The sequence below is a fragment of the Zea mays genome, chromosome 9, assembly GCF_902167145.1.
Source record: "Zea mays cultivar B73 chromosome 9, Zm-B73-REFERENCE-NAM-5.0, whole genome shotgun sequence".
Lineage (NCBI taxonomy): Eukaryota > Viridiplantae > Streptophyta > Magnoliopsida > Poales > Poaceae > Zea > Zea mays.
Window position 1 is genome coordinate 141,841,503 of NC_050104.1, and position 71,919 is coordinate 141,913,421.

General features: G+C 50.3%; 2 protein-coding genes across 9 annotated transcripts; one reads left to right on the plus strand and one right to left on the minus strand.

Moving 5' to 3' along the window:
* The first annotated feature begins 23,065 nt into the window (after positions 1-23,065).
* LOC103639224 (nicotianamine synthase 2) lies at positions 23,066-24,530 on the plus strand. Its single transcript, XM_020544339.3, has one exon. The coding sequence runs from the start codon at positions 23,321-23,323 to the stop codon at positions 24,302-24,304; it is 984 nt and encodes a 327-aa protein (XP_020399928.1). The 5' UTR covers positions 23,066-23,320; the 3' UTR covers positions 24,305-24,530.
* A 2,809-nt stretch (positions 24,531-27,339) lies between these two features.
* On the minus strand, positions 27,340-31,911 carry LOC100272289 (nitric oxide synthase interacting protein). Of its 8 annotated transcripts, none has more exons than XM_035962138.1 (5): positions 31,402-31,801; positions 30,177-30,187; positions 30,006-30,087; positions 28,950-29,215; positions 27,340-28,179 (listed from the first exon to the last, which is right to left on the minus strand). In XM_035962138.1, exon 5 carries the CDS (start codon positions 27,960-27,962, stop codon positions 27,498-27,500), a length of 465 nt encoding a protein of 154 aa, XP_035818031.1. In that variant the 5' UTR covers positions 27,963-28,179; positions 28,950-29,215; positions 30,006-30,087; positions 30,177-30,187; positions 31,402-31,801; the 3' UTR covers positions 27,340-27,497. The 8 variants fall into 8 exon arrangements, with proteins under 8 accessions (XP_035818031.1, XP_035818029.1, XP_035818032.1 ...); XM_035962136.1 differs by having other exon boundaries at positions 29,631-30,087; positions 30,177-30,290; NM_001146776.2 differs by having other exon boundaries at positions 27,411-28,179; positions 30,177-30,290; positions 31,402-31,876.
* Positions 31,912-71,919: the final 40,008 nt, after the last annotated feature.

The window sequence follows — 71,919 nt, forward strand, 5'->3', positions numbered from 1 at the left end:
AACTCTATCCATTTAGTGAATTTGTCAATCGCCACCAATACATGAGTATATCCCCCTTGAGCTTTCTTGAACGGTCCAATCATATCCAGTCCCCAGCATGTGAAAGGCCAGGTTACTGGTATGGTCTATAGTTGCTGTGCTAGCATGTGCTGTTGCTTTGAAAAGTATTGGCAAGCTTCGCACCTCTGAACTAACTCGGCTGCATCGTTCTTCGCTGTCGGCCAATAGAATCTTGACCTGAAAACCTTCCCGACTAGTGTTCTGGATGCTGCATGTATTCCACATTGCCCTGCATGGACCTCCTCCAGAAGTTGCTTCCCAGTGGACGGGAGAACGCACTTCATGAGGATGCCTGATGCGCCCCTTCTGTACAATATCTCCCCAATGAGTGTATAGTGAGCCGACTGCCTGACAATGCGCTCTGCCGAGTTCTTGTCGTCTGGTTCTTCTTCATTCTTTATATACTTAATAATCAGCCTTCTCTAGTCATCAGAGTCTGACTCGGGTTGATCTATGATGTTGCACTCTTCTGTTTGATCCATTGAGATACTCGGCTGCAGAATTTCTTGCACGAAGACTCCGGGTGGGACCTGAGTTCGACTGGATCCGAGCTTGGACAGTACATCGGCTGCTGTGTTCCGATCTCTTTCTATATGATGAAATTCTAGACCCTCGAATTTATCTTCCAGCTTTCGGACGGCAGCGCAGTATTTTCCCATTGAATCGCTTGAACAATCCCATTCCTTGTTTATCTGGCTGATGATTACCAGAGAATCTTCGTATACCATCAATCTCTTGACGCCCAGTGATATGGCGATGTTCAATCCGTGTATCAAAGCTTCATACTCGGCTGCATTGTTAGAGGCCGGGAATAGCAACTGGAGGGCGTACTTGAGGTGTTCGCCTCCAGGTGCGGTGAAGAGAATCCCTGCTCCTGCTCCCTGCAGCTTCAGCGAGCCATCAAAATACATTCGCCATACTTCTGCAGTTTTTGGATTATCCGGTACTTGCTGTTCTGTCCACTCTGATACGAAATCAACCAGTGCTTGAGTTTTGATGGCAGTGCGAGGTCGGAACTCGATGTCGTGGGATCCCAGCTCGTAAGCCCACTTGGCTATTCGGCCAATGGCTTCCTTGTTGTGAAGAATATCCCCTATTGGAAAACCAGTGACTACTATGACTTTGTGGTCATCAAAGTAGTGACGCAGCTTGCGGGCAGTTAGAAGTACTGCGTATAATAGCTTCTGAACCTGAGGATACTTTTTCTTCGAGGGGCCTAGAACTTCACTGATGAAGTAAATGGGATGTTGTACTGGATAGGCATGTCCTTCTTCTACTCGCTCGACTACCAACGCGGTGCTTACCACGTGAGTCGTGCAAGAGATATACAGTAGCAAATCTTCAGCCGGTTGAGTCGACGTAGCTCGCCGGGGTGGTTTCAGTACTGGTGGTGTTGTCAAGGATTTCTTCAGTGCGTCTAGAGCTTCTTGTGCTTCTGAAGTCCATTGAAACTTATCTACCTTCTTGAGTAGCTTGTAAAATGGCAAACCTTTTTCTCCCAGCCTGGATATAAATCTGCTCAGAGCTGCCATACATCCAGTAAGTCGCTGAACCTTCTTTTGCGACCGAGGAGCTTCCATCTTCATGATAGCTTCAATCTTATCTGGATTAGCCTCAATTCCCCGGTGGCTGACGATAAACCCGAGCAACTTTCCTGCTGGTACCCCGAAAACACATTTTTCGGGATTGAGCTTCCATCTATATCTTCTCAGGCTGTTGAAAACCAGCTGTAAGTCTTCGATGAAGTTTTCTGAATCCTCTGTTTTGATTACCACATCATCTACGTAAGCCTCCACACGCTTGCCCCAGTGATCGGCTAAGCATGTTTGAATGGCTCTCTGATAAGTCGCTCCAGCGTTTTTGAGGCCGAACGGCATGGAGGTATAACAGAAAGCACCAAACGGAGTGATGAACGCCGTTTTTTTCCTCGTCTTCTTTTGCCAAACTAATCTGATGATACCCGGAATAGCAATCTAAGAAAGACAGCACAGAACATCCAGCGGTGGAGTCCACCACCTGATCTATCCTCGGGAGCCCGAAGGGATCCTTCGGACAGTGTTTGTTGAGATCAGTATAGTCGACGCACATGCGCCAATCCACTTTATTCTTTTTAAGTACAAGAACAGGGTTGGCTAACCACTCGGGGTGTAATACTTCTCTAATAAATCCAGCTGCAACCAAGCGAGCTAACTCGGTGCGAATGGCCTCTCTCTTGTCGGGCGTGAAACGACGTAGCTTTTGCCGGATCGGCCTCGCCTGGGGATAAACCTTCAACTTGTGCTCGGCCAGTTCTCTTGGGACTCCCGGCATATCCGCAGGTTGCCATGCGAATACATCTCGGTTATCTTGCAGGAACTGGATGAGCGCGCTTTCCTATTTGTCGCCCAAGCTGGAGCTGATGATGGCTGTCTTGCGCTCATCAGCGAACCCCAGGTTGATTCGCTTGGTTTCTTCAGTCGGCCGCATAGAGGTCGCGGCCTGAGCTTCGTTTGCCGGTACTGCGAGGTCCTCCTCAGGCTTAGAGTTCGCCAGTGTAGAAAGGACCGTTGACGGCTTGGTGGTGAGGGCTGCTTGGATGGTCACTCGGAAACATTCTGCGGCGCCTTGGAAGTCGGCGCGCACAGTTATGATCCCTTGCGGTCCTGGCATCTTCAGTATCATGTATGTATAGTGCGGAATGGCCATGAATTTGGCCAATCCTGGCCTTCCGATGATGGTGTTGTACCCGCAGTCGAAGTTCGCCACTTCAAACCTCAGGAACTCGGTTCTGTAGTTCTCCGGAGTTCCGAAGGTGACCGGCATGTAGATGTGGCACAGCGGGTATTCCCCCTCTGTCGGCACGATGCCGAAGAAAGGAGTGTCCGACTTGTGGAGCTCTTTGAGGTGAGCCCCCAAGCCTTGGAGTGTCCGGGGGAAGGTGACGTTGATGCTGCTCCCCCCGTCCACTAGCACCTTCTTCACCCGGCTCTCTCGGATCACTGGATCGACGAGGAGCGGGTATTTGCCCGGATAGTCGAAGTTGAGCCATTGATCCTACCGAGTGAAGGTGATCGGGTGTTCTGACCACCGGTATGGGGCGGGAGGACCGGTGGTCGCCACCAGTATCTGGCGGTCGTTGAGCTTTTGTTGTCTCTTGTTCTCCTGCGACCCATGTCCGCCGAAGATGACGTTGACCTCCCTGTCGACGCGTGGGAAAGCTCCTCCTCCTCCCTCCTCCGGCTGATGAGGTTGTCGTGGTTCATCCGGTCCTCCCCTCGGCGGAGGAGGAGGTAGAGGTTGGAAGGGTCGGCCATGCCCAACGGAGTGCTTGAAGTCCCGGCAGTTGCGAAGAGTGTGGCGCATGTCCTTGTGGTATGGGCACTGGGCGTCGAGGATGTCGTCCAGCGTGCGCTCGCCTCCGCGAGGTCCTCCTCGGGCGCGAGAGGCAGGTGGTCCGGCGGCGTGTACTTCTTAGCGAGGCCTCTTCTCCCAGCGTTTGTCGGGTGGCTGGTTCGCGTCGCGTCGTGGTGCTGCCGGTGCAGGCTTTGCTCCTCCGATGAGGTCCTGAGCTTGCTCGTCAGCGGTGATGTAGAGGTCGGCTTCCCGGAACAGCTCCTCGGAAGTAGTCGGCGCTTTCTGTAGTATGGCTCGGACAAAAGCCGAGTCGTTGGATCCTCTATAGAAGTCCTCGATCACGGCCGCCTCCGTGACCTCGGGGATGCGATTTCTCATGGTCTGGAACCTTTTGAGGTACGACCGGAGAGTCTCATCCCCCCGGCGCTTGATGGATTTGAGGTCCCACGGTTGCGCTGGCTTGTCGGAGAGGGACTGGAAGTTGGCGGTGAAACGTCGACTGAAGTCTCCCCAGTCGTCGATGCAGTGTCGGGGTAGATGTCGTAGCCACTGTAGCGCATCTTGCCCAAGGACGATGGGCAAATACGCGGTCATAACGTCCTCAGATGCCCCGGCAGCTCGAGCAGCGGTGGTGTAGACGGCTAGCCAACCCCCTGGATCCTGCTTAGGTTCATATTTGTCGACATTGGATACCTTGAAGTTGGGAGGCCATTGGATGGCCCTAAGGCGCGGAGTAAGAGCGAACACTCCGCACGTGTCCTCCTGTCGTCGGGGACGATGTCTGTCCCGGGGAGGGGAGTTGTGATTATGGTTCCTCGACCGTCCCCGGGTGGTACCGCCAGTTGAGGCCGTTGCCGACTCAGTCCTGGTGGCCTGGCTCTGAGTCGGGATGCCATGATCCTGGTCGTACTCCTCCCGACGGCGAATCTCGTTCTCATGCCGCCGTTCGCGCGAAGCATTGATGGAGCTTCGCGCGTCTCGGCGACTGTTGATGGCGTGTCGTAGATCGTTCGGCGGGTGAGCGAGCGGTAGAAGATGGTTGGCTGCCTGGGTGAACAGGCGTCGGTATCCCTCGGCGTCGGGAGTCCGAGGAAGTCCATCAGCTATCCGAGCTAGTACCCCTCCGACTTCGCTTGGCGTGTTCATAGCTCGGGCGAAGTCGGGATTCAGGTTGCGCCCGAAGAGCGGATTCTCCCGGCGTTGTCTTGCGTCTTGCTCAGCTTGTTCCTGAGCCCGTCGGCGATCACGTTGTCGGGAGTTCCTTCGTTCTCTGAAGACGCGTTCTTCCGGAGTTTCTCCTATCTCCGAGACCTCGTCTCGCGAGACAGGCTGCTCCGGATCCCGTTCTCCGGACGCGTGATGTCGTCGAACGTTCCTGCGCCGATTCCTCCGTCGGCGGGATTCTCGTTGAGGCGGTTCTTCTCCGGGTGCGGTCAGCTCGTCGTCGGAGACGGTAGGCGATTCCACTCTCCCGATGAAGAGGACGTCGGGGTAGAATGGAGCTACTGTCGTGGCGACTTTCTTTCCGTTCTCCTTTGAGGCCGGAGGAACGAAAAGAACGACTTGCTTTTCCCTAGTCTCCTTCTTCCTCGCGATCCGTGTCCATTCTTTTGTCAGGGAAGTAGACAACGGAGTCTTCCGGGTCTGTGAGCCCTCGGCCCCCGACTTTTCGGAGACGATCTTTTTCCGAAGAGCTGGAGGTTGTGCCTCTCCGGCATTTTCGGAGTTCGTTGGAGGAGACTTCTTTTCCGGCGGATCCGCGATACGGTGTAGAATTCCCTCTTCATCTGCTACAGATGAGATTGTCCCGAAGCAGAATACGGATCCGGGACGCATGGTGATCTTGCTGTAGAAGGTGACGGCCATTGAGCTAGCTTGGATCGTCGACACACCCCCTACCTGGCGCGCCAGCTGTCGGCGTTTTGGGTCCGACCGCACACCCGGGGTTGCCCCTCAAGGTGTTTCTAGGAGTAGGACGGTGTCGACGACTGTAGCAAAATGGTTCGTGTCGATCGCACGAGGGACAGTGGACAAGGTTTACAGGTTCGGGCCGCTTAGAGATGCGTAACACCCTACGTCCTGGTGAGTATGCTTGGTGAGCGTGGTTACAAGAGGGCTCTCTGGATTGAAGACACAGAGAGTAGATGTGGGTGGCTAAGTCAGATAGGGTCGATCGTTCTGAAGGGGTGCCCCCTAGGCCTTATATACTCGACCGTGGGGCAGTACACGTGGATATGTGTCGGGGACCATAATTAGGGGTACCCTCAAGACGCCTAATTCTCAGCTGGTAACCCCCATCAGCATAAAGCTGCAAAGGCCTGATGGGTACGATTAAGTCATGGATCAGTCCACACGAGTGACTCGATCACGCTTCACCCGAGCCTAGCCTCGGCCAAGGGCAGCCGACCTCGAGAGACTTCCGTCTCGCCCGAGGCCCCCTTTTTATGGCGGACACATCACCGGCTCGCCCGAGGCCTTGGCTTCGCTCAGAAGCAACCTTGACTAAATCGCCGCACCGACTGACCAAATTGCAGGGGCATTTAACGCAAAGGTGGCCTGACACCTTTATCCTGACACGCGCCCCCGGCAGAGCCGAAGTGACCGCCGTCACTCCACCGCTCCACTGGCCAGTCTGACAGAAGGACAGCGCCGCCTGCGCCACTCCGACTGCAGTGCCAATCGACAGAGTGAGTCTGACAGGCAGTCAGGCCTTGCCAAAGGCGCCACGGCGAACTCTGCCCCGCCTGACCCCAGGGCTCGGACTCGGGCTAAGACCCGGAAGACGGCGAACTCCGCTCCGCCCGACCCCAGGGCTCGGACTCGGGCTAAGACCCGGAAGACGGCGAACTCCGCTCCGCCCGACCCCAGGGCTCGGACTCGGGCTAAGACCCGGAAGACGGCGAACTCCGCTCCGCCCGACCCCAGGGCTCGGACTCGGGCTAAGACCCGGAAGACGGCGAACTCCGCTCCGCCCGACCCCAGGGCTCGGACTCGGGCTATGACCCGGAAGACTGCGAACTCCGCTCCGCCCGACCCCAGGGCTCGGACTCGGGCTAAGACCCGGAAGACGGCGAACTCCGCTCCGCCCGACCCCAGGGCTCAGACTCGGGCTAAGACCCGGAAGACGGCGAACTCCGCTCCGCCCGACCCTAGGGCTCGGACTCGGGCTAAGACCCGGAAGACGACGAAACTCCGCTCCGCCCGACCCCAGGGCTCGGACTCGGGCTAAGACCCGGAAGACGACGAAACTCCGCCTCGCCCGACCCCAGGGCTCGGACTCCGCCCTGGCCTCGGCCGAACGACTTCCGCCTCGCCCGACCCCATGGCTCGGGCTCGGCCACAGCAACGGAAGGCAGACTCAACCTCGGCTTCGGAGGAACCCCCACGTCGCCCTGCCTAGGGCACAGACCGCCACGTCAACAGGAAGCGTCATCATCATCCTACCCCGAATCGACTCGGGTCACGGAGAACAAGACCGGCGTCCCATCCGGCCAGCTCCGCCGGAGGGGCAATGATGGCGCTCCACAAGCTCTATGACGACGGCGGCCCCCAGCTCTCTTACGGAAGCAGGACGGCGTCAGCAGGGACTCGACCGCTCCAACAGCTGTCCCTCCGCCAGGCTCCGCCGCACCTCCGACAGCCACGACATCACGCCAGCAGGGTGCCCAGATCTCTCCGGCTGCCACATTGGCATGTACCTAGGGCGCTAGCTCTCCCTCCGCTAGACGCGTAGCACTCTGCTACACCCCCCATTGTACACCTGGCTCCTCTCCTTACGACTATAAAAGGGAGGACCAGGGCCTTCTTAGGAAAGGTTGGCCGCGCGGGACCGAGGACGGGACAGGCGCTCTCTTGGGGCCGCTCGCTTCCCTCACCCGCGTGGACGCTTGTAACCCCCCTACTGCAAGCGCACCTGACCTGGGCGCGGGACGAACACGAAGGCCGCGGGACTTCCACCTCTCTCACGCTCGACTCCGGCCACCTCGCCTCTCCCCCCTTCGCGCTCGCCCACGCGCTCGACCCATCTGGGCTGGGGCACGCAGCACACTCACTCGTCGGCTTAGGGACCCCCCTGTCTCGAAACGCCGACAGTTGGCGCGCCAGGTAGGGGCCTGCTGCGTGCTGACGAACAGCTCCCCGTCAAGCTCCAGATGGGCAGTCTCCAGCAACCTCTCCGGCCCGGGACGGTGCTTCGTTTCGGGACTCTTGTGTTCATGTCCTTCGACGGCAGCTACGACATGATACTTCTTCCACCGCCGCGCGACTACGACAATGGCGGCCGACAACCCGCCCGCCGGCGGCGGAATCGACGACGTCTTCCCCGCGTGGTGGAAGGGCAACATTCGGGCTTGCTCCGTTCTCTCCCCCGCCAACGGAGGAGGAGGCGGGGCCGTCAAGGCCAGGTGGGAGGCCGCGCTTCGTCGGTCGTCGAGCGAATCGACGCCCCCGACGCCCCGACGGAAGGCACGCCGGACGTCGACCTCGCGTTCAAGACGGAGGCAAGCGCCGTCCCCCCGCGGCACGCTGACCTCGAGCAAGAAGACGACGCCGGCGCGCTCGCGGAAAGCCTGCAGGACGTCGCCCTCGAACCAGAGTTGACGGTGCAACCAGTCCCCGATGTGACTACGTCGCTCCTCGTCGACAAAAAGGTACCGACTAACTCCCATCTTGCGTCATTTCGACTCGGCCTCAACCCGCCAAACGACCTCGTTTTGGCGGGCGCCCTCATTGAGGCGAGTGCAACCCCACTGAGGTTCCTTATGCGGTCGCCTTGGGACCGACTGACGGACGTCTCGACCTACGGGCCCTCTGGGTCCGAGGAAGATGACGATCCCAGCATCGCTTGGGATTTCTCCGGACTTGGCAACCCCAGTGCCGTGCGGGACTTCATGACCGCATGTGACTACTGCCTATCCGACTGTTCCGATGGAAGCCGCAGCCTTGGCGACGAGAGCTGCGGCCCAAGCCGCGAATGTTTCCACATCGAGCTAGGGAATCCCTCCGAAGGCAACCATCTTGGCATCCCGGAGGATGGTGATCTCCCTAGGCCGGTGCCTCGCGCCGACATCCCACGGGAGCTAGCTGTGGTCCCCGCTCCGGCGGGGGGTTACGACCCACAACTCGAGCAAGTCCGCGAGGCGCAGGCCAGGCTCAACGAGGGAACAGGAGCGCTTGAGCCGATCCGTCGGGACGTCGGACAGGCGTGGGCGGGCCAACCCCTGGCCGGAGAAATACGTCACTTGCCCCAAGGTCTCCAGCACCGCGTCGCCAACGATGTCAGGATCAGGCCGCCGCCCGCATCCAGCGGGGTTGGTCAGAACCTGGCAACTGCAGCAATGCTCATCCGCGCGATGCCGGAGCCGTCAACCACCGAGGGTCGGCGAATCCAGGGAGAACTCAAGAATCTCCTGGAAGGCGCTGCGGCCCGGCGGGCCGAGAGCACTGCCTCCCGAAGGCAAGGTTATCCCTCGGAACCTCATGCCGCGACTTCCCGATTCATGCGGGAAGCCTCGGTCTACACCGGGCGCACGCGCAACACCGCGCCTGCGGCCCCGGGCCACCTCGGCAACGAGCACCATCGACGCGACCGTCGGGCTCACCTCGACGAAAGGGTGCGCCGAGGCTACCACCCCAGGCGTGGGGGGCGCTACGACAGCGGGGAGGATCGGAGTCCCTCGCCCGAACCACCCGGTCCGCAGGCCTTCAGTCGTGCCATCCGACGGGCGCCATTCCCGACCCGGTTCCGACCCCCGACTACTATCACGAAGTACTCGGGGGAAACGAGACCGGAACTGTGGCTCGCGGACTACCGCCTTGCCTGCCAACTGGGTGGAACGGACGACGACAACCTCATCATCTGTAACCTCCCCCTGTTCCTCTCCGACACTGCTCGCGCCTGGTTGGAGCACCTGCCTCCGGGGCAGATCTCCAACTGGGACGACTTGGTCCAAGCCTTCGCTGGCAATTTCCAGGGCACATACGTGCGCCCCGGGAATTCTTGGGACCTTCGAAGCTGCCGGCAACAGCCGGGGGAGCCGCTTCGGGACTACATCCGGCGATTCTCGAAGCAGCGCACCGAGCTGCCCAACATCACCGACTCGGATGTCATCGGCGCGTTCCTCGCCGGCACCACTTGCCGCGACCTGGTGAGCAAGCTGGGTCGCAAAACCCCCACCAGGGTGAGCGAGCTGATGGACATCGCCACCAAGTTCGCCTCTGGCCAGGAGGCGGTCGAGGCTATCTTCCGAAAGGACAAGCAGCCCCAGGGCCGCCCATCGGAAGAAGCTCCCGAGGTGTCTGCTCCGCGCGGCGCCAAGAAGAAAGGCAAGAAGAAGTCGCAATCGAAACGCGACGCCGCTGACGCGGACCTTGTCGCCGCCGCCGAGTATAAGAACCCTCGGAAGCCCCCCGGAGGTGCAAACCTCTTCGACAAGATGCTCAAGGAGCCGTGCCCCTACCATCAGGGGCCCGTCAAGCACACCCTCGAGGAGTGCGTTATGCTTCGGCGTCACTTCCACAAGGCCGGGCCACCCGCCGAGGGTGGCAGGGCCCGCGACGACGACAAGAACGAAGATCACCTAGCAGGAGAATTCCCCGAGGTCCGCGACTGCTTCATGATCTATGGAGGGCATGCGGCGAATACCTCGGCTCGGCACCGCAAGCAAGAGCGTCGGGAGGTCTGCTCGGTGAAGGTGGCGGCGCCAGTCTACCTAGACTGGTCCGACAAGCCCATCACTTTCGACCAGGCCGACCACCCCGATCACGTGCCGAGCCCGGGGAAATACCCGCTCGTCGTCGACCCCGTTGTCGGCGATGTCAGGCTCACCAAGGTCCTGATGGATGGGGGCAGCTGCCTCAACATCATCTACGCCGAGACCCTCAAGCTCCTGCGCGTCGATCTGTCCTCCGTCCGAGCGGGCGCTGCGCCCTTCCACGGGATCATCCCTGGGAAGCGCGTCCAGCCCCTCGGGCGACTCGACCTCCCCGTCTGCTTCGGGACACCCTCCAACTTCCGAAGGGAGACCCTGACGTTCGAGGTGGTCGGGTTCCGAGGAACCTACCACGCCGTGCTAGGGAGGCCATGCTACGCGAAGTTCATGGCCGTCCCCAACTACACCTACTTGAAGCTCAAGATGCCGGGCCCCAACGGGGTCATCACCGTCGGCCCCACGTACAAACACGCGTTCGAATGCGACGTGGAGTGCGTGGAGTACGCCGAGGCCCTCGCCGAGTCCGAGGCCCTCATCGCCGACCTGGAGAACCTCTCCAGGGAGGTGCCAGACGTGAAGCGCCACGCCGGCAACTTCGAGCCAGCGGAGACGGTCAAGGCCGTCCCTCTCGACCCCAGTGGCGACACCACCAAGCAGGTCCGGATCGGTTCCGGGCTCGACCCCAAATAGGAAGCAGTGCTCGTCGACTTTCTCCGCGCGAACGCCGACGTCTTTGCGTGGAGTCCCTCGGACATGCCCGGCATACCGAGGGATGTCGCCGAGCACTCGCTGGATATTCGGGCCGGAGCCCGACCCGTCAGGCAGCCTCTGCGCCGATTCGACGAGGAGAAGCGCAGAGTGATTGGCGAAGAGATCCACAAGCTAATGGCAGCAGGGTTCATCAAAGAGGTATTCCATCCCGAATGGCTTGCCAACCCTGTGCTTGTGAGGAAGAAAGGGGGGAAATGGCGGATGTGTGTAGACTACACTGGTCTCAACAAAGCATGTCCGAAGGTTCCCTACCCTCTGCCTCGCATCGACCAAATCGTGGATTCCACCGCTGGGTGCGAAACCCTGTCCTTCCTCGATGCCTACTCGGGGTATCACCAGATCCGGATGAAAGAGTCCGACCAGCTCGCGACTTCTTTCATCACGCCGTTCGGCATGTACTGCTATGTCACCATGCCGTTCGGTTTGAGGAATGCGGGCGCGACGTACCAGCGGTGCATGAACCATGTGTTCGGCGAACACATCGGTCGCACAGTCGAGGCCTACGTCGATGACATCGTAGTCAAGACAAGGAAGGCTTCCGACCTCCTCTCCAACCTTGAAGTGACATTCCGGTGTCTCAAGGCGAAAGGAGTCAAGCTTAATCCTGAGAAGTGTGTCTTCGGGGTGCCCCGAGGCATGCTCCTAGGGTTCATCGTCTCCGAGCGAGGCATCGAAGCCAACCCGGAGAAGATCGCGGCCATCACCAGCATGGGACCCATCAAGGACTTAAAAGGGGTACAGAGGGTCATGGGATGCCTCGCGGCCCTGAGCCGCTTCATTTCACGCCTCGGCGAAAGAGGTCTGCCTCTGTACCGCCTCTTAAGGAAGGCCGAGTGTTTCGCTTGGACCCCCGAGGCCGAGGAAGCCCTCGGCAACCTGAAGGCGCTCCTTACAAAGGCGCCTGTCTTGGTGCCCCCGGCGGACGGAGAAGCCCTCTTGGTCTACGTCGCCGCGACCACTCAGGTGGTTAGCGCCGCGATTGTGGTCGAAAGGCAAGAGGAAGGGCATGCATTGCCCGTTCAGAGGCCGGTCTACTTCATCAGCGAAGTGCTGTCCGAGACTAAGATCCGCTACCCGCAAGTTCAAAAGCTGCTGTATGCTGTGATCCTGACAAGGCGGAAGCTGCGACACTACTTCGAGTCTCATCCGGTACCTGTGGTGTCATCCTTCCCCCTGGGGGAGATCATCCAGTGCCGAGAGGCCTCGGGCAGGATCGCAAAGTGGGCGGCGGAAATCATGGGCGAAACGATCTCGTTCGCCCCTCGGAAGGCCATCAAGTCCCAGGTGTTGGCGGATTTCGTGGCCGAATGGGTCGACACCCAGCTGCCAACGACTCCGATCCAACCGGAGCTCTGGACCATGTTTTTCGACGGGTCGCTGATGAAGACGGGGGCTGGCGCAGGCCTGCTCTTCATCTCGCCCCTCGGAAAGCACTTGCGCTACGTGCTGCGCCTCCATTTCCCGGCGTCCAACAATGTGGCCGAGTACGAAGCTCTGGTCAACGGATTGCGGATCGCCATCGAGCTAGGGGTCAGACGCCTCGACGCCCGCAGTGATTCGCAGCTCGTCATCGACCAAGTCATGAAGAACTCCCACTGCCGCGACCCAAAGATGGAGGCCTACTGCGACGAGGTTCGGCGCCTGGAAGACATGTTCTTCGGGCTCGAGCTCAACCACATCGCTCGGTGCTACAACGAAACCGCAGACGAGCTGGCTAAGATAGCCTCGGGGCGAACGACAGTCCCCCCGGACGTCTTCTCCCGGGATCTGCATCAACCCTCCATCAAGCTCGACGACGCGCCCGAGCCCGAGGTACCCTCGGCTCAGCCCGAGGTACCCTCGGCACAGCCCGAGGTACCCTCGGCACAGCCCAAGGTACCCTCGGCCTCCGAGGGTGAGGCACTGAACGTCGAGGAAGGGCAGAGCGGGGCCACGCCAGATCAAGATTGGCAGGCCCCGTACCTGCAATATCTCTGTCGAGGAGAGCTACCCCTCGACCAAGTCGAGGCTCGGCGGGTAGCGCGACGCGCCAAGTCATTCGTCTTGCTGGGCGACGAAGAGGAGCTCTACCATCGCAGCCCCTCGGGCATCCTCCAGCGATGCATCTCCATCGCCGAAGGTCGGGAACTGCTGCAAGAAATACACTCGGGGGCTTGCGGCCACCACGCAGCGCCCCGAGCCCTTGTCGGAAATGCTTTCCGGCAAGGCTTCTACTAGCCAACGGCGGTGGCTGACGCCACTAGAATTGTCCGCACCTGCGAAGGGTGCCAATTCTATGCGAAGCGGACGCACCTGCCCGCTCAGGCTCTGCAGACAATACCCGTCACTTGGCCCTTCGCTGTATGGGGTCTGGACCTCGTCGGTCCCTTGCAGAAGGCGCCCGGGGGCTACACGCACCTGCTGGTCGCCATCGACAAATTCTCCAAGTGGATCGAGGTCCGACCTCTGAACAGCATCAGGTCCGAGCAGGCGGTGGCGTTCTTCACCAACATCATCCATCGCTTTGGGGTCCCGAACTCCATCATCACCGACAACGGCACCCAGTTCACCGGCAAAAAATTCTTGGATTTTTGCGAGGATCACCATATCCGGGTGGACTGGGCCGCCGTGGCTCATCCCATGTCGAATGGGCAAGTAGAGCGTGCCAACGGCATGATTCTACAAGGGCTCAAGCCTCGGATCTACAACGACCTCAACAAATTTGGCAAGCGATGGATGAAGGAACTCCCCTCGGTGGTCTGGAGCCTAAGGACGACGCTGAGTCGTGCCACGGGCTTCACGCCGTTTTTCCTGGTCTACGGGGCTGAAGCTATCTTGCCCACTGACCTGGAATACGGCTCCCCGAGGGCGAGGGCCTACACCGAACAAAGCAACCAAGCTAGCTGAGAGGAATCGCTGGACCAGCTGGAGGAAGCTCGGGACAGGGCCTTACTACACTCGGTGCGGTACCAACAGTCCCTGCGACGCTACCACGCCCGAGGGGTCCGGTCCCGAGAACTCCAGGTGGGCGATCTGGTGCTTCGGCTGCGGCAAGACGCCCGAGGGAGGCACAAGCTCACGCCCCCCTGGGAAGGGCCGTTCGTCATCGCCAAAGTTCTGAAGCCCGGAACATACAAGCTGGCCAACAATCAAGGCGAAATCTACGGCAACGCTTGGAACATCAAACAGCTACGTCGCTTCTACCCTTAAGATGTTTTCAAGTTGTTCATATACCTCGCGCCTACGCAAAGTTTAGTCGTCAAGGAAGGGTCGGGCTAGCCTCGGCTAAGCCCGACCCTCCCTCGGGGGCTAAAAGGGGGGAGACCCCCTCTGCGTCGAATTTTTCCTCGAAAAAGGATCTCTTTTTAGCAGGATTTTTTTCGCGCTTCTTGACTACTTCGGAAAGCGGATCCTGGAAACGACGGAGTACACGTAAGCAGCCAAGGCTGACCGAGCCGAGGGACTCCTACGCCTCCGGGATACGGATACCTCACTCATCACCTTCTGCGATAAGTAACTTGCGCTCGGATAAAGCGACTCCGTAGACCGAACAAGTCTTCACGTTCGGAAGCTCTCCTGCCGAAGCAGTCCTTCAAGCTTTCTCGACTAAGTCGGGGACAGGGCCTCATGGACGGGTGAAAGTACGCGTAAGCGGCAAGGCCGACCGAGCCGAGGGATTCCCACGCCTCTGGGATACGGATACCTCACTCGTCCCTTCCGCGAAAAGCAACTCTCGCTCACACAAACATCCCTGTTACCGACAGAGTCCAGATGCTCGAAACAAAAGGAAAAAAGGCGCAGCTTCGCGAGCGCGGCGAGGGTGTGTTTTTTCTGGCCTCGGCGGCCGCAGAAAGCACACGCTACAAGATGATCTGATCCTGCAGGCTCGGGTCTTCACGCTGAAGGGAGCCGTAGCACCCTCGGCATCAACGACGTCTTCAGCAAAGCCCGACCCAGCCTCGGGCGGCGACGCGGCCCAGGGACTCCTCCGGGAATCCGGCCCGAGCAGGCGGCTCGACCGGTTACCCCTGGGGCCTCGGTCAACCGGCTTCCAAGGGCGCCAGCCCGACCCGAGGCCTCGACTGATCGACTTCGGCGTCGGCTCCGCTGACGGACAACACGGCTAGGCTCCGGCCAACCAGGTTCCCATTCTCGAGCCAACTCCGCCTCTGTTCATACTGATATCGCTACCCCTAGCCTCGGTCCACCGAAGGGCGGCCGAGGGGTCTCTTTAACTAAGCTAGAGGAACCCCAGACAACAAGGCCGAACGGGCCGAGGGATTCCTACGCCTCCGGGATACGGATACCTCACCCGTCACCTTGACACGGGGCGACTCATGCTTGGTAAAGCGGTTCAGATAATCAACAGGCGAGACTTAGTGCTCGAAAATGAGGAAAAAACACGGCTCCGTGCCGAAATTACATACATGTTCAGGCCCCGACAGCCACAATGAACAAAAACACTGGCATTCGAAGTGCCATTACGAACGGAACTCCGGTTCCCCCTCCGCAGGCACGAACGACCCCACTTCGAGGGGGAAGGCCTGCGGAGCAATGGAAGGCTGACGAACGGCGCGCCGTCACCTGCTCCGGCAGCGGCAACAACGACGACTTCTGCTCCGGGGGGCCGAACAGCGGCAGCACTGACCTCAGGGTCGATGCCGCTGCCAGGAGGCCCCCGCCCATGCCAAAACTTGTGAGGCAAGGACGGGCAGAAGGCCGAGAAGTTGGAGGTCAGCCCGTGGCCGGTCCCGGCCGCCGCGCCGGCGGAAGAACCTTTTCCAGCTGCCGTGGCGGACGCCGGCGCCGTGAGCGGCCCCGAAGCCACTCGCGGCTGAAGACCGGGCACGCTGCAGCTGCCGGACGCCACGGGCAATACCCGCTTCTCCCCCCATCACTGAGTGAAGGAGCGGGCCACCGCCCACGCAGGGGCCGACCCCAACTCGGCACTCTCCCCTCCCCAGCCTTCGTGATGAAAATCCTTGAGGCTGAGGGAGGGGCAGAGGCCGCAGCCCGGCTCGCTTTCCCCCACCATCAAGCCGGAGGTCGCCATCTCGGGCTGCGTGATGAAAATCCTTGAAGCCGAACGATGGCTGAGAGGTACCAACTCCCATGGAGTTGCGTTCCTCCAACGAGGAGGCGAAGACACGACGCTTAAGGGAGGAAGAAGACATGGTTGCCTTCCGAAAGGAGTCTCCCTCCTTTTAAAGGCAACTCTCCCTACGTGCGCCCCCAGGCGCCGCAAGCCGAGTCTTCTACAACACGCTCCAAGGCCCTCCCCTGCGACTCGGGGGCTGGGTCCCGCATGTCATGCAAGTCGGCTCAGGGCAGAAGAAGCCGAACCGCCGCGCGTGGTGCGCACGACCGTCCAGCGGTTACAAGCGACCCCCCATTTCCGCCCAGACCAACGGGCAGAAGGGGCGGGCAGCCATGCAGGCGGCATGCAACCGCACCAGATGGACGCGCTTCTCCAACTTCTGACACGCCAGCTTGGGAACCCAGGCCCACGCGTCGAGCAACCGGCGCGCCAGTTGCTGCATGCAAGCAACCGCACCGCCACTTGTGCCACCATCGCGCCTCTTCGGTTGCGGAGCCAATGCCGCGACTCGAGGCGACCCAACAGCGCCAGCCTGGCGCGTCGGTCAAAGCGACCGAAAGAGGGCCGGCGGTAATAGCGGTGGCAGGCGGGCGGGCGCAGCGGTCACGTCGTCAGCCAGGCTCACGTCCCATCCTGGGACAGCAAGAGAGCCTCCTCTCACGGCGTGGAGACGGTGCACCCGTGACCCGTTCCTCGAACGGATCGCACGCGCGCAACGGCCGCCCCGCCAACCACTCGCCCCGTTGCATTTACTCCGCGGCGGGACAGGCGGCGTCTCTGACGGGAGGAGCGCGCGACGCTTCACCTTCACCATAATAACCGCGTCAGAAAAGGTACGCCACGTCGTCCGATTTCGTATCCTTTTCCGTTTTCCTCTTTCTCTATCTCTTGCAACAGGGACCGGGGAAGGGGGATACCCCGAAAGGGATCCTTCTCCGCGAAGGAACCGGGCTCCGAGCCCCCCACTACTGATCAGGGGTTCGAAGGCTGGCCCTCCGAAGGGTTCAACAGCCGCCTCAGATCGCGTGGGCCCGACACCCACTACTGGTCAGGGGTTCGAAGGCCAGCCCCCCGAAGGGTTCCATGGCCGCCTCAGGCTACTCGGGCTCCGCGCCCATTACTGATCAGGGGTTCGAAGGCTGGCCCCCGAAGGGTTCACAGTCGCCTCAGACACCGAGCAAGGGATGACCAGGGGTACGTTCGATACATAACCGAGGCTCGGGCTGCGCTCCCGAGGTACCCTAGGACATTTCCGAGACCAGCGGGAACGATCTTGTAACGGAATCCCATCGGAGGGAGGCATCGAGCCCTCGGACCCCGTCGCCAGGGGACCGGGTCCGGCAAATCACCCGCAGGTACTTTTGGGCGTGCCTCTGGGCCCCTAGCCGACCCCCAACGAACGGGGCACGGACGTCCACTCGGATTACCCGCTTGCAGCTCACCGGAGACACCATGTTCGGTGCCCATCGAGGGTAACATGGCGCACTCCCCCCCTCCTCCTTGCGGAAAGGCGACGTAGGGGCGTATGTAAAAAGTCGAGTCTGTCCCTGATCGCCCTCTCGCCCTGTGCAGAGGCTCGGGGGCTGCTCTCGCAAAAACCGGCTCCGGCCAAATCGTTGACAGCGTCAACATACCAGCCCGAGAGCTTGGACCCCGACCGTGCACCCGGGCTACGGCCAGTTCGCATGAGGGAACGACCAGACCAGCCGAAGCATTGCGCGAGGTATTAAGACCTCGAAGGAGTGTAACCACTCCTCCGAGGCCTCGGGGGCTACACCCGGCGGGTGCGCTCGCGCGCACCCACCGGAACGAAATGCAACCGAGAAAGGCTGGTCCCCTTGCAAAAAAGTGCGACGAAAGCCTCCAAGCGAGTGCTAACACTCCCTTCGAGGCTCGGGGGCTACTGTCGGGGACCATAATTAGGGGTACCCTCAAGACGCCTAATTCTCAGCTGGTAACCCCCATCAGCATAAAGCTGCAAAGGCCTGATGGGTACGATTAAGTCAGGGATCAGTCCACACGAGTGACTCGATCACGCTTCACCCGAGCCTAGCCTCGGCCAAGGGCAGCCGACCTCGAGAGACTTCCGTCTCGCCCGAGGTCCCCTTTTTATGGCGGACACATCACCGGCTCGCCCGAGGCCTTGGCTTCGCTCAGAAGCAACCTTGACTAAATCGCCGCACCGACTGACCAAATTGCAGGGGCATTTAACGCAAAGGTGGCCTGACACCTTTATCCTGACACGCACCCCCGGCAGAGCCGAAGTGACCGCCGTCACTCCACCGCTCCACTGGCCAGTCTGACAGAAGGACAGCGCCGCCTGCGCCACTCCGACTGCAGTGCCAATCGACAGAGTGAGTCTGACAGGCAGTCAGGCCTTGCCAAAGGCGCCACGGCGAACTCCGCCCCGCCCGACCCCAGGGCTCGGACTCGGGCTAAGACCCGGAAGACGGCGAACTCCGCTCCGCCCGACCCCAGGGCTCGGACTCGGGCTAAGACCCGGAAGACGGTGAACTCCGCTCTGCCCGACCCCAGGGCTCGGACTCGGGCTAAGACCCGGAAGACGGCGAACTCCGCTCCGCCCGACCCCAGGGCTCGGACTCGGGCTAAGACCCGGAAGACGGCGAACTCCGCTCCGCCCGACCCCAGGGCTCAGACTCGGGCTAAGACCCGGAAGACGGCGAACTCCGCTCCGCCCGACCCCAGGGCTCGGACTCGGGCTAAGACCCGGAAGACGGCGAACTCCGCTCCGCCCGACCCCAGGGCTCGGACTCGGGCTAAGACCCGGAAGACGACGAAACTCCGCTCCGCCCGACCCCAGGGCTCGGACTCGGGCTAAGACCCGGAAGACGACGAAACTCCGCCTCGCCCGACCCCAGGGCTCGGACTCCGCCCTGGCCTCGGCCGAACGACTTCCGCCTCGCCCGACCCCATGGCTCGGGCTCGGCCACGGCAACGGAAGGCAGACTCAACCTCGGCTTCGGAGGAACCCCCACGTCGCCCTGCCTAGGGCACAGACCGCCACGTCAACAGGAAGCGCCATCATCATCCTACCCCGAATCGACTCGGGTCACGGAGAACAAGACCGGCGTCCCATCCGGCCAGCTCCGCCGGAGGGGCAATGATGGCGCTCCACAAGCTCTATGACGACGGCGGCCCCCAGCTCTCTTACGGAAGCAGGACGGCGTCAGCAGGGACTCGACCGCTCCAACAGCTGTCCCTCCGCCAGGCTCCGCCGCACCTCCGACAGCCGCGACATCACGCCAGCAGGGTGCCCAGATCTCTCCGGCTGCCACATTGGCATGTACCTAGGGCGCTAGCTCTCCCTCCGCTAGACGCGTAGCACTCTGCTACACCCCCCATTGTACACCTGGATCCTCTCCTTACGACTATAAAAGGGAGGACCAGGGCCTTCTTAGGAAAGGTTGGCCGCGCGGGACCGAGGACGGGACAGGCGCTCTCTTGGGGCCGCTCGCTTCCCTCACCCGCGTGGACGCTTGTAACCCCCCTACTGCAAGCGCACCTGACCTGGGCGCGGGACGAACACGAAGGCCGCGGGACTTCCACCTCTCTCACGCTCGACTCCGGCCACCTCGCCTCTCCCCCCTTCGCGCTCGCCCACGCGCTCGACCCATCTGGGCTGGGGCACGCAGCACACTCACTCATCGGCTTAGGGACCCCCCTGTCTCGAAACGCCGACAATATGATAACAACAAGTAGCTAAAAGGTAGTGAACCTCTTGAGTTTATCCCTACGTAACCCTCGCCGACTTATCCTCGCATGGCTCTATTGCATGGGGGCTTCAGCGCGGGAAAGTCGGGTCTCTGTTGCGATTTACTCGCTCGACGTTGTGGGCCGTCCGGGTTTGCACCAATCCGGTCTCACGTCGCTCTGCTTTGTTGGTTGTTTCTCCCCAGGCCCACGAAAGAATGACCTTACGATTTATTGGGCCCTTGGGCCTTTCGTGAGGTCTTTTACTCCTTTAGTGGACCCGGAGGATATCTATCCCCCACAATGCCTCTATGAAGGCTTCCACCGAAGCGAGGTTGCTTGGTGGGTCGAAGCTGAATCCAAAAGGCACGAGATGGGAATCGGTCGGTACCTCTTGGTCGACGGGCGGTGACGAAGTTGCGTCGGGGGCGGACTGCACCGTTGTCTGAGGTACGAGGGTGACGCCCAGCAAGTCCTTCGCGAGCGTGCTGGCGTCGTTCGTCTGCTTGGGGTTGGCGTGTTGCGGGGAAACGGCGCTCGTCTTCGTCTCAGACGCAAGGTCGAAGCCCGACGTGTCCCCCACTGGGGCGCCAGCGTCGTCGACTTGCTCGACAGCCGACGAGGTGCCGCCTCCTGCTTGGCCATGGTTGCCCCGCCTCCTCCTCCGTCGGCGGGGGAGGTGACGGGACAAACCCGAATGTTGTTCTTCCGCCACGTGGGGAAGACGTCGTTGATTCCGCCGCCGGCGGGCGGGCTGACGGCCGCCATTGTCGCTGTCGCGCGGCGGAGGAAGGAGTATCATGTCGTAGCTGCTGTCGAGGGACATGAACTCAAGACTCCCGAAACGGAGCCCCGTCCCAGGATGGAAAGGTTGCTGGAGACTACCCATCTGGAGCTTAACGGGAAGTTGTTCGTTAACACGCACCAGGCCCCTACCTGGTGCGCCAACTGTCAGCGTTTCGACCCCGGGGGGTCCCTGGACCGACGAGTAAATTGTCGCCGCGTGTCCCAGCCCAGATGGGTCGGCGTGAGACGGAGCACGAAGGGGGGAAGAAAACAGGCAAAGGGGGAAACCCGCGGCCTTCGTGTTGCCCTGCGCCCAGGTCGGGTGCGCTTGCAGTAGGGGGTTACAATCGTCCGCGTGGGAGAGAGAGAGCCTTACGCGCCGGCCCGTTCTCCCGCGCGGCCAACCTTCTCGTATGAGAGCCCTGGACCTTCCTTTTATAAGCGTAAGGAGAGGGTCCAGGTGTACAATGGGGGGTGTAGCAGTGTGCTAACGTGTCTAGCAGAGAGGAGCTAGAACCCTAAGTACATGCCGTCGTGGCAGTCGGAGAGGTTTTGGCACCCTGTTCATGTGATGTCGTGGCCGTCGGAGGAGTGCTTGGGCCCCGTGGAAGGACAGTTGTCGGGGTTGTCGAATCCTTGCTGACGTATCCTTGCTTCCGTCAGGGGCTGAGAGTCGCCGTCGTCACGGAGCACGCGGGGTGCCATCATTATTTGTTTACCGGGGCGAGCCAGATGGAACGCCGGTCTTGTTCCCCGTAGCCTGAGCTAGCTAGGGGTAGGGTAATGATGGCCCCTCCTGTGACGCGGTCGGTCCGAGCCCTAGGTCGGGCGAGGCGGAGGCTCCTCCGAGGTCGAGGTCGAGTCCGTCTTCCGAGGTCGAGGCTGAGTCCGACCCCTGGGTCGGGCGAGGCGGAGACCGTCTCCCGAGGTCGAGGTTGAGTCCGAGCCCTGGGTCGGGCGAGGCGGAGTTCGTCGTCTTCCGGAGCCGAGGCTGTGTCCGAGCCCTGGGTCGGGCGAGGCGGAGTTCGTCGTCTTCCGGAGCCGTGGCTGAGTCCGAGCCCTGGGGTCGGGCGAGGCGGAGTTCGTCGTCTTCCGGAGCCGAGGCTAAGTCCGAGCCCTGGGGTCGGGCGAGGCAGAGTTCGTCGTCTTCCGGAGCCGTGGCTGAGTCCGAGCCCTGGGGTCGGGCGAGGCGGAGTTCGTCGTCTTCCGGAGCCGAGGCTGAGTCCGAGCCCTGGGGTCGGGTGAGGCGAAGTCCATCTTCCAGCGTCGAGATTGAGCCCGAGCCCTGGGGTCGGGCAAGGCGGAGCTTCCTATGACGCCCGAGGCTGGACTTAGCTGCTATCAGCCTCACTCTGTCGAGTGGCACAGCAGTAGGAGCGACGCAGGCGGCGCTGTCTTCTTGTCAGGTCGGTCAGTGGAGCGGCGAAGTTACTGCGATCACTTCGGCTCTGTCGACTGAAGAGCGCGGTCAGGATAAGGTGTCAGGTGATCCTTGCATTAAATGCTCCTGCGATACGGTCGGTTGGCGTGGCGATCTGGCCAAGGTTGCTTCTCTGCGAAGACTGGGCCTCGGGCGAGCCGAAGGTGTGTCCGTTGCTTGAGGGGGCCCTCGGGCGAGACGTGAATCCTCCGGGGTCGGCTGCCTTTGCAGCTTTGTGCTGATGGAGGTTACCAGCTGAGATTAGGAGTCTTGGGGGTACCCCTAATTATGGTCCCCGACACTCATCGACGACGAGAACAAGCTTGGCGCCTGCCAGTTCGACCTCTAGAAGGAGTCCAAGCGCGTATGATGGTACATGCCTGATGACTGACGATGTACGAGGTAACCTGTTCCGGTAGGTGTGGGACATGCTCTCCAATGTTGAGACCATGCAAATCGTGGCATATATCGAAGTCTACATGATACTGATGGTTGCAATGTAGTGGTGAAAGAACTAGATTAAAATAACAAAATTTGTGTATGGCCAGGATCACAAATGGATTATGAAATCTTTTTTCTCGTAACAGTATAACACACATTTTGCATATAAGTTATCGTGATATTATATGTTCCCGTTGCAACGCACGGGCACTCACCTAGTTATATTATATATTGATAGCTGCAAGACGTACATCATGTCAACGTTAGAGAGAGAAAGACAAGAGATTGGTTTGCTCTTCCCTTTAGAGCTGATTTGGTGATCCGGGATCCCGGGAGGATCGGAGGGGATTGAGGGAGAAATTAGTTCATTTCTCCCTCAATCCTCTCCGATCTTCACGGGATCCCCTTGTCACCAAATCAACCCTTATTGTGATGATTGAGGCCGGGAGCAGTTTTCTTAATTAAGATTTTTGAAAGAACTTGTATTTTGTTTTTAATCTTTTTATCAGTGCTCGACCAATGTCATGATGTGGACGTGGCAAACCCACTTCGGGAGGGGACAAAAAAAACAGGGCTGCCACTTTCAGGGCGTGACGTGGACGTGTTGAAGATCCGGAACATTCTTCGTGAAACGTACACCGTCAAAATAGCGAGGCATGAAACTGGCCTTGGCCATGGACGCGTGAAGCGCGCCATGCGTTGGATATGTGGTCAATAAGTATATACAATACAATGTTTAACAGAGCTGGTAGTACTGCTTCGGCACATTTTTGTCCACGCTTCATGAGAGACAAAAACACCTGCACTTAAATTCACATGCTGCACTGAAGGCCCGATCACTGAGGAGCGAACTGCCGTAACTCCCTTCTATATATACCCCCAGTCCCTGTTTCAGTTTTCGTCAAGCTAGCAGCACCAAGTTGTCGATCACTTGCCTGCTCTTGAGCTCGATCAAGCTATCATCAGCTACAGCTTCCGATCCCAACTGCAACTGTAGCAGCGACAACTGCCATGGAGGCCCAGAACGTGGAGGTTGCTGCCCTGGTGCAGAAGATCACGGCCCTCCACGCCGACATCGCCAAGCTGCCGTCGCTGAGCCCGTCCCCCGACGCCAACGCGCTGTTCACCAGCCTCGTCATGGCCTGCGTCCCGCCAAACCCTGTCGACGTGACCAAGCTCAGCCCGGACGTCCAGGGGATGCGAGAGGAGCTCATCCGCCTCTGCTCCGACGCCGAGGGCCACCTTGAGGCGCACTACGCCGACATGCTCGCCGCCTTCGACAACCCGCTCGACCACCTCGGCCGCTTTCCATACTTCAGCAACTACATCGACCTGAGCAAGCTGGAGTTTGACCTCCTTGTCCGCTACATCCCAGGGCTCGCGCCTTCCCGTGTCGCCTTCGTCGGCTCCGGCCCCTTGCCGTTCAGCTCGCTCGTGCTCGCCGCGCGCCACCTGCCCAACACACTGTTCGACAACTACGATCGGTGTGCCGCCGCCAACGACCGTGCTCGGAAGCTGGTCCGTGCGGACAAGGACCTGAACGCGCGCATGTCCTTCCACACGGTCGACGTCGCCAACCTCACGGACGAGCTCGCCAAGTACGACGTGGTCTTCCTTGCCGCGCTAGTAGGCATGGCGGCTGAGGACAAGGCCAAGGTGGTTGCGCATCTTGGCAGGCACATGGCGGACGGAGCGGCTCTCGTCGTGCGCAGCGCCCACGGGGCTCGCGGCTTCCTCTACCCGATCGTCGATCCTGAGGACATTCGTCGCGGTGGGTTCGACGTGCTTGCCGTGTACCACCCGGACAACGAGGTCATCAACTCCGTCATCATCGCGCGTAAAATGGACGCCCACACCAAGGGGCTTCAGAATGGACACGCGCATGCACGCGGCACGGTGCCGATAGTGAGCCCGCCGTGCAAGTGCTGCAAGATGGAGGCCAACGCGCTCCAGAAGAGAGAGGAGATGGCGACCACGACAGAGCTGTCCATCTGATGCAAGGAACTTTTGAGCACCTATGCGTGCGTGGTAACAATAATAGTTACAAATCGCTGCTTCTGAATTTCTCATGCACTTCTTTATTCGATGCTATGCATTGTGAAGTGTTTAATAAGAATGTGTTCTTCCTATGTGATGATATATGCCAAGTTGCTAGCACTTTTACGTGTGATGTGACGGACATCATGTGAACAGTTTGATGGATGGGTTGGTTTATCATTTCTCACTCATATCAATTTTGTTTTATGGTAATTAGTTGGTCTATCTTCAAATCATGCCTTACACACTACTCCCTCCGTCCAAAAGTGGCATATATCATCTCAGATTTTATTGACACAGTTTAATATCGTACGTGGACAACGCGCGATATGTGCGAACGACGCGTGGCAATGCACGCGACACGCGCGAAAACAGCGTGTGCGACACACGCGAAAACGACACACGTGATGACCATAGGTGCATGTGACAGACGTCAATGAAAACAATGTGAACGGTTTGATGAATGGGTTTGTTTATCATTTCTCACTCATAGCAATTTTGTTTTATGGGAATTACTTGCTCCATCTTTGTCACACCCGGTTTTATAAGTCAAACCGAATGTGTACCATATACGTGCCAGGATCAGAAAACTCGCGTACACAGCGATTACATAATTGGACATCATCACACATTGCTCAAAGTAAATAGCAGAAACAGTACTTTATTACATAAAGATGTCCAAGACATCCACAGAGTCATTACTTAACATAGTCGTTAATATTATCAAAGTGCGGAAAAGCGAACGTATCAGATAAGGCCTTCACAGGCAGCTGACAGGTGGTTGCCACTAACGTAACTAGAACTCGTCGTAGTCCTGAAACTTCTCAAGGTCCTCCATGTTGCCTACATCACCTCCTGAGCACTGAATACAGTGGGGACAACCTGGCGTGGGGTGGTTTTTAAAGCAAGGGTGAGTACACATCACCGTACTCAGCAAATGTCCCGTTTGGCTAAAGTGGACTAGCTATATGTGAAGTTAAGGTTAAGCAGTTGCTTTTAGTTGGTCAAATATTTATTACTATTTGTATAGCCAAGTTTTAGTAATAAACTCAGTTATTACCCAGCTGTACTCCCTCCAATAGGAAATACTAGTGATCATAATTATAACCATCATTAAAAAAGTATCATATATCATCTCAGATTTATTGACATAGTTTAATATCGTACGCGAACAATGCGCGACAGGTGCGAACGACGCATGGCAATGCACACGACACGCGCGAAAACAGCGCGCGCGACAAACGCGAAAACGGCACACGTGACGACGCACGACACTACGCGAAAAGTACGAGCGACAACACATGAATGACGCGCAAATCAGCATGTGACCACGTGCGAAAGAGCGCTCGCGATACACGAAAAAAGCTAAATAGACGTCGCATTTATATTAAACAAATATTTGTTGAAAACATCTGAGTTGGTACTAACCACATTAACTTGTGTCAATAAAATTGTAATTTAAAAACTACACATTAATTTTAATTAGAATATTGTTTAAATAAACCTCGGATAATTGATTAACTGGATAATTAACGAAAACATGTGTTCCGACAAAATAATATTACTAATATATAAACCTATATTCCTAAGTTGATTTAATTATTATGAAACATACACGAAAGATATTTCAGATTTATATCTAATTTAGATTTAATTCGAATTATAATTTGAGTAGAAGTCATATTTCAAAGCTCGGTAAGTTAGTCTATGTTACATAGAATTTGTAGCGTCTAAATTATTAATTTAGAACAGAAGTGGCATGCGAGAACTAATAACAGATATCACATCTATATTAAATAAGTATTAAATCAAAATGTTTGAGTTGACGTTAATCACATTAACACATATTTATAAAGCGTAAATTATAAATTTGTTTTAATTAGATTTCTATTTTTATAAGCGTCGAATAAATAAATAATTATTAACTAAATAAAAACATGTGTTGCGATAGAATAATGTTTTTAACATGCACATGACATTATAACGGAGCTGAAGCGGAATAATTCGAATGTCTAACGCAAAAGTTAACACATATTTAATAAACCGCGGGTTTAGTGCAACACGTGGCCTGATTCTATTGGCCGAAAACCAGGCCACACAAGGTCACAAGGTTGTAGCCACAGAAGATCCCACAAACGGGAAAGGCCAATCGAAGGTTGACACATGATGGCCACGATTATGCATGGTTAGGCAACAAGCCAACAAGGATTAGGTAACTAATGAAACATGAATAGAGGTTGAATGGAAACATTATAAAGGAAACTAAAAGTAGAAGAGTAAAGGCTGAATTAAATACATATTTGCATTTATAGTAAGACACTGTGGTTGTGCTCAGACTATGCTAAGAAATTTTCTTTGTGATTTTTTGGAGGCATTGTGTAATTGATTTTTCATTTTCGATGTGTATGCTAATGTCCTTGCCGTTGCTTGAATTGATATTTTTTCGATCCTAGTTGATTACAGATCACAGAAAGTAGGTTTCCCGAATAGTCGCTTGTATGGTGTCGGACTGAGAGTTCAAGTGTCAGAAAGTCCGCACATGTGGTTTCTCCGAGCTTGTCATCGCCCAAATTTTCGTTGAGGTATATAGATTCTCGAGTGAGTATATAATCTTTAGAATTTCTTTCCCAATCATGTTACTATAAGGTCTCTAGAACTGTACTCAACAGTCATCAAACTATATAATATGTAGCATATCTTTACTAGTCCTCTCTCATTCGTTTACTATTTCCCCCATTCCAAATTATAAAGGTATTTTATCTTTTCTAATGCATAGATTTTTCTATAAACTTAAAAATAAACTATATCTAGATATATAATAAAAATAATATATTTAGAATATTCAAAACGTCTATTAATTTAAAACGAGAAGAGTATTAAAATCTTTAATCATATTCTTTTTGTAGGCTTTAGTTTTCAATATTCTTTGTTAACCAACAAGACTGTTGATAGGTCAACATAAACAAATACATGGCAACCGTTTAATGTAGTGGTGTCGTTAAGGTCTTAAAGATACCTAAAATCAACATCTGCATACATGTATATAGAAGTTACAGCGGCAATTGGGAACTTGATGGAGTTCTCATTTCTAGGTTATATAATTTCATGACACCAAGGTAAACAATACAACAACGGCTATAATTATTCAAGGTTAGTAAGTTTTTGGTGCAGGCTTCACTAGTCCTAACCCAGAGCCACTACCCAAATGCTTGAAATATCTTGCCTCTAGGCGTTCATCATGTGCAGCAAACCCGGTTCCTCCTTTCTCCAATGGAACCAGATTCCTCTCCCTGAATGGTTTGCTGCACTCCAAGCAAGCTTTATCCTTCACTAGAAACTTGTCATAACATTTCTTGCAGAAGACATGGCCACAGGTGCTGACCGCCACAAGGGACATGGTATTTGTGATAGTGGACTTGCAACTAGGGCACATGTAGCTCTTTTTTTCCACTGCCTTACTGCTCTTCTGATCAGCAGTTTCTTCCGTGAACGAGATAGGGAAGAGCGATTTCAACTTGAGCTTCTCCTGCCCCTCCGGGCAAACAGTGTGGATGGAGGGCACGTCTACCTTGACCGTAGCTTCAGGAGTAGCTGAAGGGAGCCAGAATGCCTTCATATTGCGAAGGGCTTCGTCTTCAAAAGAAGTGACCTTCACATTATTTGCTCCATGAAACCCATTCTTGTCTTGCGAACCACTGCGATCATGGTACTGGGGAACAGGTCCATGATTCTGCTGGTCAAAGGCATCCAACTCCTTAGCCTTCTGCAGAATTAGCTTCTCCTCTTCCTCTTCCTTCTCTTGCTTTTTCTGGACCTCATGTGCAGCTAGCTTGCTGGAAGAACAAGGGTAATAGAAAAGCAGACAGTTTAAGACCAAATACAGAATTTTAAATTTTTGAGGTCTGTCACGAACAATATGAATTCTAGGTAAAGGCAACTACAAGAGGCGTACTATTTTAGTGACCAGTGGCTAATGAACATGGTTGCTGATAAAATGTACTTTAGCAAACAAACATATATTTGCGGGTACAGTGAGTAATGGCAAGGGTCAAATGTTTGATAACGAAACTACATACAAGACCACGAATCAAGACAGTACCGATCCAAAAAAGATAGACAATTTAATCCAAAATATAGGTACGACCTTGCAAAGCAAAATCGAACTCTAGGCGAGATCATGTTGGCCCAAAATTCATGGACACACTTGGCGTTAGGGGGTGTTTGGTTCTCGCTGCCTAAATTTTAGTGACAGTTAATTTTTTATCCCTAAATTGTCAAATTATATAACTAATAAATTAGGTCTCCTACATAGATACTATAGTGACTAAAATTTAGTATCTAAAGGTTAGAAAGGTGACTAAGGGAACCAAACAACCCTAATATCGGCAGAAAAATCATCAGCCGGCTGAGCCTTACACCACTGATATACTAGCCTGAGTCCCATTCTTCCCACAAATACTGTGAAAGTCTGCAGCCTTTTCTCCTCCCTGCCATCGCGCACCCTACTCTACTCCCCCAATAGCCCAACCAACCACCCCCTAAAGCAAGTACGCAATTAACAAGACAGAGAAGTAATTAAAGAGCGTGAACTGTTGCCGCCTACCGCTTGATGTCCTTCTTCTGGTAGAGGAGGCACTCGAGGATGCACTCCTTACAGAATGTGTGGCCCTTGGGGCAGCAGAGCGGGCCGATGAGCGGCTTGAGGCAGAGGCAGCAGGCGTCGAAGGGCTTGATGGAGTCCTTTCCCAGGCGCTCCCGCTGCGTGCCGTACCCGAGCTTCCGCTTCTCCTCGTACGTGAAGAAGGCGAGGTCGTTGTTGTTTTTCGAACTAGTAACTTATGCGCGCCTTGGCGCGCGTTGTGTTCGTTGCTGTTATACAGGTGCATTATTATTTTTGTATACTTCAAGCAAATTTAAGATGCAATTCTTCGTTGCTGTTATACAGGTGCATTATTATTTTTGTATACTTCAAGCAAATTTAAGATGCAATTCATATAGAAAAATTGCAAGGCAGCTATTTCTGGGCTCGTAAGTGATAGTTCCTTCTGCCAAATACACATGATATGTTAGACATAAATATTGAACTACGTGTAGAACTATTTTCTTGTTTGAAATATCATGTAAAAATGGTTGGGGCTAGTAATTTGTTTCACAACAAACAGGAACCATAGATAAACCATTGGAACATTGAACGTAAAAAACAAATGCAAAACCATACACTAGGATTAAGGTTGCAGATTAAGGTCGCAGTGGAAATATCTACGCTAATGCATGTGACTCAGACCTTGAAATATTTGAAAGCACCAGTTTTGGATTTCAGTCTCTGAGAAGGGCTTCCCTCTGCTTTTCATCAGATAATAGACCGCGTTCCTCAAATCACAACAAATACTATAAACTTTAGTGGGCTATGAATTGTCTATACCATAAACTAAAAAACCATTCTCTCTTATGACCTCTTTGAGCTTCACAATGTTTTTATGGTTCATTTTTCGCATGGACTGAATAAAAAAATAACTCAAAAGAATGGCACAGAACATTATAAAGATTATACAGGTTGTGCAGTCTCTGCAGCCTGTGTATTTGCTCTGCAACTATTCGAAAGGTTGTTAAGTGATTAGCACTATTCATTTCTTCTTTTTTGACAGAATCTAGTAGTTACCTTCACAAATCCTGCTTGGATGCCTCAGATGTTAGTTGTCCTAAGCAATTTCTTCTTGCAACTTCTCCACAATGGTTCATTTCTGTCAAACAGAAAATATTTTCATTTAGTTCACTGCAAGATCAATGTTTTCTTGGGGCATTGTAATAACTGACAAAGTTGTAAACAAACCTCAGGATCATCTAATAACCGAAGGGGAGCAGAGTCAGATTGTAGAAGGCCATTCACAATCTCATTACAAATTTCCAGAGCAGATATTTTTGTCACAAATTTCCTCTCAGGAGTCTTAAAAAGAATAATTATGAGTTATAACAGCTACACGCATCTTAGAAAGCAATATACCATAGCAGCAAAAGGCAATGGCTTCCTAAGATTTATGAAGCTCACATTTCGAATCAATTACATTGAGTAGCTTGAATAAAAAAACAAAAGTTATTTACAACAAAATAATATCCGTTTAAATAGCAAGGTGTAAGCAATTCTAGATGGGAAAAAATAGTGTTATGTGTTACAATATTTTGTCAAAATGAAGTGGCAAAGACATACACACAGCATACAATGGTGTCATTGTATCCCGGAATCCACGAAATGCACCCTAAGCCGCAAGCGGCACTATGATCGGTGGAGCACCAAGTGGCATAAGTGTAAGTTGCCAAAATGTGAGGTATGGATTCTACTACATTAAATACACCCTAAAATGCAATGTGTTGAGGACCACAAAGTTTGAGTGGATACATATTAAAGATTATAACGTGGAAGGGTTATATGAAACAAATATAATTAGTTATTATATTCGTTGTTATACTTAGCTGACTGAATGAGTCAGGAGCAGTATGTCTGTAGACAAATGTGGCCCGAAATCAACTGGCCTATCATCGCTCTATAACTGCATAATCTGAAACTGGTGCATAACTTCAGTTTTTGGAACCGAAGCAGACTTTGACAAGATCACACCCTAAAATGCAATGTGTTGAGGACCTAAAACAATTGTGGCTAAAGAATATGTATTATTCAATCAAAGGAAAGAATCTATATTCCACGATGGTGTATTTTAGATTCTTTCCTTTGCTTATTCTATAACTTCAGCACTCATCCAAGTAAAGAATAAACATGAGAGTTTAAAGGAAAGAATATATATTCATCCCAAGAAGCCACCATCGGATGAATATAGATTCTGCACTTTGATTCTTTCCTCTGTATTATTCTTCCCTTCGCTTATTCTAAAACTTCAGCATTCATTCGAGGAAGCAATTACAGCATTCGTCCCGCCCGTGGGGGCACCATAGGTGCTGTTTGTGACGCTCACAAAAAGCACCTCGTCGTGCATCGGGGCTGTACCACCTCCCGGAACACATCCACCTCGTGCTCAGAGCCAGCGGAAGAGAACAGTTCGTACCTGCGGGAAGCGGTGAGACGAAGTCGAAAACTGCTTGAGCGCTGGAAGACTGCATCTCCGAACTCCTCGCTCCAGGTCGCCGAAGCCGGAGCCGGAGCCCGAGCGAACTCATCACCGGCCACTACCGGGGGCGACCTCGCCGGAGTTCCTTTTTTTTACCTATCTCAACGCCCCCTCGGTTTCCTGAAGCACCTGGAAGTCTCCAGCGGTGTGGAGAACTCGGCACAGCCACCTTCGTCAATTCTAGAATGCTCCGGACGCCGGAGGAATCGAACAGACACAGAGAACGCTGGTGTGGATGAGCTGCATCCGTGGCCGTTGATGCAGCATCTTGCGGCTGGGACAAAACATGTTGACGTGGATCAATGTGGGGGCAGATTTTGTACCGGCTTTGTTATATAGGAAATGCCGCTGCGGCATCTTCGCTCGTGCCTCGAATCGTCTTAGCTCGAGAAGGTATTCGCTCGCTTGGAACCCAAGATTTGTTTGACGCGGGGAAGGCAAAGCGGCGAGGCGGATTAATATAGTGACGAGAGGAAGACGGACCTCGAAACCCGCCGCTACCGTCCGTGCACACAAGTGGGCTGGGCCGAGCGGGGTTGACCGTAGGCCGTACGCCGTAGATGTTTTCGGAGTATTGGATAAAATTCCAGAAAAACAAATCAGATGTTAACTGTCCAAACAAAGTGGTAAACTCTATATTGCTACGATTTCTGTTATTCGATGGATATAATTTAGTTTAATAAAGCATAAAAGTATGTGTTCTATTTATTAGATAGGTGTGAATGTAGAGCCAACATTTAAGGTTTGAATCTTTGTGCATAATTTTAACTTATTTTTTCATACAGTACGAAGGCCATAACGACCTTGAAAACTGGTGTTGTTTATAGTCGATCGAGACGAAAAGATATGGTCTTTTTAGAAATAGTTAGGGAGTGAAATGGTTTGTTTAAAATATAATATATTTTTTAAAATCCTCTTGACTTTATTTATGTGTTAGTTTACACAATTTGCATCAACAGATTGGTTTACGTGCAATATGTTCCTAACTCTACTTTGTCTAATGTTCTATATTTTGAACTCTAATTTATCTATAATATCGTTTAATGGTGATAATAGTTTGACTTTAACTTAATAGTTTTATATCTGGTTCTGAACATTCTTTCATCCAATAAACATACCCATAAACACGCAAGTCAAACTCGAAAGTCAAGTCAAGTCAGATGCAGATGGTTAAGTTTGATTGTTTCTTTTATCTTTTAAAAAGGATGTTTAATTTGTCATAATTACAAAAAAAGGTACGATCATGTCAAAAACGGTCTTTCGAAATAAATTATCAACAGTTCTGTCGGCGTTTCGAGACAGGGGGGTCCCTAAGCCGACGAGTGAGTGTGCTGCGTGCCCCAGTCCAGATGGGTCGAGCGCGTGGGCGAGCGCGGAGGGGGGAGAGGCGAGGCGGCCGGAGCCGAGCGTGAGAGAGGTGGAAGTCCCGCGGCCTTCGTGTTCGTCCCGCGCCCAGGTCAGGTGCGCTTGCAGTAGGGGGGTTACAAGCGTCCACGCGGGTGAGGAAAGCGAGCGGCCCCAAGAGAGCGCCTGTCCCGTCCTCGGTCCCGCGCGGCCAACCTTCTCTGAGAAGGCCCTGGTCCTTCCTTTTATAGTTGTAAGGAGAGGATCCAGGTGTACAATGGGGATGTAGCAGAGTGCTACGTGTCTAGCGGGGGGAGAGCTAGCACCCTAGGTACATGCCGATGTGGCAGCCGGAGAGATCTGGGCATCCTGCTGGCGTGATGTCGTGGCTATCGGAGGTGCGGCGGAGCCTGATGGAGGGACAGCTGTTGGGGCGGTCGAGTCCCTGCTGACGTTGTCCTGCTTCCGTAAGAGAGCTGGGGGCCGCCGTCGTCATAGAGCTTGTGGAGCGCCATCATTGCCCCTCTGGCGGAGCTGGCCAGACGAGACGCCGGTCTTGTTCTCCGTGACCCGAGTCAAATCGACGCTTGTGTACTTCTATCTTCAAGTTTTGTCAGACGCTTGTTGCCTTGCTTAACATGTGCAACACAGCCAAATGTACGAAGATGACTGACAGTAGGTTTTGTTCCATGCCATACCTCATATGGAGTGCTCCCTTCATTTCCTTGAGTGGGTGATCTGTTCAGTATGTATACAGCCGTTGCCACAGCCTCCCCCCATAACCAGTTAGGGAGATTCATGGCTTTTAGCATGCTCCGCGCCATTCCCATGATGGTTTGGTTTCTCCGTTCCACCACTCCATTCTGCTCCGGCGTGTACGGTGCTGTCAAGTGTCGCTTGATCCCTTCACTGCAGCAATGCTCGATGAAAGCTTGTGCTGTGAACTCTCCGCCTCGGTCCGTACGGAAAGTTCCCACCTTTCTTCCCGCTTCCACCTCAGCTCTTGCCTGAAAGGACTTGAACGCCGACCCAGGGCCGTTCCTGGTTTTTCGGGGGCCCAGTGCGAAATTCGATATAGAGACCCATCCACACACAAATATATATAATTATATATATATCACCGAATATTTGACGTATAATAAACAGACATAAAATATAGCAAAAAAACACTTATTTGTTATATGATATCATTAAAAATATCTTCTAATATTTTGTGATACAAAGTCATCGCTTATATCATCGAGATCAATCTCATCCAACAACTTTTTTTCGATATATAGAATCGCCAAACCATTTAACCTCTCTTGAGTTATTGTTGACCATAAATAGTTCATAATTTTTTTAAATTTTAAAAAGCTTCTCTCTACCGAAGCAACCATCATATGTATAGTTTATAATACTCTCTCTATATCAAAATATAATATGTTTTGCTTCTTTAGTGGATTTATCATCATCAATATAAACATAAAAATTAAGAGCTAAACCAAATATTATTTTGAAACGGATGAAGTATTCGATAAGTAATTGAGACATTAGTTTAACAATATAAACGAGACTAGTCGATAACTCGATAGCGCATCGCTTTTTGAGTATTTGTGTCTAGAATAGATAGATTTAACAAAAAAATGCTAGCGTCCAGTGGCTAGGGGGCCCTCTGTTTTTGGGGGGCCGGTGCGGCCGCACCCACGGCACCCCCTTAGGGACGGCCCTGCGCCGACATCGCTCCCTCCTTGGAACGCAGAAGAGACACCCACATGTACCTACTCAGGTCATCCACCAAAAGAAAGAAAAACCTGTTACCGCTCAGTGTCGATGGGGTCAGAGGCCCGCAAAGATCCCCATGGATCAGCTCGAGCTTGCTCGTCGCACGATAGCCTGCCTCTCCTGGGAAGGAAAGTCGACGCTGCTTCCCGGCGAGACAGCTATCACAGACATGATCAGCGTGATCAATCTGTGGCAGCCTGCGCACCATTTCTTCTTCGGCTAGACGTCTCAAGCTTCGAAAATTAAGGTGTCCAAGGCGTGCGTGCCACCTCCACGCTGCGTTGCCTCCTTGTGCAGCGAGGCAGACTGGCTTCGCAACGTCGAGATCCAGCTCGTACAGCTGGTTCACCGACCGTGGCACACTTGCCAGTAGCCGATGCTGAGTATCCCAGATCTTAAGACACCCGTTCAGCATTAGAATCTTGTGTCCACCTTCTTCCAATTGTCCAAGGCTCACGATGTTCGTGGTGAGCCTCGGAATGTAGTAAACTCCCGTCAGAGTCTTGTGGTCACCATTCCGGCAGTGGAGAAGAATGGATCCACGACCACAAATGGTCGTGACTAAACCATCGCCGAATCGCACTGTACCTTGCACCTTCTCATTTAGCGAGGAGAACGCAGAGCGCTCACCTGTCATGTGATTCGTGGCTCCCGTATCTAGGATCCACCGCGCCTCTTCCGTCACTTTGTCACCAAGCTGAACGTACAGCTTGTCCTCCCTGAGATGAACGACTTGGTGCAGCCCCAGCGAAGCTGGGGCGTCGTCGAGGTTCTCTTGTATGTCGATGACGCTGGTTCTCGCCAGTAACAAGGCTTCGTCCACCTCTTCAGTATGCACGGCGTGGGATTGCTCATCGTGCTTCTTCTTCCTGCAGTCCCGTGCCTAGTGTCCAGTATTTCCGCAATAACGACATTCGTCGTTCGCGACCATCTTTCCTCCACGGCCGTCGTTGCGGCCACCGCGTCTCCCACCGTTTCTTCTGCGCCCACGTCCTCGGCTAGGGGTGGGCATTTTAAAACCGAAACCCGAACCCGAACCCGAACCGAACCCGAATAGACCGAATTATAGGTCTATTCGGGTTTTCGGGTTCGGGTTCGGTTCCTATATATGCTATATTTCGGGGTATGGGTTCGGGTTCGGTTCCTAACCTTTAAAACCCGAATAGACCCAATAACCCGAAATATAAAAAGCTCTTAATATAAGATGATATTATTTATATGATTTATGAACTTATTAGCTAAAAATTGTGATATCATCTTAAAGATAGTATATATATCTCAATATGCTATATTTTATAGTCACTTGTTGTAGTATTAATACTTTCAATTAATTATTAATTGTATATATTTTAACAAAAGATAATAGTCTCTCTACTGTTCGAGTCTATTCGGTGGACCGAATAGACCGAACCGAAATTGTGGGTCTATTCGGGTTCGGTTCCTAAAATTGTTTTGAAAATTTCGGTTCTCATTTTTCATAACCCGAAATTTCAAAAACCCGAATAGATAGAACCGAATTACCCTAATAGACCGAATGCCCAGCCCTATCCTCGGCCACGGAAATTTCCTGACACCGACGAACTCCCGCCAAAACCTGATGGTTTATCACCTGCAATCTTCAGACGTGAAGTTATCTTGGCAATTAACTCATCCTCTGTGAGATTTAGTCGGGGCAGGGCCACTGCGCGCTCCTGGGCGAGTCGCTCCTCAGCTGCCTTTAGACGCTCGATTAGCTCATCAACGGACATCTCGCTCAAGTCAAGTAGCCTCTCAATTGAAGCCGCTATCTGATCAAACCGAGATGGCAGGGCCTGCAGAAACTTCCTAACAACTTCCTCCTCGGTGTATTCATCACCAAGAACTGCCAGTTCACCTGTGATGCGTGTGATCTGTACAACGAAATCATCCACGCTTTCGCCGTCGTTGAACTTGAGGGCGTCGAAATCCCTCTTCAGTGTACTCGCCTTCGCCTTCCTGACGCGGTCCACTCCGACGTTGCGCAGTCGAAGCATCTTCCACGCATCCTGCGTCGTTGCCTTCCCAGCCACGGCTCCCATCAGCTCCGGTGGAACCGCCTTGGAGAGTATCTCCAAAGCGTTCCGGTCGTCGTGCCTTCACTCACCGCGTCCCACAGGTTCCTCGCCTGCAGCATCACGCGAATGAGAGCCGCCCAGTCATGGTAGTTGGTCTTCATCAAGATCGGGTAGTTCCCCGATGGAGCAGCCCGCTCCACAACGACGTGCTCGACCACGTGCTCATAACCGCCGCCTCCCCGATTGTCGCGCGTCCCCCAGCGTGGCGGAGGTGACCTCCCTCGTCGCTGGTGCCGCGGCGGAGTGACCGACGGTCAAAGTGTCCTCCTGCCGGCATGCTGGTCGCCATAACCGGCTCTGATACCACTTGTTGACTTCAGCTCGACGTCGATTACCGAGAGAACGATCAATCAGTCGAGTATTGAAGAAGAACAGTGAAACCAGAGGATTTTCTTTGGACAGGCCAAAACGGGCGAACTTGCCTCCTTTTTGTGTTTTTCTATTTATTCCCTGGACTACTCAACGCGTTCCGATTACACAGCTCCAAAACTTCCCACGATCGCCATACCCACGACCCTGGATACTCGGAGCACTCTCCCACGATGACACACACTCACACTGGACACTGCGCAGCGCAGGACAGGTCCCTGGCTCGCGCTAACCACTGACTCTACAGCAGAAACTCCCGCCAAGAGCCTAACTAAGAAGCTGAAGTATCTAACATAATTGATGTTCAAGTTAAGACAAAACCTTTTGCTTTTATTATTAGAGTCATCGTCATCGTGCCTCACTCACCACATGGATTGAAAGCGAAGAGCGCGCCACATATGCTTTAGATTGAACTTGGTTGCATCGTGCTTGTCGTGGAAACTCTCCTTAGCCCCTTCAAGTCGCATAACATCATGTGCTCCACTAAGTCAGATCGTGTGCAAACGGTTGTAGATGGCGTCGAAGAGAGTGATCTTTGGTTTGCGCATCGTCAATCGATCCTTCAATTACATGGAGGTACGGTCTGTGGTGAAGTTATAGGTGCTAGCTATTTGGCTCGAGAAGGCGCAGATAAATTGTGTGGAATTTATAAAAAAAAATTGTGTGGAATTCAAATAACTATTATCTGGAATTTATAAAAAAAGAAATGGAGGACAAGCACCCAAGACGCAGGTGCTCAACATCCAGACTCGATTATCTTGAGACGTCAGCCCGAAGCGCTTCCATGGAGGAGTGATTGAAGCCCACGGAGTGTTCGATGAAAGGCCTCCAGGACGCGCAGGTGGCCGACGAATGTTCGAGCGCCTCCACGCGTGTGGTCAACGTAGTCTCAACCGCGTCGAGGCACTCCCAGGCGGATGCTTGGAACTCGGCAACATGTGAGTTCATCTGAGACACCAGGGTGCGCGTGAGATTCGATTGGACCTAGGCGAGATCCACTGTACCCACTCTGGCCTCACATGTTGCCGGGCGTTGGTGGTGACCCGACGCTCCAACGTCGCCCAATGGCTATCCTATGCGTCGAGCCGCTCAGCGATATGTGAAGGAGACGCGATTGGGTCGCCATGGATTTGGACTGAGCTTCCAATGCCGCCGAGATGCTGGGATCAGAGGCAGCCACCATCTGCTTGCTGCGTGTTTAATATGCCAGATCGAGGAAACCTTAGCCGATACGAGCCTACTACAACTACTACACAGGAGGAGAACATGAGGTAGGAGATAGGAGGAGAACGATAATGTTTTCTCATTTTTTAGCAGCCAGACTTAGTTTTAGTAACTCCTCACTGTACTCTTACACTGACCATATGTCCGACGGATATCGCCCACTGGGTCTAGACACACGACGGCCCAACACTTTTCTCTGCAGCTGTTTCTGATTTCCACCGCCATTCAGATGTCTTTCTGCTCCGTCGCATGTACCATCTCCCTTGGAGCTGACAGACTGTGAGTGGCACAGCCAGCGACGAGACCAGGGATAAATTGACAGACGCTAATGATAAATTGCTACATGGCGTGTGCACGTGGTTCTCTACGCTATATGCATATATAGCATCTGTAAGTTAAAAAGAAGATGAGGCCAGGGACAAAGAGAACGGACGAACTGCGCTGTAATATTACCTGGCTGCAAAGCCAAGTTGCTCGTGAAATAATGTCATCCTTGCACACGGAAGCGACTTTTTATTGGACGTGTGGTCTTTTGTTGGAATGTTTTTTTTCTATTGCTCTCCCTTCAGATGTGCCACCAGAAATAGTTTATGATTCCATCAAAAACCTTCTTTAGCGGCTTGTGATATAGCCATATAGGTAGCTCTGCATCTTTTCCAAACGTCAGCTATGGAAAATATGGCACCAGCTCTGTAATGTAATATTGCCCAGATCTCCTTTTTCTGAAGATAGCCTTTACATAAGTGTTACGGTGTTTCGGGCTCCAATCCACAAGGCTCACGGATGAGATCGTTTAGCCATCCCCTTAATCAAGTCGTTAGCAGTCAAAAATCTTTTGGTGCAGCAATGTCCAAGCCAATGGAAAACCTGCATTTTTGGTCTGTCTGCGCCCTCCAAATTAAGGTTAGCCAATGTTTGCTGAAGGTACCCGTACTGTAAATCGTATTTTGTACGCGCATCACTTGTCATATATTCTCCATGCGCTGTCCCAGCGCCCGTCGTATCGTATTGTGTCCCCGACCTCGTCGTGTTCAACCGAACCTGTTGTACGGTTTCTCTACGAGTTCTTCACCGTTCACGATTTGTTAGTGGCAATACATGACCTATCTATCTAATTGTGTTCCATCTAGGGCTTTTGTTTACCCCCTAACTTTCTTTATTTTGCATATTTTTCAATAGTTTGGTAGCTTTGCGTTTTATTAGTAGGAGAGGAGTCATATTGTTGGAGCTATTCGTTCTTTTGCATCTGCAGCCAACGTACTGAAGGTCGGTCCAGAAGGAAGTGTCGGAGTCATATGCTCTTTGTGATGAGCGAGACGATGCAACAAGCATCGTTCAGATCAGATGCTGTTCACATGAGCTCCGTCATAGCGTTGGTCGACACGGCGCTCCCTTCACATGCATGATCGGCTCATCAAAAGCACTTCACGGCTGCCCGTCCCCCCGGCCTCCAATCTTTTTTTTGTGCCCATGCTTTCCATCAGTGCACGCACGCTGTATAGATTCGTCCCAAATTTAATACTGCTGGTTAAATACTACTCTCTCTTTTAAAAAAAAATACAACTAGCACAATGTCCGTGTCTTGCGACGACATATAATTTAATAAAATATTATCTCACAACGATTGTATGAAAACGAGCCACGTATATATTATAATCGACCTTAATATCTCACAAATTGTTTCCCAACATTCAATACAAATTCTGGTTTGTCTCCTTCTCACCCTCGGTTGTTCAGCCACGTATCACCAACGGCGGCGGCTCCTCCTCCTCTCACTCAGCTATTCTTGCCCCGTTGTTTGCAGAGGCGTATAGCGGCGGAGAGTCGCATCGCATGGTCGTGGAGAGTCACTACATCGGTTTAAGGCGCTTGCCGACGGGGTGCGGAAGAATCTGTACAAGGGAGGTAAAGACAGAGAAAGAGATGAGAAGTTATTAGGGGTTGATATATGACGGCAATAGCAAGGAGGAGGAAGCGCTTGAGGGTGCATGATTGATTGCGCATGACTTATCCTATCTGGTTGTTGGATGAGACATAACGAATAAAAATAAATCTACACGCTTCCTGTGAAAGACTGGAGGTTCTAGTTTCTTAGAAAGTCAAACGGTGTAGATTTTAACTAGATTTCTATTTAAATTATAAATATTTATATTACAAAAATAATTACGATTACACTAGTTATAGAATATATTTTTTATAATCAATTTATTTGGAGTTATAAATAATAACACTATTTACTATAAAGTTGTTTAAATATTTTTTTTGTCTATATTGATCGATACAATGGGGTGTAATCAGGTTCGATACGGATGGATATTACTCGTTTCATATTTTTCTCTTCGAATTCGGATCGGATACAGATATTATCAGGTTGTGCCGAATAAAATTTTAAATGAATATCGATGTATTAAATATCTAACTCTGAGAATACGAATATGGATAAAAATTAAATATTAAGTACATGTACTTAGAATCGGATCGAAACTCAGCCCTCTTAGACGGATCGGATTCGAATACGGACAGATAATATCCGTACCATTTATATCTCTATATATCATATTTGCATTCTTTTATGGATGGAGAAAGTACAAAATATGAGTAGATCGATCATACTCTCTATAAAAATAACTTTTGCAACGGTATCTGTACTAGTCAAACTTTTTAAGGTTGGTAAAATAGTAGCAATATTTATATCTCTAATAAATTCATTTTAAAAAATAAATTTAATAGTATATATATTAATACTACAAAGCTAAAAAGAATTAATTCGTCAAAAAAAATAAAAATAAAAAACGACAGACGGAACCCTCTCTGTTTGGTACCAATTAAAATCGATGGAAAGTCACATGTTCTGCTGCCTCGCTCGCGAGTACACGTCCTTTTCAACCTTCTGCGCAAACACGTACGTATATGGATGGAGAAATTAACAACCGCTGCTTTACGCCTTTGCCTCTTCCTCTGAATCAGACAGAGTGGTCCAGTCCACTGGTCCTTGCTAGATTTATGTGCTCTTGTGCAGCAGCTACTAGCGGTTATTGTTGTTGTACAGCCTTTACTACCTCTTGCATGGTTGTTGTTGTATATGTATGTACCCCCTTTTCTCATGTGAAAAATCATAAATTTATGTTGTAGGGCAAGAAACGATGATCTTGATCAGAGAAATAAAGGCTGAAAATGTTAAGTTTAGTTTGAGATCATTCACAGAGGGGGGAAAACAAATTAGGAGGAGTGAATTGAAGTTCTGGTGGTGCCGCTGGTTGCCCACAGTGTCGTCTGCCCCACTACTAATAGCTGTTTTAATACTGTTGCAACCACTAGTAGAGTATGCGCATGGTTCCGAATCACACAGGTCACAGTGATGCAGAGTCGCAGGTGCAGGCATCCTAGGGTGACAGTTCACTAAGTCCAATTAATTAATAAATGGCATCGGCAACGGCAAGATACTGACCATGCCAATAGAGTCTGGATGTGTAACCACACTTTATTCAGCAAGTCAGATTGGAGCGCATGTATTTGTATAGGCTTTGTGCGGCTGTAGACTTGTAGTGTACTCGGTATTTGTGCTCCATGCTGACGTAGTAGTGAAAAAAAAGGGGGTGTGTTTCTAGGCTGTGAAATGGCCAATAGGAGCAGGAGGAACGGTATCTATCTCAATGTGCATGCATGCATGACCAGTTAAAAAGAAGTGATGGTCAGATATAAGATAGTTTAATGACAGTGTAATCTCCATAGTACTATATCTTCTTTACGCCCAAGCTAGCAATGGATCATTTCGTTTGGACGAGGGCGTCGAATATTACCTGTCGCACAAGTTGGAGCTGGATGATTTATTAACATATACACATATATTAGAAAATGAAGCTGATCGGCATCCTTGTGACGTATGTGCTTGGGTACGGTTAGATGGATACATAGCTGATCTTCTTGCCTGGTACTGGTAGCCAGTACAAGTACCCCGGCGAGGGGTTTCTTTAAGGCTCTGGCCTCTGGTGCACAGGTACAGGTACGTACCTAAACTACGGGCTAAAAGAATTTGAGAGTGCAGGGCATGCATGCATGCATGGTCCACAGTGTACGTTTAATTAAGGGCATGCATCATGACAGTGCGGGTACCTGCTCGCCTATTTAATTTGTGATAATTAGTCTGTCCGAGATGATGCGTACATTGTGGACTGAAACACTGACTCTGCATGGCTGTGTATTGTGGTTCCATGGAAGCATATTATTGTCCTATTGTACGTGGATCGAGACTCGTACGTCGTCAGCTGCCAAGGTGGCGTCGGATATATAGTATTCCCTTTATTTCGTACTACTACTACTATAAAGTTGCCATTGTAGTTTTTGTCAATACCCAGATCCAGATATTTATGTGATAATAATCATATTCTAGATGACTAGATATTCATATTAGTTTTATGTTTTCAAATAATTCATCATGAGGAAAATATCCGGTGTACATATATAATCTGCACATTATATATTTGGCTAGTAAATTATATATGTACACCGGAAAATATCCGGTGTACATATATAATTTACCCAGATCCAAAGATTTAAACTTTGAAATCTTTGGCTAGTAACTTATTCAATAACTTTTAGTTATTATAGCACAAACTTGATACAGGTAGATTTGTAATTAAATGCACTATCCCATTATCATAAATTTGTAAGTATAAAAACAGTGTAATATAGAATACATAAATGATCAAAATATAAAAGAGAATAGAGGGGAGTAATGCTGGTTAGACATTACTCTTTCCGCCACTCAATAAATTAGTTGCATGAGTTGTCTGAAGTTAACCTCTCTAAGTTTGACTGAATATGAAGAAAAAAAGAGGTAAAACGCTTTAGCAATGAGCACTAAGGCTGGTGGCAACGCGGGTGGTAACGCGGGCGAGAGAGAGCCGCTACCACCCGCGCGTGGGCGAGAGGCGGGCGAGAGAGGGTCGCCGGGCGACGACGCTTGCGCCCGGCGAGAGCGGGCGGTATCGCCTCGCTCTCGCCCGCGCTGGAGCGCCCGCCCGGGCGAGAGGCGGGCGAGAGGGAGGCGAGAGCGAGGCGAGGCACTGGCGGGGCGAGAGCGCGGGCGAGAGCGACGTGGCGAGAGCTGATTGGTCCACGTGTCGCGATCTGATTGGTCCACGTGTGCTAGCCGTTGCAACTAGCCGTTTTTGACCGTTTGGAGTCCAAAAAATTCGAAAAAAAATTTGCAAAAAATCACAAATTTCATCCCCAATCCCTCTATATATATCCCTACCCGGGTGGAGCTTATTCCACACACCATTTCATCTCATTTCTCTCTTCCAAACTCGTCTTTTCTACTCATCTTCACGTCATGTCTTCCTCGAGCACAAACTCAAGTGAAGGAGCCGAAGGGGCAATGCGCGATCTTGGTTTGATCATGCGTGCATGTGTCATTTTGCACAATATGATCATCGATGACGAGCGTGATGCCGATTTAGACGAGACATATGAGACAGTTGATTCTACAGTCGGCCCGTCGATCTACTACAATGCAACCCCGAGCCTAGCAAATAGGATTCAAATGGACAACGAGATGACGGACACATCGATGTATACACAACTACTAAATGATTTGGTTGAACATGTATGGGGACATAATAATCATTAGATTTATGTAATTTTCTATTAATTATTATGTATTTTTAAATCGTCATGTAATTTTATTTTAATTATTACGCAATTTATAATTTTTAATTCAATAAAAAATTTTATGTTGTGTGTTTTCTGAGCGTTGAAATAAATCCGCGTGAATTACTTAATTCTGAAATAGAAAAGCTGATGTGGCTATAGCCTGAGGCTGTAGCCTGCTGCAGCCTGTGCACTGGAGCAGCAGAGGCGAGAGCTGACGTGGCAGGGGCGAGAGGGAGGCTGTGCACTGGACTCAGCATAAATTAGTCATCTGATACTACATCATAGTCTATATTTTCATAGCATGCATGCATGCATGGCCTTGGTTGCGAAAATGATGCAATAAATAAATTCAACATGCACTTAAAATTTGTGTTGCTTGCTGGGTCATTATTGACTCGTTGTACAAAAACTTAAATAGTAGTTCTCTGTCTACCGTGTAAAATCATTGTGCAAGGTAATCAAGTCACACCAAGTGTAGGGTACCATCCTAATTAATTAATGCAAAGCGCGCTAAGGGGTACCATCCTACCGGTGGCCCCGGCCCCGCCATATATACACATGGCATCAAAGCACTTCTAATATAAGCACGATATATCCAGTTTGCGTCGAAATGAAGTACAGAGTAAGCACGGAGGAGCTGGCGAGCAGGTCAATGGAGCAGCATGTACACAACAAAGAACTCGCCATGCATGAATATGATAGCGGCTAGCCTAGCCTTTTTCATGGTTTCCCCCCTTGTTGTGCTGCGGCTGCGAGCAAAACCGCGGTCCGGTCGATGGCCTCACCGGTTCCATGGCTACGTCTACGTGTACGTAATCGTAGCGGCGGTGCTCCAGAATGTCTCCCTCCCGCCCTCTCGCCGGCCTCCGACCGGCGGCGGTGCGCAGGTGCCTCGAAGACAGCGGGAATAAGGATTGGTTTGGAAAGCCACGCGCTGACGCGAAGACCGAACGAGCTGGGCTCTTCCCCGTGCGTGCATGTCGTTGACGACCTGCTCCTCCTCCTCCTGCTGCTGCTGCCGCCGCCTGCTGGCATGAAAACCCACCAACCCCCCACACAGAGAGTCGCGCGTGGCGAGTCGTAAACTACTGCTCCTGCGCCTTGTTCGCCGGACCAGGTGCAGTACGCGTACCAGGCTTTGCCATTGCGATACCACGCCCACGTTGTCAGTGTAAAAACCCCCTTTGCATGCATGAACGAACGAACCAACCGTGAATATTCGTGCCGACCAATCGTAGCTGGACAAGTTCTGAGTGCTGGTCCAGCAAGGTACTCGCATCGAAGGTGCAGCCGCTGGGTCTAGGCGTAAGGCGCCGTGGGACCGGCCGTCAAATCGAGAAGATGCACCAACTTTTTTGCAAATTGGCCTTTTTCGGGTTTTTTCCCACAATTATGCCTCTGGCAGTTTCATTTCAAAAAATGGACCTTATGCTCGGCGCCATCATCATTGGCGCCGAGCTTGTGTGTGCCGGCGCCAATATTATTGGCGCCTGTCTGCCTGACGGGGATGCCTTGCTGGACATGACGTGTCAGGGGTCGGCGCCATAGATCTTGGCGCCGACCCCCCTGGCGGCGGCAGTACACGTGTCAAGGGGTCGGCGCCAAGATCTTGGCGCCGACCCCCTATATTCAACATAGATCAAATTCTAACCCTAATTTTGACCCACGCCCAGGAACTTTTCGCCAGCCGCCGTGCCGCCTTGTTCGCCCCCGCGCCGCCAGAGCCCACGCCGCCCTCCCACCGCGCCACTGGCGCCCGCGACGCCCCGGCCGCGCCGCCCCGCCACCGGCCGGCCACGCCCGCGCCGCCCCGCCCCCGGACGGCCCCTGGCCGACCCTGCCCGCGTCCGGCCGACCCCGCCCGCGCCGGCCCGCCCCGCAAGCTCCGCCACGCCGCCCAACAAGCGCCGCCGCCCAGTCCCGCCCGCGCCCGTCCCACGGCCGTGCCCCGTTCCGGCCAACCCCGCGAAGCCCAGTCCCCTCCCGGCGCCCCGCCCCCGGCCGTCGACACGCTGCCCCGGCGCCCGCTCCTCGCCCGCGTCGTCGTCGTCCATCCCCGACCCCGACCCCGACCGTCTAGGTAAATTTTATATGGTTTTTGTTATTGTGTAAGCATTTTGTGTTAATTATGTTAGATTGTTTTGCTATAATGTGTTGTTTTTTGAATGTGATGAATGTTAGTTATTGTGATAAATGCTAATTTGATTGAATATTATGAATGTGAGTCAAATGTGCATGTTTTTTATCCTCCCCGTGCAGGGGAGGTGCTGTCAAAATTTGCAATTATTATATATGAGTATTTTATAAGGTGGTTAGTATATTAGTGGGTGGTGGTTATATTTATACTTATTTAGGTAGTAATTAGTGGTTTGTGGTTAGGTAATAACCATCCACAGTTTATATTGAATGTTTAATTGGTGTTTCAAATAGATGGACAATTTTTTGAGCTTGTATCATGGAGGCAATGTGGAACAAGATCCGTATGGAAATGCCAAGTTCATTGACATGCGACACGTGCCGGTACTATTCGATGGTAGACCCTCCTTGAGAGATGTGTTTACAAAGGCTAAACAAAAGTTAGGTTACCATGAAGTTGATGACATTGCGGTTGACGGAGTGCTTAATATCGGTCATCCACCAAATGTCATAAGACGAGTCATCCCAATTGATTGTCAACTGGATTGGGATAATTATATTACTTCGGCTATGAAGACCCATTTGCAACTCATGGAGGTTGTGGTGCGTCCGGTTGTAGTAGACCGTCCCCCTGAAGACTTTGATCATGCTATCGATGACGTGCCAACTGTTCCTGATGCTCAATCTGGCCCCAATTTGATCCCATTAAGTCAGCCAGGAGATGGTCTGCAGACAGATTTAGCTGCGTGTATCCCTTTGGCACAAACCAATTGCAGTAAGTCTTATTGGCATTACATCTTCATTTTGGACCATGAGCACTTTTCTCATTCCATTTGACGTGGGACTGATCATCTTGTACATGTTGCAGGAGAGACTCCTACTCTTGTGGTTGATCCTCAGACCGAGGCACGTGGCTGCTTCGGTGATGGTTTTATTGCCTCCAACAGTCCTGAGTTTAGGAATGAAGAGGAGCCATATGCCTTTGCTATGGCTGCTGATTCAGATGATGATCGCCCGGTTGGTGAACTCACAGAGAGTGACATTGAGATGTTGCAACGTGTTTTTCCAGACGGTCGGGATCCTAGAGTGCATGAGTTCAGCGATCTTAGTCTTTCTCTTCAGGCAAATGCAGAGGGCAGGGATGATGAGCTGCTTGACGCTCCTGAGGCCGGTCCTAGCATGATGATTGAAAAGGGTAGGGTCTTCAAGGACCTAACTACCTTGAAGAGGTGGTTGCAGCATTACGCAGTCTTACGTAAGAGGCCGTATAGAGTACTTCATTCGTACGAGAAACGTCGTTACACGGTTGTATGCGACAAGGATAACTGTTCATGGAGGGTTTGTGCTAGGATACAAAAGATCACCGCAAAGTGGAAGATAACAAAAGTAGTGGGGCCACACACATGTGCTGAACATGAGTTAACGATGAAACATCGCCAATTGACATCAACCCTCATTGGGAAGCGACTTATGGGAATACTGTAGTCGGAACCAAATATGAAGGTTAGGACAATCATGAGGATCGTGGAGAATGTGTTTGATGGGTACAAGATAACATATGGTAAAGCTTGGAGGGCTAAGCAGTGTGCGTGGAAGATGATATATGGGGACTGGGAGTCTGGGTACGAGCAGCTACCTGTTCTTTTAAATGCAATGAAGGCGGTCAATCCAGGCATGCATTATGAGTACATCCCTAAACCAAATGCATGGATTGATGGGAGACAGATATTCTTCCGTGCGTTCTGGTGCTTTCCCCAGTGTGTGGATGCCTTCCGGCATTGTCGTCCTGTCTTTTCAATTGACGGCACGTTTCTTCTCGGCAAGTACCAGGGCACTCTTCTAATTGCCATATCCGTTGATGCAAACAACAAGTTAGTTCCCCTAGCATTTGCTCTGGTTGAGAAAGAGAACAAAGACAGTTGGGGCTGGTTCCTGCGACTGGTCCGGATACATGTGGTTGGCCCAGGACGGGAAGTTGGTGTAATATCAGATCGGCACCAGGGAATACTCAACGCGGTCCGTGAGCAGATCGATGGGTACCCTCCTTTGCATCACAGGTGGTGTACTCGACACCTTGCTGAGAATCTTCTGCGTAAGGATGGTGTCAAGTATAACTTTGAGCTTTTCCAGGAGACATGTCGACAGCTGGAAGACAAGTTCTTTAGAGAAAAGTTAGAAAAGCTCAAAGTCGCAACAAATGCCGAAGGTAGAGATTGGTTGAATGGATTGATGCCGGATTTGGAGAAGTGGACGAGAGCTCACGACTTAGGTGGATGGAGATATGAGTTCCAGTGTAGTAACATGGCCGAGTCATTCAACAAATTATTGTTGGGCATACGTGGTATGTGAGAGCACCTAGAGGGGGGGTGAATAGGTGATCCTGTAAAACTTAAAAACTTAAGCCACAAAACTTGGATTAAGCGTTAGCACAGTTAAAGCCAAGTGGCTAGAGTGAAAATCTTGCACAATACGATAACCACAAGGAGTTCAACACAGAGAAGACACAGTGATTTATCCCGTGGTTCGGCCAAGTACAAAACTTGCCTACTCCACGTTGTGGCGTCCCAACGGACGAGAGTTGCACTCAACTCCTCTCAAGTGATCCAATGATCAACTTGAATACCACAGTGTTATGCTTTTCTTTTCTTATCTCGTTCGCAAGGAATCTCCACAACTTGGAGTCTCTCACCCTTACACTTGAAGTTCACAAAAAAACACGGAGTAAGGAAGAGAAGCAACACACCCAAATCCACAGCAAAATGCGCACACACACGGCCAAGAATCGAGCTCAAAAGACTATCTCAAAGTTCTCACTAGAACGGAGCTCGAATCACTGACAATGACAAACGAATGCGCAAAGACTGAGTGTGGATGATCAAGAATCCTCTAAGGTTGCTTGGTATCCTCCTCCATGCGCCTAGGGGTCCCTTTTATAGCCCCAAGGAAGCTAGGAGCCGTTGAGAGCAAATCTGGAAGGCCAATCTTGCCTTCTGTCGTCGGGTGCACCGGACAGTCCGGTGCACACCGGACAGTGTCCGGTGCCCGATTTCCTTCCTTAAACAGCGCAGCCGACCGTTGCAGATCTGGGAGCCGTTGGCGCACCGGACATGTCCGGTGCACACCGGACAGTCCGGTGCCCCCTTCCGACCGTTGGCCAGGGCGCCAGGCCACGTGTCGTGCGCAGAATCCGCGGCCGACCGTTGGCTCGGCCGACCGTTGGCTCACCGGACAGTCCGGTGCACACCGGACAGTCCGGTGAATTTTAGCCATACGCCGTCGGCGAATTCCCGAGAGCGGCCACCTCACGCCGAGTCAGCCTGGCGCACCGGACACTGTCCGGTGCACCACCGGACAGTCTGGTGTGCCAGACTGAGCTGAGTCTTGGCTGTACACAGCCAGCCTTTTGCACCTCTTTTCTTTTCTTCTTCTTTCTGTTTCTAACACTTAGACAAGTATATTAATACACAAAACCAATGTACTAAGGCTTAGAAACATACCTTTACTCTTGATTTGCACTTTGTTCATCCATGGACATAAATTCACATTTAAGCACTTGTGTTGGCACTCAATCACCAAAATACTTAGAAATGGCCCAAGGGCACATTTCCCTTTCAATCTCCCCCTTTTTGGTGATTTATGCCAACACAACATAAAGCAACTAGAACAAGTGCAATATCACTTCAAATAAAACTCAAATTTATTTTGATTCAATTTTGGCATATATGGATCATCCTTTGCCACCACTTGGTTTGTTTTTGCAAATCAAACTCAAATCTCTATCTCTAAGTCACACACACAAGTTGAAACATAAAGAGAGTCATTCCAAAAGAGATTGATCAAGGATTTCAAAAACTCCCCTTATTTCCCATAATCAACACTTCTCCCCACAAGAGCCAACTTTTGACAAAAGAGACAATGAAAGAGTTTTGACAAACCAAAAACTCTACTCTACTATTTTCGAATCTCTCAAGTGGTAGCTGATCCATTTATTGCTTTGGCCTTTATTTTCTCCCCCTTTGGCATCAAGCACCAAAACGGGATTAATCTTGGCCCTTTAACCCCATTGCCTCACCAAAATCTTCAATTAAGATCAAATGGCAATAAGAGTTCATGAGATGAACTTGGAATAAGTTACCCTCTCATCGGAGTGCAGTGGAAGTCTTTCATGATCCAAGTCCACCTTTTCCCTTTCAATTCTCCTTCGAGACTAAATCAAGCATAACTCAAGCATATGGTTAGTCTCAAAGGGTCAAGTTGTAACACAACTCCCCCTAAAAATGTGCATCACTTACACAGGGACTTGTGAGGTCCAAGGAATGTTTGTACAACTTGAGCACCACAATAAGCAACAAAATGCAGAATGAACATGATCAAAGGCATAAACACATGTATGCTACAATTCAATCCAAGTTCCGCGAATCTAAGACATTTAGCTCACTACGCAGCCTGCAAAAGGTCTTCTCATCTCGAGGCTTGGTAAAGATATCGGCTAGCTGGTTCTCGGTGCTAACATGAAACACTTCGATATCTCCCTTTTGCTGGTGGTCTCTCAAAAAGTGATGTCGGATGTCTATGTGCTTTGTGCGGCTGTGCTCAACAGGATTTTCCGCCATGCGGATAGCACTCTCATTATCACATAGGAGTGGGACTTTGCTCAGATTGTAGCCAAAGTCCCTGAGGGTTTGCCTCATCCAAAGTAGTTGCGCGCAACACTGTCCTGCGGCAACATACTCGGCCTCAGCAGTGGATAGGGCAACGGAAGTTTGTTTCTTAGAGTTCCACGACACCAGGGACCTTCCTAAGAATTGGCACGTCCTCGATGTACTCTTCCTATCGACCTTACATCCAGCATAGTCGGAATCTGAATATCCAATTAAGTCAAAGGTAGACCCCTTTGGATACCAGAGCCCGAGGCAAGGCGTAGCAACTAAATATCTAAGGATTCGCTTCACCGCCACTAGGTGACACTCCTTAGGATCGGATTGAAATCTAGCACACATGCATACGCTAAGCATAATATCCGGTCTACTAGCACATAAATAAAGTAAAGACCCTATCATTGACCGGTATGCTTTTTGATCAACGGACTTACCTCCTTTGTTGAGGTCGGTGTGTCCGTCGGTTCCCATCGGAGTCTTTGCGGGCTTGGCGTCCTTCATCCCAAACCGCTTTAGCAGATCTTGCGTGTACTTCGTTTGGGAGATGAAGGTGCCGTCCTTGAGTTGCTTCACTTGGAACCCAAGGAAGTAGTTCAACTCGCCCATCATTGACATCTCGAATTTCTGCGTCATCACCCTGCTAAACTCTTCACAAGACTTTTTATTAGTAGAGCCAAATATTATGTCATCGACATAAATTTGGCACACAAACAAATCACCTTCACATGTCTTAGTGAAAAGAGTTGGATCGGCTTTCCCAACCTTGAAAGCATTAGCAATTAAGAAATCTCTAAGGCATTCATACCATGCTCTTGGGGCTTGCTTAAGTCCATAGAGCGCCTTAGAGAGCTTACACACGTGGTCGGGGTACCGTTCATCCTCGAAGCCAGGGGGTTGCTCCACGTACACCTCCTCCTTTATTGGCCCGTTGAGGAAAGCGCTCTTCACATCCACTTGAAACAACCTGAAAGAATGGTGAGCGGCATATGCTAGCAAGATACGAATGGACTCTAGCCTAGCCACAGGAGCAAAAGTCTCCTCAAAGTCCAAACCTGCGACTTGGGCATAACCTTTTGCCACAAGTCGAGCCTTGTTCCTCGTCACCACTCCGTGCTCGTCTTGTTTGTTGCGGAACACCCACTTGGTTCCCACAACATTTTGCTTAGGACGAGGCACCAGCGTCCAAACTTCATTCTTCTTGAAGTTGTTGAGCTCCTCTTGCATGGCCAACACCCAGTCCGGATCTAGCAAGGCCTCTTCTATCCTGAAAGGCTCAATAGAAGAGACAAAGGAGTAATGTTCACAAAAATTAACTAATCGAGACCGAGTAGTTACTCCCTTGCTAATGTCACCCAGAATTTGGTCGACGGGATGATCCCTTTGAATCATCGCTCGAACTTGGGTTGGAGGTGCCGGTTCCGCTTCTTCCTCCATCACATGATCATCTTGTGCTCCCCCTTGATCACACGCCTCCTGTTGATGAACCTGTTCATCGTCTTGAGTTGGGGGATTCACCATAGTTGAGGAAGAAGGTTGATCTCGTTCATCTTGTTCCTGTGGCCGAACTTCTCCAATCGCCATGGTTCGAATAGCGGCCGTCGGAACATCTTCTTCATCTACATCATCACAATCAACCACTTGCTCTCTTGGAGAGCCATTAGTCTCATCAAATACAACGTCGCTAGAGACTTCAACCAAACCCGATGATTTGTTGAAGACTCTATACGCCTTTGTATTTGAGCCATAACCTAATAAAAACCCTTCTACAGCTTTGGGAGCAAATTTAGAATTTCTACCCTTCTTAACTAGAATGTAGCACTTGCTCCCAAATACACGAAAGTAAGATACATTGGGTTTGTTACCGGTTAGAAGCTCATACGACGTCTTCTTGAGGAGGCGGTGAAGGTAGACCCTGTCGATGGCGTGGCAAGCCGTGTTCACAGCTTCCGACCAAAAACGCTCGGGGGTCTTGAATTCTCCAAGCATCGTCCTCGCCATATCGATTAGTGTCCTGTTCTTTCTTTCTACCACACCATTTTGCTGAGGTGTGTAGGGAGCGGAGAACTCGTGCTTGATCCCTTCCTCCTCAAGGAACTCCTCCACTTGAAGGTTCTTGAACTCGGACCCGTTGTCGCTCCTTATCTTCTTCAATTTGAGCTCAAACTCATTTTGAGCTCTCCTGAGGAAGCGCTTGAGGGTCCCTTGGGTTTCAGACTTATCCTGCAAGAAGAACACCCAAGTGAAGCGGGAAAAGTCATCAACAATAACTAAACCATACTTACTTCCTCCTATGCTCAGATAGGCGACAGGTCCGAAGAGGTCCATATGCAGCAGCTCCAGAGGTCTTGAAGTGGTCATCACATTCTTGCTGTGGTGTGCTCCTCCCACTTGTTTACCTGCCTGACAAGCTGCACAAGGTCTATCTTTTTAGAATTGTACGTTAGTCAAACCTATCACGTGTTCTCCTTTTAGAAGCTTGTGAAGGTTCTTCATCCCCACATGAGCTAAGCGGCGATGCCACAACCAGCCCATGCTAGTCTTAGCAATTAAGCATGCATCTAGACCGGCCTCTTCTTTTGCAAAATCAACTAAGTAAAGCTTGCCGTCTAATACACCCTTAAAGGCTAGTGAACCATCACTTCTTCTAAAGACAGACACATCTACATTTGTAAAAAGACAATTATATCCCATATTGCATAGTTGACTAACAGATAGCAAATTGTAACCAAGAGACTCAACTAAAAACACATTGGAGATAGAGTGCTCATTAGAAATTGCAATTTTACCTAACCCTTTTACCTTGCCTTGATTCCCATCACCGAATATAATTGAATCTTGGGAATCCTTATTCTTGACGTAGGAGGTGAACATCTTCTTCTCCCCCGTCATATGGTTTGTGCATCCGCTGTCGATAATCCAGCTTGAACCCCCGGATGCATAAACCTGCAAGGCAAATTTAGGCTTGGGTCTTAGGTACCCAACTCATGTTGGGTCCTACAAGGTTAGTGCAAATATCCTTAGGGACCCAAATGCAAGTTTTGTCTCCCTTGCATTTTGCCCCTAACTTCCTAGCAACTATTTTCCTATCCTTTCTACAAATAGCAAAGGAAGCATTTAAAGCACAATAAATTGTAGAAGGTTCATTCACTACTTTCCTAGGAGCATGAATAATATTCTTTCTAGGCATATGATGAATAGCATTTTTCCTAGACATATTTCTACCATGCATATAGGAAGAACTAGAAGCAAACATGGCATGAGAGTCAAAGTCATCATAAGCATTATAACTCCTATAAGCGTTTCTAGTTTGTCTCCTATCATGATACATAAGCATGATTCCTTTTAGTGCTACTTGCCATAGGGGCCTTCCCTTTCTCCTTGGCGGAGATGGGAGCCTTATGGCTTGTTAAGTTCTTGGTTTCTCTCTTGAAGCCAAGTCCATCCTTAATTGAGGGGTGTCTACCAATCGTGTAGGCATCCCTTGCAAATTTTAGCTTATCAAAATCACTTTTGCTAGTCTTAAGTTGGGCATTAAGACTAGCCAATTCATCTTTTAATTTGGAAATTGAAACTAGGTGTTCACTACAAGCATCAATATCAAAATCTTTACACCTAGTGCAAATCATAACATGTTCTACACAAGAATTAGATTTATTTGCTATTTCTAAGTTCGCATTTAAATCATTGTTAACACTTTTTAAAGTAGAAATGGTTTCATGACATGTAGACAACTCACAAGAAAGCATTTCATTTATCTTAATCTCTAAAGCAAGTGATTTTTGTGCTTCTACAACCTTATCATGTTCTTCATACAAAAGGTCCTCTTGTTTTTCTAATAGCCTATTCTTATCATTCAAGGCATCAATGAGTTCATTTATCTTATCTATCTTAGATCTATCTAAGCCCTTGAATAAGCATGAATAGTCTATGTCATCATCATCACTAGACTCATTATCACTAGAGGAAGCATAAGTGGAGTCTCGAGTACTCACCTTCTTCTCTCTTGCCATCAGGCATTTGTGACGCTCGTTGGGGAAGAGAGATGACTTGTTGAAGGCGGTGGCGGCGAGTCCTTCATTGTCGGAGTCGGAGGAGGAGCAATCCGAATCCCACTCCTTTCCGATATGTGCCTCGCCCTTGGCCTTCTTGTAATGCTTCTTCTTCTCCTTTTTATTCCCTTGGTCCTGATCACTATCATTGTCGGGACAGTTAGCAATAAAATGACCAAGCTTACCGCATTTGAAGCATGAGCGCTTCCCCTTGGTTTTGGTCTTGCTTGGCTGTCCCTTGCGACCCTTAAGCGCCGTCTTGAATCTTTTGATGATGAGGGCCATCTCTTCATCATTAAGTCCGGCCGCCTCAATTTGTGCCACCTTGCTAGGTAGCATCTCCTTGCTTCTTGTTGCCTTGAGAGCAAGAGGTTGAGGCTCATTTATTGGACCGTTTAGAGCGTCGTCGACGTATCTCGCCTCCTTGATCATCATCCGCCCGCTTACGAATTTTCCGAGTACCTCCTCTGGAGTCATCATCATGTACCTGGGATTCTCACGAATATTGTTTACGAGATGAGGATCAAGAACGGTAAAGGACCTTAGCATTAGGCGGACGACGTCGTGGTCCGTCCATCGCGTGCTTCCGTAGCTCCTTATTTTGTTGATGAGGGTCTTGAGCCGGTTGTAAGTTTGGGTTGGCTCCTCTCCTCTTATCATTGCGAATCGTCCAAGCTCGCCCTCCACCAACTCCATTTTAGTGAGCATGGTGATGTCGTTCCCCTCGTGAGAGATCTTGAGGGTGTCCCAGATCTGCTTGGCGTTGTCCAAGCCGCTCACCTTGTTGTACTCGTCCCTGCACAAAGAGGCTAGCAACACAGTAGTAGCTTGTGCATTTTTATGAATCTGTTCATTAATAAACATAGGGCTATCCGAGCTATCAAATTTCATTCCATTCTCCACAATCTCCCATATGCTTGGATGGATAGAGAATAAATGACTACGCATTTTGTGACTCCAAAATCCGTAGTCCTCCCCATCGAAGTGTGGAGGTTTGCCAAGAGGAATGGAAAGCAAATGCGAATTCGAACTATGTGGAATACGAGAATAATCAAATGAAAAGTTCGAATTGACCGTCTTCCTGTAGTCGTTGTCGGCGTCAATTTGGGAAGAAGAGGATTCGTCGCTGTCGTAGTAGACGATCTCCTTGATGCGCCTTGTCTTCTTCTTCTTCCCATCTTTGCGCTTGTGGCTTGAGCCCAAGTCGGTAGACTTGTCATTCTTCGGCTCGTTGAAGATAGACTCCTTCTCGTTGTTGTCGACCACCATCCCCTTTCCCTTAGGATCCATCTCTTTGGGCGATTAGTCCCTTCTTGAAGAGAACGGCTCCGATACCAATTGAGAGCACCTAGAGGGGGGGGTGAATAGGTGATCCTGTAAAACTTAAAAACTTAAGCCACAAAACTTGGATTAAGCGTTAGCACAGTTAAAGCCAAGTGGCTAGAGCGAAAATCTTGCACAATACGATAACCACAAGGAGTTCAACACAGAGAAGACACAGTGATTTATCCCGTGGTTCGGCCAAGTACAAAACTTGCCTACTCCACGTTGTGGCGTCCCAACAGACGAGAGTTGCACTCAACTCCTCTCAAGTGATCCAATGATCAACTTGAATACCACAGTGTTATGCTTTTCTTTTCTTATCTCGTTCGCAAGGAATCTCCACAACTTGGAGTCTCTCACCCTTACACTTGAAGTTCACAAAAAAAACACGGAGTAAGGAAGAGAAGCAACACACCCAAATCCACAGCAAAATGCGCAAACACACGGCCAAGAATCGAGCTCAAAAGACTATCTCAAAGTTCTCACTAGAACGGAGCTCGAATCACTGAGAATGACAAACGAATGCGCAAAGACTGAGTGTGGATGATCAAGAATCCTCTAAGGTTGCTTGGTATCCTCCTCCATGCGCCTAGGGGTCCCTTTTATAGCCCCAAGGCAGCTAGGAGCCGTTGAGAGCAAATCTGGAAGGCCAATCTTGCCTTCTGTCGTCGGGTGCACCGGACAGTCCAGTGCACACCGGACAGTGTCCGGTGCCCGATTTCCTTCCTTAAACAGCGCAGCCGACCGTTGCAGATCTGGGAGCCGTTGGCGCACCGGACATGTCCGGTGCACACCGGACAGTCCGGTGCCCCCTTCCGACCGTTGGCCAGGCCACGTGTGGTGCGCAGAATCCGCGGCCGACCATTGGCTCGGCCGACCGTTGGCTCACCGGACAGTCCGGTGCACACCGGACAGTCCGGTGAATTTTAGCCATACGCCGTCGGCGAATTCCCGAGAGCGGCCACCTCACGCCGAGTCAGCCTGGCGCACCGGACACTGTCCGGTGCACCACCGGACAGTCCGGTGTGCCAGACTGAGCTGAGTCTTGGCTGTACACAGCCAGCCTTTTGCACCTCTTTTCTTTTCTTCTTCTTTCTGTTTCTAACACTTAGACAAGTATATTAATACACAAAACCAATGTACTAAGGCTTAGAAACATACCTTTACTCTTGATTTGCACTTTGTTCATCCATGGACATAAATTCACATTTAAGCACTTGTGTTGGCACTCAATCACCAAAATACTTAGAAATGGCCCAAGGGCACATTTCCCTTTCAGTATGCCGGTCACTGCTATAGTGACATTTACCTTTTACAAGCTTGTGGCATGGTTTAATGATAGACACACCCATGCAGTTGAATTGCAGAATGAGGGAGAGAGATGGGCTCCAAAGCCTAAGACCTTTCTAGAGAAGGCAAAGGAAAGGGCAAACACACACACTGTTGATTGTTTTGACTTACAGTCAGGGACATATGAGGTATTCCTTCAAGCTGGTACTACTTCAGACGGCGAGTCACAAGAGTCGAGGAAGCATGTGGTTGTCCTTAATGACTTGTCATGTACTTGTGGCGCACCCAGGCAATACCATTTTCCATGTTCTCATCTAATCGCAGCTGCTCGAGCTCGTAACTTTGACTTAGAGAGGAGGATACCTCAAGAGTTTACTATTGATAAACTAGTGTTGACTTGGAGTCCAAGATTTATTCCTTATCGTGACGCGGGTGAGTGGCCTCCGTACGATGGCCCAAAGTATGTCGCTGATCCAAGCAGTCGTTGGACCAAGCGTGGATCCAGGAAGAGGACGAGGCACAAGATGGTTATGGATCAGGTTGGTGGTAGGAGTAGAAGGGGAAGGAGAACACCATTTCTTACCGACCCCGAGCAATATGAGTGTGGAAAGTGCGGTAGACTTGGTCATAATTCACGCACTTGTCGTTGGCAGATTAGCGAGGTTTGTATTTTTAGTTTAATGATACTACCTTAATTTTATTTAATAAGGCTATATTACTTACTAACATTAATTTCATTTTGTAGGATGGCACAGTTCCACCTCCTCGACCCGTTCTACGACGAGAGCCACCGGGGGCGCCTTCTGTCGGAAGGCCAGGTATTTAATTGTAAATATCTTTTGTAGATTTGTTGTTGTACAAATGGTGTAAATATCTTTTGTAGATTTGTTGTTGCACAGTTCCACCACCTCCTCTAGAGAGAGAAGTAAGCAACATAAATGATGAGGAAGAAAGAGACAAAAACAATGGTGGTGCTTCACAGGTGCAAGTATGCCCAGATCCATATTGTTGCTGCCCTTGTCACAACAAGAATGTTGGTCCTCCGTCGTCTCCACCGCACCCACAGCAGACACCAACAATGGGAGGATACTATGGGGAAGGGTCAACTCAATTTGGAATGTGGGAGCACTACTAGAAAACTCTTATGTATCAATTGCTTTCAGCGTGTTGATTATCTATTTCAATTGCTTCAAGTCGCCTTCAAGAATTGCTTTAAATCTAGTTTTCATCAATTATGTATTTATGTAATTTTTCATCAATTTTAAGGTAATTCATTACGAAATATCATTGGTCGACAATACATAATACCGAATAATAAGTTCATTATTACATAACTTCAAATAAAACACCAATACTACTGAGTACAACGGGGCCATTTGCCTTTGCGAAATGCATCAGGGTTCTCCTCCATTGCTTCCTTTGCACGACGTGCACGCTCAAGCTTCTTCTCCTTATCTTCCCTGCATTCAGCAACACGCCTCATTTTCTCTTCGTCTTCACGTTGTTGCTCGGCAGCAAGCTCCTCTCGTCTTTTTTCCATCCTCTCTTTGTCCTCTGCATCCCACTTTTGAAGATTCTCCAACCACTTCTTGTCTTTCTCTGATATTTCTGTGTTAATCCACTGCTCAAAATCACATAGCGGTGGAGGAGTCTACAAAATATGCAATTATTAGTACGCAAAAAACATTTACAAAAACATTCACAAATTGTAAACATATTACAAGACTATTCTCACCATTAAATTCATCCGACGTTGAACAATAGTTGGCTCAAATGCAAAGTTAGCACGCATCCAATACCTCTGTCGATAGGTGTCATGATCTTCAGACTTATCGACCTTATAAGGATCACCACAAAAACACATAGGCACTGGAACACCACTTGGCAAAGGCAGCGGGTCGAAGGCAGTTCCGGTCAAAGGACCCTTCCTAAATTTCCATAAACTCTATAACAATCAGAAATATAATAGACTCACAAAATAAGAGGCGGATCCAAAACTTACCTTGGTTTAGCATATTTACCACGCCTAGACATCCTATAAATCAGACGATATCTCTAGTTTAGAAGAATTGGAATGAGCACAGCAACAAGCCAGACGTAGGGTACTATTTATAGGCACGTACCTCGGCGCCATAGATCTAGGCGCCGAGGTAGGCGTCGTTGACCGGACGCCTACCTCGGCGCCAAGATCTATGGCGCCGAGGTACGTGCCACGTAGATCCAGGTCACACCGCCGTCTGACGTATAAGCGCCAATATTATTGGCGCCGGCACACAGAAGCTCGGCGCCAATGATGACGGCGCTGAGCTAAGGGTCCATTTTTTGAAATGAAACTGCCAGGGGCATAATTGTGAGAAAAAAACCCGAAAAGGGCCAATTTGCAAAAAAATTGAAGAAGATGCACGGGTGTTTTGGGAGAGATCAGGTTCACGAAATACCATTGAGAGCCCCTAGCTTCCAATAGCTAGGTACCCTTTGAGTTTGATGTGTTCTTTGAGTATTCTCAAAATAGCTGATAAGTTTTGCTTTAAACTCAGAGATAGAGAGGTGGCTGACCAGGGGCGGATCCAGCGGGTGGTCCATATGGTCCACGGCACACCCTAAGATCATATAAGTGTAGTTAGTATAGTGGTGTAAGTGCTATATTTTAAACTTGGTGGTCAAGGTTCGAGTCTTGTTGATCTTTATTTTTTGTTTGTTTTTTTATTTTTTTCCTTGGCACACCCTAAACATAGCAGCTGGGTCCGCCACTGTGGCTGACTGCCGGAATCGGATGCCACTATCACACTAAAAGGAGAGCGCGGTAACGAGTTTATACTGGTCCGTAACCGAAGACGTTGTAAACGATTGTATTTAAGCCCAAGCAAACAACAGCCAACAGGGGTCTAATAACGTCGTAAACCAATCACGTGAGTACGTGACACAAGGACCGAACCAAACACGTCCTAATACATATAGAACGGTCCATCCTTATTATTTTGATATTGTTAATCAAACATTCATCATCGTTACATCGTCTTTATTATTTTGATATTGTTACATATATCTATTAGCTAGAAAAGTAGACTCATATGGACTATGATATATAATTTATAAATAATTATTCATGTCGAGTGCTTAAACTTGATAACATGTTACAGTTGTTTTATGCGTGGCTCTGCCCCTGTTGCTGCATGCCATACACTGCCATTGCCAGATCGCGGGGTGACGACGGTTCGTTCTAATTAACGAACACCGCGCCTCGCGCGCGCAGCTACGAACGTACTACGCTGTACGCAGTCCAAGATTTGCAGTAGTCCAAGATACGCCGCCGCCCGATCGACCGTTTATATACCGACCGGCCACCCGGGCCCGGCAAGGTCATGTGAACAACGTGAGATGGCGGAGTGCGTGACTTGTGAAGGAGTGGCCGGCCCGTGCAGTGATACGATACGGCAGCGGATCTGTCACGGTGTGTCGTGCACGTACACGTAAGGGGTGGGCAGCAGCCAGCCAGAAACCCGGGCAACGTGCATGTGAGCCGCACAGTTTCCTTCCTAACCAAACGCTGCTCGACAAAAAAGAGAGAACCAAAATGATGATCACCCAGGCCGGCGGCGGGTGAAGCAGATCTACTGAAGGCTGCGGCGCGCGGCGATCACCACCCTGTAGTAGCCGGCGATCTACTGAAGCAGATCTACTGAAAGGCAGTTGCCCTGTCGTCTGATCTCCGATGAGATGACGACCTGACTGACTACCAGAACTTGGGTTGTAGTAGTAGATGAGCAAGCCGTCGTCGCATCTGCTCGGTCCGGCCGTTGCCGGTTGGGCGCGACCGGCGTGGAGTGGATCCCGCAGCCCCGCAGCCCCTGTACTTGGAGTACAGTGCCGCACCATACGCGCCTGCCGGCCGTCGGCCTGCTCATGTCATGTGCCGCAGTGCCGGTGCCCAACCCAACTGGCGGGAGGCTGGGTGTATATGCCCTCGACATGGCATTTTCGAACCAAACAAAGTCCGCAACGTGCTTTCTATTATTATACCGAACAAAACGTTAGAGCCAGCCACTACCTCTTGACCCGGTCCAGCGTTTTCTTTCTTCTTTTCAAACCTTGCTGCTGGTGTTGCTCCCTCGTGTCAGCCAGCCCAGCCGATCGCGCGGCCTCCTGACAGCTAATTTTTTGTCCCTCGTTTTTTTTTATTGTTATTACGCCATTATCACGCAACCATCATCTATCCGTCGTCCATCACTTCAACCCCCCGTGCATCTCGACATCTTGTCACGGCCGAACAGCGCGCCAGACAGGGGCCAGGCGTAGCATACGTCAGGGCCACGTCGTGCCATCTCTGCCTAGCTAAGCTAGCTGTATCCTGCGAGTCTGCGGCTGCGGTGCGCTGCTCGTATAGTAGTAAAACAAAAACAAAACAAAACAAAACAAAAAAACGTCGCCAGAAACAATCCACGTACTACCGCCATGTGCTTTCCTTTGCTTTGCCGGTCACTGTAGCGTAACCATATATAATAACTCAGTACGGTACATACCACATGTGATTATATTACCAAAAATGAGCTCGACGACGACCACGTCGCGGCTAGAGCTACCGTAACGGTCCGGTAATGCAGGCAGCAGAAACGCATGGGAGCATTTCGTGATGTTGATGAGCATGAGGCAGCAAGTGGCCGGTGCGTGATCCGATCGGCCGATCACGTACCCGTGCCGGAAAGCTGGATTTAAATTCCGGGGCGGATCGCCCGCGCTCTAGTTTAACCCCCGCGCCAGAGTCGAGTGTGTGTGTGGCCGGTGCGTCGGAGCTGTACGTATTCGAACGCGAAACCACACAAACGGACCCCCAACCCCACGCCACCCCACACACAACAACAACGGCGGACTAAGTACAAATCGAAAGACGAAAGTGCCCCGCGTCCTGCCCACAGTACAAATCCGTTGTACGATGCATCGTCATGAGGTCAGGGTCGGTTAATTAGTTAGTCGATCGGTTAACTTAATCCCCCCCGGACCGTAGCGGATAGCAAGTCGGCACAGACCGTCACCAGTTAAACTGCAGGTAAAGTAAAGGAGACACACACACTCACGGCAGGCAGTACTGCAGTAGCGAACACGTTCCCTGGACTCCAAGCAGCAGCCTACGCGGGTGCGACACCTGTGCTGTGCCGCCGACGCTGTGAAAAAGCATATACTACTAGGCGTCGCACGTTTCTACTCGCTCGGTTAGCGAAAAAAGCTCCTCCTCCTCCTAATCATCATTCAAATTAAACGCTGCTCCCGAAGCGGGCGAGGTGACGGTCGCTCGCTGGCTCGTGGTCGTGGGCCGGCCAGCTCACGTGCCCCGCGCACATGTTAGGTTGGTTTGCCTTGGATTCGTCACGCTCGCAACCGTCAGCTCGGTCAGTCTTATCGCCTCCCGGTGGCGATTTTCTGAGCTCCCAGGTCGGGATTAAAAAAAAAACTACGGGTGTCCGGGTTCAGGAACCCTGCCCCGTGCGTCACCATTACCACCACCCCGACGGGCGATGAGCCGATCGCTGATGGCACGGCCTTGCCGTCGAATCAGCTGTTGGCGACAACGAATCTCCTAGCGGATATCAGCTCATTTAAAAAAAAAAGTTTGACTTCTTAACAAGCGAAATCCGCACTTATTCCTATTTAATAAACTAATTTCCTGTTCATATAAATTCTACAGCAGTTCTACTTAATCGTCGTCGGGGCTGTTCGTTTTGAATTAAAGACATCTATTTAGACTGCTACAGTTATAATCCATAAATCCAAACTACTATATCGAACAGTATGGATTAAAGCCAAGCTAACAGACAGCGTATTTAGTTTGGCGTTCGGGCAAGCCATGGAGGGCGCAGATATTTCCGCGGCCCCCGATCCGATCACGAGTGGGCTAGCCATGAACCGCTGCGCGTCTAGATGTTTCTGTGACGCCGGTGGCCGGCCTGCGACGACGGGAGTCCGTAGGGCCATCAACCCTTCGCTTTAAGTGAAAATTGGAGGGTGAAAAGCTTGCACACGCGCTGTAACTCTGGTGCGCGGCGGGACAAAGGAATCTAGGAGCCCACGCTCCGGCGCGGTGAAAACCGAAATGGCTTTAGTTTGCTAGCAAAAAGCGGTTGTTTCTTCAATGTGATTATCGTGAATATGAATGTGACAAATGAGAATTTGATCGAATGTGATTTCCCAAGCCGCTGGTTATTTCCGAGGCGAAAGCACGTTGCGTCACTGTCGCTGCGGGACGGGAGGCGGCAGTGGTGGTGCCTGGTGTGGTGTGTGACAGTCGCGTCCGGCCAGCAGATAGAGCATTATAAATTTGAACAACTAGGTAATTGATTTATAATTGTTATTTCTTTTCTCAGTGTGCAAATGAAATTACTAGTCAAATGCTGTGAAATTACTAAGCAATTACTATAAAAATTCTGAGTCACTAGACTATTACTACATTAATGGTTGCAATATTATGATCCGCCACCACAGCCTTCGCAACCACAAGAACGTAGGCGCCACCGCTCATCGAATCATTACAATCCAGGCATCGCCACTCTCGGTAAGGGTAAGACTAGGAGACGTTGACGGTTGAAATGAACGGTTGAGTACCATGTATATGGACTATGATGTTATGGTCTTGTATAATTATTTATGTTATGAACTTGTATGAACTGAACGGATTTGTATGACTATGGACTGTTATGAACTATTATGGACTGTTATGGATTTGTATCAACTTGTATGGAGATCTATGAGATATATTTCTGTAGTTGCATATGTTTGCTTGATACGATTTGTTTATGTGAAATATTTTTGTTGAGAGCATACAAAAACAGGGGAAACTCTGCCGAGATTTTTAAAATTTTGTGAATTTACTTTCAACACTATGTATGTTCAAAACAGGGGAAACTCTGCCAAATTTTTCAGAAACATGTATCATTTTCAGAAGCATCTAGCCTTTTCATAAACATGAAGCCTTTCAGAAGCATCAAGCCTTTTCAGAAGTACCTAGCCTTTTCAGAAGTATCTAATCTTATCAGAGTACCTAGCCTTTTCAGAAGCATCTAACCTTTTCAGAAGTACATAACATTTTGAGAAGCATCTAGTATTTTCAGAAGCATCTTGCCTTTTCACAAGATTCCATTATAACGCATACCACCTTGACGTTGGCCTATTTATATGTGGCCATTTGGTTCATTGTGCCATACAAAGCGAAATCAGCAACTAAAATGTCATTAGGGCATCTTGAGGAAAAAGTTCGAGAAATGAGAGAGCAAAGGATGTGGGGAATGGACCTCCAATTTGTTATGATGGGCCACTTGGCCCTAATAATTTTGAGGAAGCTGCATACGAATTTCCAGTACAAAGTAAAAAGTGATCTCGATAAGGAGGTTCGGTTTTGGTCTTACGATAACAGGAGAGAAGATTGGACAAAGTGCATGCATAGCGAGGATTGCTTGATGCAGATGTTCGTCGAGGGGAGGATTGGTGGAGACCCGTGTTTCTTCAGATGTCCTTTTGCATATGTAAATATTACTTATAATCCTTTGTTCTATATGATTTTGGTGTTGAGTAAAACTAACTCTAAACATTTATACAACATTCATTGGTCCAGGAGAATTGTGGTTTCACTCGGTGGGTAGATCCTCGTTCTATTTTTCCGCATGCGGAATACATATCCTACCTACATAATAAGATATTTGATCTAAAGAGGGAAGTAAGCAACATAAACGAGAAAGGGTGAGACGACAACAATGAAGGTGGTTCACAGGTGCAAGTATGCCTAGATTCATATTGTTGTTGCCCTTGTCACAGTAAGAATGTTGGTCCACCACCTCCTCCACAACAGACAACAACAATGGGAGGATACTATAGAGAAGAGTCAACATAAATTAGAATGTGGGAGCACTACTAGAAAACTCTTTTGTATCAATTACTTTAAGTATGTTGATTCTCTGTACCAATTGCTTTAAGTCTTCTTCATCAATTGCTTTTAGTGTCCAATTTGAATCCATAATAAGAAGTTCATTACTACATAACATTATTTGATACTAAATAATACATAATAAGAAGTTCATTACTACATAACATCATATAACCACCTAGACTACTGAGTGCAACGGGGCCATTTGCCCTTGCGAAAAGCATCAGGGTTCTCCTCCATTGTGTCCTTTGCACGGCGTGCACGCTCAATCTTTCTCTCCTTCTCACTGCATTCAGCAACACGCCTCATTTCCTGCTCGTCTACCCGTTATTGCTTGGCCACGAGCTACTCTCGTCTTTTCTCTATCCTCTCTTTGTCCTTTACATCCCACTTTTTAAGATGTTTCAACCACTTCTTATCTTTCTGGGAGATTTCTGTGTTAATCTACTGCTCAAAATCACAAAGCGGTGGAGGAGTCTACAAAACATGCAATGATTAGTACCAAAACAAAACATGCACCACTTCGTATGAAAACTGTTAACTAATTAAAAAATTATTCTCACCATTAAATTTGAAAGGGAAATGTGCCCTTGGGCCAATTCTAAGTATTTTGGTGATTGAGTGCCAACGCAAGTGCTTTTGTGTTAATCTATGCAAAGTGGTGGACAAAATGCAAATCATGTCAAAAGGTATGTCTCTAGACTTAGTACATTGTTTTATGGACTAATGTATTGTGTCTAAGTGCTGGAAACAGGAAAAATTGAGTTGGAGAAGAGATGGCTAAGTTCAGCCAAGGTCGGCGCAGTCTGGGTGCACCGGACAGTGTCCGGTGGTGCACCGGACAGTGTTCGATGCGCCAGGCTGGCTCAGGCGAACTTGCTGCTCTCAGGAAGAAATAAACGGCGTACGACTATAATTCACCGGACTGTCCGGTGTGCACCGGACAGTGTCCGGTGAGCCAACGGTCGACCGGGCCAACGGTCGGCCGCGTGATCCGCGCAAGACACGTGGCCGAGCCAACGGTCGGGAGGGGGCACCGGACAGTGTCCGGTGCGCCAATGGCTCCCAGGCGCCAACGGTCGGCTTCGCCAAATAAGGAAAGAGATCCGCACCGGACAGTGTCCGGTGCGCCAGGCGACAGAAGGCAAGAAGTGTCTTCCCGGATTGCTCTCAACGGCTCCTAGCTGCCTTGGGGCTATAAAAGGGACCCCTAGGCGCATGGAGAAGCACACAAAAGCATTCCTTGAGCACTCTTGATCACTCACACTCCATTCTTGCGCACTTGTTCAACATTCGAGTGATTTAAGCTCCGTTCTAGTGTGCTAGTCTTTTAAGCTTAAGTCTGGGTCTTGTGTGTGCGTATTTGCTGTGATCTTTGTGTCTTGTGTGAGTTGCTAATCCCTCCCTTACTCCGTGCTTCTTTGTGAACTTCAAGTGTAAGGGCGAGAGACTCCAAGTTGTGGAGATTCCTCGCGAACGGGATTAAGAAAAGCAAAGCAAAACACCGTGGTATTCAAGTGGGTCTTTGGACCACTTGAGAGGGGTTGATTGCAACCCTCATCCGTTGGGACGCCACAACGTGGAGTAGGCAAGCATTGGTCTTGGCCGAACCACGGGATAAACCACTGGGCCATCTCTGTGATTGATCTCTTGTGGTTATTGTGTTTTGTTGAGACTTCTCTCTAGCCACTTGGCGATTATTGTGCTAACACTTAACCAAGTTTTTGTGGCTTAAGTTTCAAGTTTTATAGGATCACCTATTCACCCCCCCCCTCTAGGTGCTCTCAATTGGTATCGGAGCCGTTCTCTTCACGAAGGGACTAATCGCCCGAAGAGATGGATCCTAAGGGCAAGGGGATTGTGATCAATGACAAGGAGAAGGAGTCATTCGTCAACGAGCCCAAGGATGACAAGCCTACCGACTTGGGCTTGGGACACAAACGCAAGGATGGGAAGAAGAAGAAGACAAGGCGCATCAAGGAGATCGTCTACTACGACGACAGCGACGAGTCCACTTCTTCCCAAAAGGACAACGACGACAACGACTACGAGAGAAGGAAACCGGTTAATTCGAACTTTTCTTTTGACTACTCTCGTATTCCGCAAAGTACAAATGCTCATTTGCTCTCCATTCCACTTGGCAAACCTCCTCACTTTGATGGAGAGGACTACGGATTTTGGAGCCACAAAATGCGTAGTCACCTATTCTCTCTCCATCCAAGCATATGGGAGATTGTGGAAAGTGGAATGAAATTTGATAGCTCGGATAGTCCTATGTTTATCAATGAACAAATTCATAGAAATGCTCAAGCTACTACTGTGTTGTTAGCATCTTTGTGCAGGGACGAGTACCATAAGGTGAGCGGCTTGGACAATGCCAAGCAGATCTGGGACACCCTCAAGATCTCTCATGAGGGGAACGACGTCACCTTACTCACCAAGATGGAGTTGGTGGAGGGCGAGCCTGAAAGATTCGCGATGATAAGGGGCGAGGAGCCAACCCAAACACACAACCGGCTTAAGACCCTTATCAACAAAATAAGGAGCTACGGAAGCACACGATGGACGGATCACGACGTCGTCCGCCTAATGCTAAGGTCCTTTACTATACTTGATCCACATTTGGTGAACAATATTCGTGAAAAGCCTAGGTACACCAAGATGTCGCCCGAAGAAGTCCTTGGGAAATTCGTGAGCGAGCGAATGATGATCAAGGAGGCGAGATACGTGGACGACGCGTTGAACGGTCCAATCCAGGAGCCTCAACCCATTGCTCTCAAGGCAACAAGAAGCAAGGAGGCGCTACCTAGCAAGGTGGCGCAAGTTGAGGCGGCCGGGCTCAATGATGAAGAGATGGCCCTCATCATCAAGCGCTTCAAGACGACGCTAAAGGGTCGCAAGGGACAGCCAATCAAGACCAAGACAAAGGGGAAGCGTTCATGCTTCAAATGTGGTAAGATTGGTCATTTTATTGCTAATTGTCCCGATAATGAAAGTGACCAGGAACAAGGGAGCAAGAGGGAGAAGAAGAAGGCATACAAGAAGGCTAAGGGCGAGGCACACCTTGGCAAGGAGTGGGACTCGGATTGTTCGTCATCCGACTTCGACAATGAAGGACTCGCCGCCATCGCCTTCAACAAGTCATCCCTCTTCCCCAACGAGCATCACACATGCCTCATGGCGAAGGAGAAGAAGGTATGTACTCGAGACAGTACCACTTATGATTCTTCTAGTGATGATGAGTCTAGTGATGAAGAAATAGATTACTCTAGTTTGTTCAAGGGATTGGATAGAACTAAAATAGATAAGATCAATGAATTGATTGATGCCTTGAATGAAAAGAATAGACTCTTAGAGAAACAAGAAGACCTTTTATATGAAGAGCATGATAAATTTGTTAGTGCACAAAATTCACTTGCTCTAGAAGTTAAAAGGAATGAAATGCTTTCTTGTGAATTGTCTACATGCCATGACTCTATTTCTAGTTTAAAAAGCATAAACGATGACTTGAATGCTAAGTTGGAAATAGCTAATAAATCAACATCTTGTGTAGAACATGTTGTGGTTTGCACTAGGTGTAAAGATTTTAATGTTGATGCTTGTAGTGAACATCTAGTTTCAATTTCTAAATTGAATGATGAAGTGGCTAGTCGTAATGCCCAACTTAAGACTAGCAAAAGCGAATTTGATAAGTTAAAATTTGCAAGGGATGCCTACACGATTGGTAGACACCCCTCAATTAAGGATGGACTTGGTTTCAAGAGAGAAGCCAAGAACTTAACAAGCCATAAGGCTCCTATCCCCGCCAAGGAGAAAGGGAAGGCCCCTATGGCTAGTAGTGCTAAAAAGAACCATGCTTTTATGTATCATGATAGGAGACATGCTAGAAACGCAAATAGAAGTTATGATGTTTTTGATTCACATGTTTATGATTCATATGCTATGTTTGCTTCTAGTTCTTCCTATATGCATGGTAAAAATATAGCTAGGAGAAATGCTATTAATCACATGCCTAGGAGAAATTGTGTTAATGTTCCTAGGAAAATTAATGAACCTTCTACAATATATCATGCTTGCAATGCTTCATTTGCCATTTGTAGAAAGGATAGGAAGGTAATTGCTAGGAAATTAGGGGCAAGATGCAAGGGAGATAAAACTTGCATTTGGGTCTCTAAAATCATTGTGACTAACCTTGTAGGACCCAACAAGAGTTGGGTACCTAAAACCCAAGCCTAAATTTGCCTTGCAGGTTTATGCATCCGGGGGTTCAAGCTGGATTATCGACAGCGGATGCACAAACCATATGACGGGGGAGAAGAAGATGTTCACCTCCTACGTCAAAAACAAGGATTCCCAAGATTCAATAATATTTGGTGATGGGAATCAAGGCAAGGTAAAAGGGTTAGGTAAAATTGCTATTTCATCCGAGCACTCTATATCTAATGTGTTTTTAGTTGAGTCTCTTGGATATAACTTGTTATCTGTTAGTCAATTATGCAAAATGGGATATAATTGTCTATTCACAAAAGCAGATGTGTCTGTCTTTAGAAGAAGTGATGGTTCATTAGCTTTTAAGGGTATATTAGACGACAAACTTTACTTAGTTGATTTTGCAAAAGAGGAGGCCGGTCTAGATGCATGCTTAATTGCTAAGACTAGCATGGGCTGGCTGTGGCATCGCCGCTTAGCACATGTGGGGATGAAGAACCTTCACAAGCTTCTAAAGGAAGAACACGTGATAGGTTTAACTAATGTGCAATTCGAAAAAGATAGACCTTGTGCAGCTTGTCAAGCAGGTAAACAAGTGGGAGGAGCACATCACACCAAAAATGTGATGACCACATCAAGACCTTTGGAGATGCTTCATATGGACCTCTTCGGACCCGTCGCCTATCTAAGTATAGGAGGAAGTAAGTATGGTCTTGTTATTGTTGATGATTTTTCCCGCTTCACTTGGGTATTCTTTTTGCAGGATAAATCTGAAACCCAAGGGACCCTCAAGCGCTTCCTCAGGAGAGCTCAAAATGAGTTTGAGCTCAAGGTGAAGAAGATAAGGAGCGACAACGGGTCCGAATTCAAGAACCTTCAAGTGGAGGAGTTCCTTGAGGAGGAAGGGATCAAGCACGAGTTCTCCGCTCCCTACACAGCACAACAAAATGGTGTGGTAGAGAGGAAGAATAGGACGCTCATCGATATGGCGAGGACTATGCTTGGAGAGTTCGAGACCCCCGAGCGCTTTTGGTCGGAAGCCATGAACACGGCTTGCCACGCCATCAACCGCGTCTACCTTCACCGCCTCCTCAAGAAAACTTCGTATGAGCTGCTAACTGGTAACAAACCCAATGTGTCTTATTTTCGTGTATTTGGGAGCAAGTGTTATATTCTTGTGAAGAAAGGTAGAACTTCTAAATTTGCTCCCAAAGCTGTAGAAGGGTTTTTATTAGGTTATGACTCAAATACAAAGGCGTATAGGGTCTTCAACAAATCATCGGGTTTGGTTGAAGTCTCTAGCGACGTTGTATTTGATGAAACTAATGGCTCTCCAAGAGAGCAAGTTGTTGATCTTGATGATGTAGATGAAGAAGACGTTCCAACGGCCGCTATGCGCACCATGGCGATTGGCGATGTGCGACCACAGGAACGTTTGGAGCAAGATCAACCTTCTTCCTCAACAATGGTGCATCCCCAACCCAAGATGACGAAAAGGTACCTCAAGTGGAGACGCATGATCAAGGGGGAGCACAGGATGTTCAAGTTGAAGAGAAAGAAGCACCTCAGGCACCTCCAACCCAAGTTTGAGCGACGGTTCAAAGGAATCATCCCGTCGACCAAATTTTGGGTGATATTAGCAAGGGAGTAACTACTCGCTCTAGATTGGTGAATTTTTGTGAGCATTACTCTTTTGTCTCTTCTATTGAGCCTTTCAGGGTAGAAGAGGCCTTGCTAGATCCGGACTGGGTGTTGGCCATGCAGGAAGAGCTCAACAACTTCAAGCGCAATGAAGTTTGGACACTGGTGCCTCGTCCCAAGCAAAACGTTGTGGGAACCAAGTGGGTGTTCCGCAACAAACAGGACGAGCACGGGGTGGTGACGAGGAACAAGGCTCGACTTGTGGCAAAAGGTTATGCCCAAGTCGCAGGTTTGGACTTTGAGGAGACCTTTGCTCCTGTGGCTAGGCTAGAATCTATTCGTATATTGCTAGCATATGCCGCTCACCATTCTTTCAGGTTGTTCCAAATGGATGTGAAGAGCGCTTTCCTCAACGGGCCGATCAAGGAGGAGGTGTACGTAGAGCAACCCCCTGGCTTCGAGGATGAACGGTACCCCGACCACGTGTGTAAGCTCTCTAAGGCGCTCTATGGACTTAAGCAAGCCCCAAGAGCATGGTATGAATGCCTTAGAGACTTTTTAATTGCTAATGCTTTTAAGGTTGGGAAAGCCGATCCAACTCTTTTCAGTAAGACTTGCGATGGTAATCTCTTTGTGTGCCAAATTTATGTCGATGACATAATATTTGGTTCTACTAATCAAAAGTCTTGTGAAGAGTTTAGCAGGGTGATGACGCAGAAATTCGAGATGTCGATGATGGTCGAATTGAACTACTTCCTTGGGTTCCAAGTGAAGCAACTCAAGGATGGCAC

Bases quoted from the DNA above. Each gene is read 5' to 3' on its own strand.
- LOC100272289 (XM_008659993.2), bottom strand. The intron at 28,180-28,949 runs GTAGGCGGCAAC...TTGTTCTTCCAG, and splicing joins CAGAAGAAGGACATCAAGCG to CAAGCTAGCTGCACATGAGG.
- LOC103639224 (XM_020544339.3), top strand. From the start codon at position 23,321: ATGGAGGCCCAGAACGTGGAGGTTGCTGCCCTGGTGCAGAAGATCACG.